This window comes from Phoenix dactylifera, unplaced genomic scaffold, assembly GCF_009389715.1.
Source record: "Phoenix dactylifera cultivar Barhee BC4 unplaced genomic scaffold, palm_55x_up_171113_PBpolish2nd_filt_p 000245F, whole genome shotgun sequence".
NCBI lineage: Eukaryota > Viridiplantae > Streptophyta > Magnoliopsida > Arecales > Arecaceae > Phoenix > Phoenix dactylifera.
Window position 1 is genome coordinate 333,973 of NW_024067741.1, and position 72,089 is coordinate 406,061.

Sequence of the window (72,089 nt, forward strand, 5' to 3'; positions counted from 1 at the left end):
ATAACTCAGCCTCGCGTAAAAACCGTGCTCGAGTCGACTCCCGCAATTCTGCGAGTCGACTCGGCAACAATCCACAGAAAAATGCCTCTCTGTCTGCCTGTGGGAGTCGACTCCTGGAGTTTTCGAGTCGACTCCAACACTGGAGAGTCGACTCCAGGTCTGCTGGAGTCGACTCCAAAAACTGTGCCAAGACTACCTGCGTGCCAGAGTCGACTCCAAGTCTGCTGGAGTCGACTCCGGACCTTGCTGAAGGTTTCTTTCTTTGCTGATTCAACTCTGAATCTTCTCGAAACTCTTTTCGACTTGTCTTCCCTTGATCCTCCACCACCATAGTGCACATAGGGGTCTAGAAAAAGGGAATGGATCAGGCTCCACAACCCAACAACTCTCCCACTTGGAGACTGATACATCCAGTCGTGCATCTATCTTAAAAATAAACAAACTTCCATATCTTGATATGTATTCTTTGTGCGGCACCTCCATTCAACTATCTTTGGAGGCCAATTGAGGCCATGCATCGCCTCAATTTCTCTGTAGTGACTGTCTTAGTCAACATATCAGCTGAATTCTTTACTCCTTGAATCTTCTCAAGTAACAAACTGCCATCTTCTAGCAACTTTCTGATGAAGTGATATCTCAGCTGTATGTGCTTCGTTCTCGTATGAAACATTGGGTTCTTAGCTAAGTGAATAGCACTCTGACTGTCGCAGAATAGTACACTATAATTCTGTTCTCTGCCCAGCTCTTTCAGAAGGTTTTGTAGCTAAATCATCTTCTTGCTGGCTTCTGTAATGGCAACATATTCTGCCTCAGTTGTCGAAAGAGCAACGATCTTTTGCAGTTGTGAGAACCAGCTCACTGCTGTCCCGCCTACGGTATAAACATACCCTGTGGTGCTTCTTCTAGTGTCAGTATCACCTCCTAGGTCTGCATCCACAAAACCTTGTAGTGTTTGACTGCCTTTTCTATAACACAAGCCTACATTTCTGGTACCTTTCAAATATCTTAGGATCCACTTGACAGCCTCCTAATGTTGTCTACCCGGATTGGCCATGTATCTGCTCACAGCTCCCACTGCATGTGCAATGTCGGGTCTCGTGCATATCATAGCATACATCAAGCTGCCTACAGCTGAAGCATATGGTACCCTTGACATCTTCTTCAGCTCCTCATCATCCTTGGGTGATTGCTCTTTTGAAAGTTTGAAGTGGCTTGCCAAAGGTGTCTTCACAGGATCTGCATCTGTCATATTGAATCTATTCAGCACCTTATCAATGTAGTTAGCTTGAGAAAGCTTCAGTGTTCCAGCCACCTTATCCCTTTCAATCCTTAGCCCAAGCATCTGTTTTGCTGCACCCATGTCTTTCATTGCAAACTTCCTTGATAGCTCTTTCTTCCATCTTTCAATCTCTTGTAGGTTCGGTCCGGCTATCAACATGTCGTCAACATACAAGAGTAAGATGATAAAACTGCCATCAAGTACCTTATGATAATAGCAATGATCTTCTTGACATCTTGCAAAACCATTGTTGATCATGAATCCATCGAACTTTTTGTACCACAACCTCGGAGCCTGTTTCAAACCATACAAACTTCTCTTCAATTTGCATACAAGGTTCTCCTTGCTAGGGACTGCAAAGCCAATAGGTTGCTGCATGTAGATGTCTTCATCAATCTCTCCATGGAGAAATGCAGTTGTAACATCCAACTGCTCCAAATACAGATTTTCTGCTGCCACAATACTCAGAATCACTCTGATTGTTGAATATTTGACCACCGGAGAGAAAATCTTAGTGTAGTCGATACCTTCCTTCTGTTGGAAGCCTTTCACAACCAACCTTGCTTTGTACCTCTTGCTGCCATCATGTTCCTCTTTAACTTTGTAGACCCACTTGTTCTGTAAAGCCTTCTTGCCTTCTGGTAGTGAACTGAGCTCCCAAGTTTGATTTCTATCCAAGGACTTCATCTCGTCCTTCATGGCTAACTCCTACTTCATCGAATCTTTGCTTTCCATGGCTTCTTCATAACACTCTGGTTCACCTTCATCCGTCAATAGCAGATAATGTAAAGAGGATGAATATCTATCCGGTTGTCTGGAGATTCTTGTAGATCTTCTCAGCTGCGGTATACTTGGTTGAGGTTGTGCCGCAACAGTTTCTGAATTTTCAGGATTTCTCTGAACTCTTTTGGCAACGTCTTCTTCTGTAATCTCTTGCAACTCAACTTGCTGTTTTTCCTTGCTTTGCTCCCCTACATTCTCAAAATCTGAAGTATTCTTGTCCTTATAGAGAACTCGCTCAATGAATATCACATCCTTGCTTCTGATGACCTTCTGGTTCTGCGCATCCCAGAACTTGTAACCAAAATCATCTGTACCGTATCCAATGAAGAAACATTTTCTGGACTTTGCATCTAGCTTGTCCCTTTTCTCTGTGATGAGAGCACAAAAGTGCGATCTACATATCACTTAAATTAGTATTATTGCTAACAAATAATGATAAAAGTGCTGCATTAATATTATATTTTTGTGGGGTGCAGGTGATTATAAATCAAAGCTAAGATGCGCATTGGGTCCAAACATCACCGCAGGTGACCAGCCAACTGCATGTTTCAACCCCAGTTGCACACTAGAAGGAGTCTAAGTTCAGCCATCCAGTTCACTGCAACAAATTCCCAGCAGCCCGTGCAGCTCAGCCCGATGGAGCCCACGTGCAGCCCATCCTCTTCTCCCGTGAGCTATCCAAAGCGCCCAAGGCCATGCTATCAGCTCCTTCAGCCGTCCGCATGTGAATCTTCCGTGATCAGCTCGCTTTCGAGTTCCAAATCTCAGCTTCCTTCCGCTTCTCCCGCAAGCCAGAGCATACATCCCAGCCGTCACCACCGCATCATCTGCCACGTCCGAAGATCCTGCAACCAGCCTTCTCCCTGCGTCCCGACCTCACCATGCACCTTCTCAGCATTCCAGATTTTAGTCATCCTAACTCCAACGATCAAGCCCAGCCGTTCAGCATCCCATGAAGCATCTCATCCGCATCAGATTCTTCAAGCATCCCGGCTTCTTCCACGAGTCCCAGATCCCAGTCTTCCGCGTCCATGCTCCTCCCAGCCATCCGCGTGCACCCTCCCAGCAAAGTCCAGCCTTTTCCAGCATCCTGCGAGTGACCCACGTCGTCCGCTTCTTCCGCGAGCCAAGATTCTTTTCTTCCGCCTAGCTCTCCCGAGATCACATGCTCCCGGATCTTTCTCCCCACCAGCGCATCAATCGAGTCCACGATTCCAGCGGGGAAGAGATCGCGATCCATCCACGATCGGATCCTCCAGGCCACTGCAATCTCCCGAGATTCATCCTATCCATTTGTTTCCACCGCGTGCGAGGAAAGGGGGGATTGATATACCTCTCGGCTGGGATGGGTTGGAGGGGAGTTCATTTCGAAAAACAGAGTCTCAGCCCCATTCGAAAAAGAAGAAGAAAAAAAAGAGAGGAAACAGGGCATGCCCAGTTTCTGAAAATAAAAAGAAAAAAAAGAGAGAAGGAAGAGGAACAGGGGAGATTTCTTTTATGTTGATGGACGGCTAATTTCTTAGGGAGGGAGATGGAGGAACCTTTGATGTATTGCTCTTTAAAGTAAACTCTAAACTTTTGCCTTGAATGAATTATATTTACTAATATGTTTTTGATCCATGCATAGTTATTTCGTAGATAGCTCTTTAAGGGATTATGATTATTGATATATGGATTGCTTTAGTATTTGATTCGCCGTAGACGTAGAAAGCACGACGAATGCTTAGAAATTGAGTTCATATGTTCATGAAACATATACCATGATTAGATCTATCCTACCATTCATTTTTAATCAAGAACCATAGAGTTTATTTCTTGGATGCAATATCATCAAGGGGGATTCCAGATCCCTACCATCTTTATTTCATTGAACTTTGTTTATTGCTATATTGTTCTCCGATTTTAATTTATGAAAATGAAAACATCATCTTAATCCACATATTTATTCAACTGAAAATTACATCTAAAAATTACGCTAATAATCTATAGATCGTTCCCTGAGGATTCGACCTCGAACTCCCGAGAATTTACTACTTGTGCGATTCTCCTATACTTGGGAGATTAGTTTCGCGAAAACATTTTTGCGAACGCGCCAAGTTTTTGGCGCCGTTGCCGGGGAACGGCTTAGTTATTAGTATAATTTTAGATTTAATTAGTACCCTATCAGTTAAATTGAACATTAGAGTAAAACTAAAACTGAAAAAAAAATTCTGCTATTTTTATTTCCTGCACAGTTTGCATCAAACTCCGATATCAAAGTAATTAACCATCTGATTGAACTCAAATTTGGTCGTCAGGTGTAGGACCAGTGTTTTATTCATCTAAACGGTCTGATTGACATTCTGAAACATTTAAGACTATTAGATTAATACGAAACCTTGTTGCTTTCTGTTTTGAATTTTCTGCATTTAATTGTTTTAGAATAAGAATTTTATTGTTATCATATCTCATTAACCCTTGTTGCTAATTAAAAATTTAAAAAAAAAAACTTTAAGAAAAGATCAAGGGTGATTATTCAAAAATTAAAAAAAAGAGAAAAACCTAAAATTTCAAATTCAAATTTCAGAATTCAAATCTCAAACTTCAACTCATAAAATTTTTTTAAAAAAAATAAATAAATAATTTGCTTGATCACCTAGTCAATGAAATTTAATGTCATGTCATAAACATTAAAAAAAAAAATCTCTTGATTGTTGCATATAGTATAAGGCATCAGCATAAAATATTCTAAGGGCTGAACCCATTTAAAAAGATAAGGTCGGGATTTCATCACTCGTCCTTAGCCCAAAAATCACCCCATTGCATAAATATCCTAAGCTTAACTAAAATCAACTAGACGTTGGCCCCTAAGGACATTCGAGCTCAATAGGATGAAGACCATCGAAAGTTGCACCAATTTCGCTCTGTGGCTTAGTTGATGTCTAGGCAAGCTTTGTTCCTATAAGGAAGACAGTTCATCTGTTCGAGGCAAGTAGGTTTTAAGTGGGACCTTTGCGAACGCATCGTGACCCCTCCACTTACCTGGGAGCTTACCTGGTCAACTCGGTTCATTAGACCGGATTGGAGGCTTAGGTGCCCTCTTCAAACCAGTTAGGAGCTGTCTAGAAATTTTAAAAAAACATTAGAAATTGAGGTGTAATATTTAGTTGCATGTTTGATTGTGAATAGATTTTTGTTTTAGGGTGTAGTTTTAGGGTATCTTTAGTTGGTACTTTTATTTATATTTATTTTTTAAAAAAAAACATAAAAAAAAATTAAATTTTGTATGCTAGGTTGGAATAGGGACGACACCGGTCGATTAAGTCGTACAACTTTAGATCATCCCTTAGGACACATCCTTGAAATTCCTTCGCAGTATCTCACACCTTATGAGATGGCAAATTTTTCTGATGATGTAGGAAGTCACCATAGTGATGAAGGTAGACCTCCAGTTATGACACTTCGACAATACTTACACCCCACTAGGACTAGTCAACCTTCATGCATGATTATTCCTGAAAATGTAGGACACTTTGAAATCAAACCAGGAGTAATTCAATTGCTGCCCAAGTATCATGGGATGGAATCCGAGAACCCTTATCTTCATCTTAAGGATTTTGAGGAAATTAGCATCACATTTAGAGTGCCAAATGTATCGGAAGATGTCTTTAAATTGACATTGTTTCCTTTTTCCTTAAAGGATAAAGCCAAAACATGGCTGAACTTCTTGAGACCTAGATCGCTAGGAACATGGCATGATATGCAAAGAGAATTCTTGAAAAAATTCTTTCCCGCACAAAGGACTAACTTTTTGAAAAGGCACATTAGTAACTTACAACAAAAAGACCATGAAACATTTTATGAATACTGGGAGAGATTTAAAGAATTGCTTCTCTCTTGTCCTCATCATGGGTTTGAAACATGGAGAACCATTAGTTTCTTTTACGAAGGGTTGTCTCTACAGTTAAAACAATTTATAGAGACTATGTGCAATGGTCTATTTTTAGAAAAGCAACCCGATGAGGCATGGGACTATTTAGACTCTCTCGCAGAGACTGCACAATTATAGGATACAGGGGATAGAGTGAATAAACCTTTGCCTAAGCCTACTAGCATTCCACACGGGGGCCTTTACAACCTTAGTACTCAGGATGATATTCAGGCTAAAATGGCAGCCCTTACTAGGAAGGTAGAGGAAATTGAACTTAGAAGGATTGAACCCGTCAAGACCGTAGAACATAACAGCGAGTGTTGTAGGATTTGCGAGATGCCTGGCCATCTCACCACTGATTGCCCCACAATACCCGCATTCAAGGAAGTCTTGCACGATCAGGCCAATGCTATGAATACCTATCAAAAATCTTTCAATAATCCTTTTTCGGGTACGTACAACCCTGGTTGGAAGAACCATCCAAATTTCAGGTGGAGGAATGACCAACCTCAACAAGTATATAACCCAACTCCTCCACCTCCGCACCCTCATTATGCACATGCACCCCCTCAAAAACCCAGTCTTGAAGAAACTTTGCAATCTTTCATGCAAGGTCAAGCTAAAATCAATGATGAATTAAGAAATCAACTGACAACGCTGACCACTGCTTTAAGTGCTCAAGAGAAGGGTAAGCTACCAGCTCAACCACAACCTAACCCTCAAGTCTATGGTGGTAGCAATGCATCATCTTTAACTTCGCATAAAAAACAAGCGAAGAGTATAATAACTTTGCGAAGTGGAAAAGTTATTGACCGACCAGTCCCAGAACAAACACAAGTCATACCTGATTCTGACCCTCCAAAGACAAAAGAAAAGGATAACGAAGAAATTGAAGCACCAACATCTACTGAAAAAATCAAATGTCCTTTTCCAGCACCATTTCCACAAAGATTAAAGCCCTTGCAAAAGCTTGAACCAAACTCTGAAATTCTTGAGCTTTTTAAGCAAGTAAAAATCAATGTACCTCTTCTTGATGCAATTAAACAAGTGCCTTCATATGCAAAATTTTTGAAGGATTTGTGCACTGTCAAACGTCGATTAAATGTCAAGAAGAAGGCATTTCTGGCTGAAAATGTGAGTGCGATTTTACAGCATAACATTTTCCCTAAATATAAGGATCCAGGTTGCCCAACTATCTCGTGCATCATTGGCAATTTTAGGATTGAGCGAGCATTGCTAGATTTAGGAGCGAGTGTGAACTTGTTGCCATATACGGTATATGAGCAACTCGATTTGGGTGAGTTGAAGCCAACAACTGTAACCTTACAATTAGCTGACAAGTCAGTGAAGGTTCCTAGAGGAATTATCGAAGATGTGTTGGTCCAAGTAGACAAATTCTATTTTCCTGTCGACTTTATCGTACTGGACACACATCCGGCTTCCAATTCACCATCTCAGATTCCAGTCATCTTAGGACGTCCATTCCTTGCAACTTCTAATGCATTGATCAATTGTAGGAATGGTGTCATGAAGCTTTCTTTTGGCAATATGACCTTGGAACTGAACGTTTTTAGTATAGGTAAACAACCCAGTGATCATGAAGAAAGTAAAGAAGTTGAATGGGTTGAAACCATTGCGGAAGAATATTTGTTAAAAGAAACATTTACTGAATCAGCCGACAATGGTTTGATAGATTGGTGTTCTGAAGGTACTGCTGATGATATGGTCCCACCTATTTTAGATAACTCGGATGTCATGATGGTCAATAGGTGGAGACCAAGAATAGAGGAATTTGAACAGTTGCCACCTCGAAAAGCAAAGATAGTACCATCCCATGAACAAACACCTAAGCTCGAGTTGAAACCTTTATCGAAGGAACTCAAGTATGCCTTTCTTGGACCCGAGGACACATTTCCTATAATCATCTCATCTGATTTGGATCATGCCCAAGAAAGAAAATTACTTTGTGTTCTAAAGAATCATAAAGGAGCTTTAGGGTGGTCTATTGCCGACTTGAAGGGGATTAGCCCTTTAATTTGCACACACCGGATATATTTGGAGGACAATGCTAAAACCACAAGGCAAATGCAATGCAGGTTGAATCCTATGATGAGAGATGTGGTTAAAGCAGAAGTCCTCAAGTTGCTTGACGTGGGTATTATTTACCCAATTTCCGACAGCAAGTGGGTAAGTCCTACTCAAGTCGTTCCTAAGAAGTCGGGTCTGACGGTAGTCAAAAATGAGCAGGGTGAGTTAGCTCCGACTCGCGTTCCGACGAGTTGGCGCATGTGTGTTGACTACCGAAAATTAAATTTGGTCACTAGGAAGGATCACTTTCCCCTACCCTTCCTAGACCAAGTTTTGGAAAGAGTTGCAGGACACAAATTCTATTGTTTTCTCGATGGCTATTCCGGGTACTACCAAATCGAAATTTCACCTGAGGATCAAGAAAAGACTACCTTCACTTGTCCTTTTGGCACATTCGCTTTCCGTCGGATGCCATTCGGGTTGTGTAATGCACCTGCAACATTTCAAAGGTGTATGCTCAGCATTTTTGAAGAAATAAACGAAAAATTTTTAGAAGTGTTTATGGATGATTTCTCTATTTTTGGCGATTCTTTTGATGATTGTTTATTACATTTACAAGCAGACTTAGCTCGATGCATGGAAAAGAATTTGATACTGAATTGGGAGAAATGCCACTTCATGGTGCCAAAGGGAATTGTCCTAGGACATATTGTTTCATCGAAGGGCATGGAAGTTGATAGAGCTAAGATTGACCTAATCGCCAAGCTACCTGCACCCAAGACGGTTAGAGATGTTAGATCATTTTTGGGTCATGCCGGATTTTATAGGAGGTTCATCAAGGACTTTAGTGTCATAGCTCGACCATTATGTAACCTCCTATCCCTTGATACACCGTTCAATTGGACCGAAACCTGTCAAGAGGCATTCGAAAAATTGAAGGCTATGCTTAGCACTGCACCCATCGTGCGACCACCTGATTAGTCATTACCTTTTGAGATCATGTGCAATGCTAGTGACTATGTGATAGGAGCTGTCATAGGACAACGCAAGGATAATAAGCCATATGTCATCTACTATGCAAGCAAAACCTTAAATGATGCTCAAATGAATTACACCACCACCGAGAAGGAATTGCTTGCAGTAGTATTTGCATTAGACAAATTTCGCTCTTATATCCTTGGTGCTCCTATTGTTATCTTCACGGATCATGCAGCGCTAAAATATTTACTGGATAAGAAAGAGGCCAAACCACGCTTAATACGATGGATACTTCTACTCTAAGAATTTGACATCACTATCAAAGATAAAAAGGGAGTAGAAAATGTGGTTGCTGACCATCTATCACGGCTAGTTGTTCATGATTTGGTGCCACAGTTGCCCATCAAAGACTCATTCCCTGAAGAGCAGCTATTTGCACTTTCTACTATACCATGGTATGCTGATATTGTAAACTTTCTTGTCACGAACCGGATGCCGGAGCATTGGGGATCGAATGATAAGAATAATTTCTTGCGTGAAGTAAGGAGTTATTATTATGATGCCCCTTATTTGTTCAAGTATTGCAATGATCAAATCTTTAGAAGATGCATTCCAGATCATGAGATACAAAGTGTACTCTCTTTCTGTCATGCCAATGCTTGCGGAGGACACTTTGCATCTAAGAAAACAGCAGCTAAGGTGTTACAATGTGGTTTTTATTGGCCTACGCTATTTAAAGATGCCCACGAGTTCTGTAGGACATGTGACCCATGTCAACGTGTTGGAAGTCTAACTCGTAGGCAAATGATGCCTCTTCAGTCCATTACTGCTATTGAAATTTTTGACATGTGGGGCATTGATTTCATGGGCCCATTTCCACCGTCTTTTAGATATGAGTACATTTTGGTTGGTGTTGAGTATGTGTCCAAATGGGTGGAAGCTGTATCTTGTCGAACAAATGACCACAAACCAGTTTTAAAATTTCTTAAAGAAAACATATTTTCTAGGTTTGGGATGCCCAAGGTTATAATTAGTGATGGGGGAAAACATTTCTGTAATAAACCTTTCGAGATTCTATTACGAAAGTACGGTATCACCCATAGAATTGCAACTCCTTATCACCCGCAGACTAGTGGCCAAGTAGAGTTAGCCAATCGGGAGATTAAACGAATTTTAGAGAAAACGGTGAATCCATCACGCAAAGACTGGTCTTTAAAACTTTCTGATGCATTGTGGGCTTACCGTACTGCTTATAAAACTATTCTTGGTATGTCCCCGTATCGGCTAGTCTATGAAAAAGCATGTCATCTACCTGTTGAAATAGAGCATAGATCGTATTGGGCCATTAGAAAATTAAACTTTGAACTTTCAGATGCTGGTTTTGTTAGAAAATTACAATTAAGTGAATTGAATGAAATTCGTCGGGATGCGTATGACAATGCTAGACTTTGTAAAGAACAAATGAAAATTAGGCATGATAAATCAATTCTAAGAAAATCTTTTGAACCTGCACAAAAAGTTCTTTGTTATGACTCTCACTTACATTTGTTTCCTGGAAAGTTACGATCAAGATGGATAGGTCCTTTCATTGTAAAAACTGTTTTTCCACACGGGGCAGTTAAAATTGAGAATCCACAGGATGACAAAATTTTTAAGGTAAATGGACACAGATTAAAACCTTTTCTTGAGAATTTTGCAGATGAAGAGGACTCCTTTCCCTTGGAGGAGCCTTCTTATGACTGAGCATGACGGCCAAGGTATGTGTATATTAGTTAGAATTCAATTTTTTTTCTTTTATTTCTATTTTTCTTCTTATTTTGTAGGTCTTCTTTTCTAAAACTCAACAGCTCAAGGTATTCTTCTTCTCTCTATTATTTTCTCTATTGTCTCTCATATATAGTTTTCTTGCATTTTTTTTATATTGAGGACAATGCAATGTTTAAGTTGGGGGGAGGGCAATATTTTGAAAAAAAAAAAACTTGTTTTTGCATTTGATTTATTCTATTACTTTCTTTTCTGAGCAAATGCACATGTATTTTCATATTGAGTGTGTGCAACTATTAAGGCAAGGAACACATGCATACTATGACTGATCAGAGACCTATTATTAGATCCCCACACGTGTACTTAATGACAATAGGAAGGCCTCAGGAGTTCATATTTGTTAACTGCATTTTTGTTAGCCTTATCCATAAAAGAAGTATGAGTATCCTTGTTCATACCATAAGGTTCAGGATTTGGTTTTCACATAAACATAGAGGTTGAATATCCCGACTAGATTACTTAGGTGCCTTATGATCCGACCTTGGTTGACCTATAGTCACAATGCAGTCACATATATAATAAAAATATTTATATGGTTCAGTCTACCATTTCTTTTCTTGCATAATTATTATTCAAAAAAAAAAATACTTACGATGACAAGTCTGGCCTCGTGGCGTAGTCTGGTTCGAGTAATTACGTCCAAGGGGTGTTTCACCTAATGTCTTGAGCCAACTGGATCGGGGGTCATTGACTGAAAGTTCGCTTCATGGACCTTACTAGAGCCTAATGGGGTTGGATAGCTGTAGTTGTCATGTGTATTGAAAAAAAAAAGAATGAAATAAAAATAAGCATGAATGAGTTGGTTAGGCTGAACCTAGTGACATGTGGTAATGACTGGTTTGACTCTATTGTATTGGACCTCTGTGTACCCGAGTTGTTTAGTTGGGATTGATAGCTCTTTCTTTACTTGCAAACCATTCTTGACAAATTTAGACAACATGTGATATTCTGAAAATTTGATGGATCAGGTTCTAACAAATTGTAGAAAACACTTGTGAACTTGAGTAGTGCACCTAAAACTCAGGCAGTGCCCTATTGTGGTGGAGGTATTAGTACTCTGAGAAAGTCATTCGATTTGATGCACACTACATTTTTATATTTCCTTGCTTTGATTGTTGCCATGCTTGAAAATATATATCAATTAATTACATGTGTATTAGCTTAGAATTTATTTCACATTTTTATTAGGATCTCATGTCATATCATTCATGATGTTTGTGGGTAACGTCCCTGAAAACTCTCACGAGACAACACTCGTCCACTAGGGTAACCTAGAGGTTTAACGGCTTGTTGCACATGCTAAGTGCAATCGTGATTCCTACGAAAGTGAGTACTTATCTTAATTTTTATGCAATTAGTTCTAATAAAACATCAAAGGATCAACCAACACTTTTTGTACTCTAATGTTATTGTTTACTCTGAATTGCTAGAGACTAGCATTAAGCTAGTTGGGGGGTGTGATGAGAGCACAAAAGTGCGATCTACATATCACTTAAATTAGTATTATTGCTAACAAATAATGATAAAAGTGCTGCATTAATATTATATTTTTGTGGGGTGCAGGTGATTATAAATCAAAGCTAAGATGTGCATTGGGTCCAAACATCACCGCAGGTGACCACCAGCCAACTGCATGTTTCAACCCCAGTTGCACACTAGAAGGAGTCTAAGTTCAGCCATCCAGTTCACTGCAACAAATTCCCAGCAGCCCGTGCAGCTCAGCCCGATGGAGCCCACGTGCAGCCCATCCTCTTCTCCCGTGAGCTATCCAAAGCGCCCAAGGCCATGCTATCAGCTCCTTCAGCCGTCCGCATGTGAATCTTCCGTGATCAGCTCGCTTCCGAGTTCCAAATCTCAGCTTCCTTCCGCTTCTCCCGCAAGCCAGAGCATACATCCCAGCCGTCACCACCGCATCATCTGCCGCGTCCGAAGATCCTGCAACCAGCCTTCTCCCTGCATCCCGACCTCACCAGTGCACCTTCTCAGCATTCCAGATTTTAGTCATCCTAACTCCAACGATCAAGCCCAGCCGTTCAGCATCCCATGAAGCATCTCATCCGCATCAGATTCTTCAAGCGTCCCGGCTTCTTCCACGAGTCCCAGATCCCAGTCTTCCGCGTCCATGCTCCTCCCAGCCATCCGCGTGCACCCTCCCAGCAAAGTCCAGCCTTTTCCAGCATCCTGCGAGTGACCCACGTCGTCTGCTTCTTCCGCGAGCCAAGATTCTTTTCTTCTGCCTAGCTCTCCCGAGATCACATGCTCCCGGATCTTTCTCCCCACCAGCGCATCAATCGAGTCTGCGATTCCAGCGGGGAAGAGATCGCGATCCATCCACGATCGGATCCTCCAGGCCACTGCAATCTCCCGAGATTCATCCTATCCATTCGTTTCCACCGCGTGCGAGGAAAGGGGGGATTGATATACCTCTCGGCTGGGATGGGTTGGGGGGGGAGTTCATTTCGAAAAAACAGAGTCTCAGCCCCATTCGAAAAAGAAGAAGAAAAAAAAGAGAGGAAACAGGGCATGCCCTGTTTCTGAAAATAAAAAGAAAAAAAAAAGAGAGAAGGAAGAGGAACAGGGGAGATTTCTTTTATGTTGATGGACGGCTAATTTCTTAGGGAGGGAGATGGAGGAACCTTTGATGTATTGCTCTTTAAAGTAAACTCTAAACTTTTGCCTTGAATGAATTATATTTACTAATATGTTTTTGATCCATGCATAGTTATTTCGTAGATAGCTCTTTAAGGGATTATGATTATTGATATATGGATTGCTTTAGTATTTGATTTGCCGTAGACGTAGAAAGCACGATGAATGCTTAGAAATTGAGTTCATATGTTCATGAAACATATACCATGATTAGATCTATCCTACCATTCATTTTTAATCAAGAACCATAGAGTTTATTTCTTGGATGCAATATCATCAAGGGGGATTCCAGATCCCTACCATCTTTATTTCATTGAACTTTGTTTATTGCTATATTGTTCTCCGATTTTAATTTATGAAAATCAAAACATCATCTTAATCCACATATTTATTCAACTGAAAATTACATCTAAAAATTACGCTAATAATCTATAGATCGTTCCCTGAGGATTCGACCTCGAACTTCCGAGAATTTACTACTTGTGCGATTCTCCTATACTTGGGAGATTAGTTTCGCGAAAACATTTTTGCGAACGCGTCAAGTTTTTGGCGCATGTGCACAAAGGAGACACACCCAAAGACCCTCAAGTGTGACAAATTTACTATTTTTCCTGTCCACTCTTCTTCAGGCAATTTGCAATCTAGGGGAACCGACGGGCCTCTGTTTATCAGATACGCTGCGGTGTTGACTGCCTCAGCCCAAAACATCTTGGGCAAACCAGCATGGATCCTCATACTATTGGCTCTCTCATTTAGGGTTCTGTTCATTCGCTCAGCCATCCCATTTTGCTGCGGTGTGCTCGGTATTGTCTTCTCCATTCGGATTCCATTCATTGCGCAGAATTTCTTAAACTCGCTGCTGTCATACTCACCGCCATTATCAGACCTTAGTCGTTTTATCTTTACACCAGATTCATTCTCCACTAGACTTTTCCACTTCTTAAAGGTGACAAATACCTCTGATTTGTGCTTCATGAAATAAATCCAAACCTTTCTGGTAGAGTCGTCGATGAACGTGACATAATAGTGTGAGCCTCCAAGAGATGCAACTGGTGAAGGCCCCCACACATCTGTGTGTACAAGCTCTAGCTTTTCTGTCTTCGGTGTTCTTCCACCCTTTGAGAAACTAACTCTTTTCTGCTTCCCAAATATGCAGTCTTCACAGAGACCTACATCAACAGTTTTCAGATCTGCTAGCTTGTTCTTCTTCACCATCATCTTCATACCTTTCTCACTCATATGTCCGAGTCTGCGATGCCAAAGACAACTATCTGCACCTCTTTCTGCTAATGCTACCGTATCCTTGGTGTCATTGGTCATGTAGAGAGTTCCCAACTTGTTCCCACGTGCTATCACCATAGCTCCTTTGGTAATTTTTCATGAACCACCTATGAAGGTAGTAACATACCCTTCGCTGTCAAGCTGCCCAACAGAAATCAAATTTCTCTTCAAGCCTGGGACATGCCTCACATTCTTCAGTTTCCACACTGACTGATTCAGCATCCTGATATGAACTTCACCTTTCCCCACAATATCTAAAGGCTCATCATCAGCGAGATAAACCTTTCCGAAGTCTCCTGCAGTGTAATTCAGCATACACTCCTTCCGTGAGGTAGAATGAAACGAAGCTCCAGAGTCTAGTATCCACGATTCCATAGGACTGTCCACGCTGAGAATCAAAGCATCGTTGGCTTCATCTGTGGTTGCATTCACGGACTCCTCATTCTGCCCCTTGCTTGGATTCTTCTTTCTGAGCCAACAATTCTTCCTCGTGTGGCCCATCTTGCCACAATACCAGCAGCCATCGCCTTTCGATCTAGACTTGCTCCTCCTCTTAGACTTCGATCTGCCATGATTTTCACTGCGTTGCACAGTTCTTCCTCTACCTTCAGATATGTTCAGAATCGAACCAGATTTCACACCAGACTCCCTCCTTCTGATATCTTCACTGAGTATCAGATTTCGGACCTCCTCAAACTTCAGTTTGTTTGAGCCGCAGGAACTGCTTACAGCTGTCACCGTTGCACCCCAACTTTCTGGCAAGGAGGATAGGAGAATTAGAGCACGAACTTCATCCTCAAAGCTGATTTCCACCGAACTCAACTGGCTCGTAATCAGATTGAACTCATTGATGTGATCCGTAACTGAGGAACCTTCACTCATCTTCAGATTGAATAAACGGCGCATCAGGTACACCTTGTTAGAGGCCGAGGGTTTTTCATACATATTCGACAATGCTTTCAGCAAACCTGCTGTTGTCTTCTCTTCCAAAACGTTGAACGCAATGTTTCGAGCCAACGTCAAGCGAACAACTCCCAAAGCCTGACGATCCATTAAATCCCAGTCGGCCTGTGACATATCTATCGGTTTCATACCTTCAAGAGGTAGATGAAGTTTCTTCTGATATAAATAATCTTCGATCTGCATCTTCCAGAAACCAAAGTCTTTGCCATCAAATCTGTCAATCTTGACCTTGCCTTCTTCAGCCGCCATTGCTCCCACTCTTTTTTTTTTCTTCGAACCAGATTGCTCTGATACCAGTTGTTAGGGATCAACCCTACGAATGCGGAATATAAAAGATAGTAGGAGAAAGAATAACACGGCAAAAACAATAGCAAAACGCACAAGACACTCAAGTTTATGTGGTTCGGAGTCTCTTGCTCCTACGTCCACAGCCGCACAGATCAATATTTCACTATATGATCAAAGGAAGTTACAGAGATTCAAGAGAAGAGAAACAAAACTCTCTTTCACACAGCAAACAATCTCTCTCAAGACGAGCAACACGTCGTCTTCCTGATGCACACAAAGGATCTACTTTTGGAACCTCTCGTTGATGAGTTCTAGGGTTTCTCCAGGTTGCAACCACACCTCTCGTGTCCCTCAAGAAGTCTATATATACCTCCCAATCTCTTACTTTGATTAGGGCTCAAAAACCTTGGCTTGGACCCGGTTCATAACTCAGCCTCGCGTGAAAACCGTGCTCGAGTCGACTCCCGCAATTCTGCGAGTCGACTCGGCAACAGTCCACAAAAAAATGCCTCTCTGTCTACCTGTGGGAGTCGACTCCTGGAGTTCTCGAGTCGACTCCAACACTGGGGAGTCGACTCCAGGTCTGCTGGAGTCGACTCCAAAAACTGTGCCAAGACTACCTGCGTGCTAGAGTCGACTCCAAGTCTGCTGGAGTCGACTCCGGACCTTGCTGAAGGTTTCTTTCTTTGCTGATTCAACTCTGAATCTTCTCGAAACTCTTTCCGGCTTGTCTTCCCTTGATCCTCCACCACCATAGTGCACATAGGGGTCTAGGAAAAGGGAATGGATCAGGCTCCACAACCCAACATTACTCACCTCCTCGGCTGCAGCTCGTTGTCGCTCCGGGGCGGAGCCCCTTTTTTTCTGCTTTACAGGTCTGCTGGTCGGCTTCGCCCGGAGTCGATGGACCATGACCTCAGGGTCAATTCCTGGTACGTCGGCGGGCGACCAGGCGAAGACATCAGCATTGTTTCGCAGGAAGCTAATGAGGTGATCCCTCTCGCGGATGCCAAGGCCGAAGCGGACCTATACAGTTAGCTCGGAAAAACTTTCTCGTAGAGGAACTTGAACAAGAAGCTCACCGAGCTCTACTTGCTTCCTCCAGGGGTTGTCCCTTGCGTCCAGGGTTTCTATGGATAGCGAGGGGCCTGTTGCCTGAGTTGGCACCTCGGCTGATGGCTCTTGCCGGCTTGACGCTTCAATTGGTTGCTTCGCCTTGCGGGTCGCCAAATAGCACTGCTTGGCTATCAGCTGGTTTCCGCAGACCTCGCCTACTCCTTGGTTGGTGGGGAATCGTACGAGCAGATGGTAGGTGGAGACCGCGGCTCGGAGAGCATTGAGTCCTGGTCGTCCGAGGATGGCATTGTAAGCTGAGGATAGATGGACCACAAGAAAGTCCGTCCTCACAGTGCTTTCCTGGGGAGCGAGGCCGACCGTAACAAGGAAGCTGACTTCACCCTCGACTGGGACCGAATCTCCGGTGAACCCGACTAGTGGGGTATTAATATTTCGGAGATGTCCTTTCGGTAACCCCATTTTTTGGTAGGCATGGTAATACAAAACATTGGCCGAGCTCCCATTATCAACTAAGACACGCTTTACATCAAACTTATTTACAATCATGGAGATGACCACAGTATCATCATGAGGGGTCTCAACCCCTTCCAAATCCTCATCCGAGAACGAGATGGCTTCGGAAGTGCGTGGGCGCTTTGGGGGAACTTCCTGGGCTGGCTCTCCAGCAGAAGTCCCTCCCCTAATGACATTGATGGTGCCTGCGATGGGTCTGTTGTCATTTGGATTCTCAGGGGGCGTGGCGTTTTCTGCTGGCCTCCTCTCTTCACGTCGGTTCCGTATGAACCGATTGAGCACCCCGCGGTGAATAAGCGCCTCGATCTCATCTCGGAGCTGAATACAGTCCTCCGTGTCGTGCCCATGGTCTCGATGGAAGCGGCAGTACTTCTGTAATAACCCCAAAATTTTTTTTTATATAAAAAGGGATAGAATAGTCCTTTAAAATTGATATAAGGAGTAAAATTGGAAGGAATCAAAAGATAATGGCATAGTTGTAGATGCGTTGAAGTGGTAAGGGTAAAATTGGAAAGGAATCAAAAGTTAATGGCATAACCGTAGATATGTTGAAGTGTTAGGGGTAAAATGGGAATTTAATAATATTAAAAAAAGGGTGAATAGTATCTTGATGTGATTTAATTGGAGGGTTTGAGCTGGCTTTTGGAATGAAACCGAGAGAAAGAGGGAGGGGGTTCTCAGGCGTGAAACAGAGGAAAGAAAGAAAGAAAAAGAGAAGAAGAAGAAGAAGAAAGAAGAAGAGGAAGGGGATTCAAGGAGGAAAGGGATCCCGGTTGCACTTCCAGCTGAAGGGAAAAACGTAGATCTCCTTCCCCTCTACGCAAGGACTTCGATTTCCAAAAAGAAAAAGGTAAATATCCGTCCCTATCTAGTCTTTTGATGACATTAGGCTATACAAAGGGTGGATATAGTCTAGAGGGGTCGGATAAGGGTTGTAGAGGTGGTTAAAAGAGGAAGAATCGGATTTTAACAAATTTTTCCGGCACTACGGAAAAACTGTGTCGAAGTCTCAACTTCGGCGAATTATTTAAGGGGTCAAACGGCCTCCGATGATGATGCATGTTATCTCTTTGGAATCCTCTATGAGTGTAGAATGTTAGGTAAAAATTTCATCAAATTTGGAGTCCTGAAAGTGGATCAAAACTGGGATGAAGTAACCCACTATCAGTTCGGGTTACTGTTCATCCGGGTGGAAAATAAGGGATTTCATGCCATAATAGGGTATTAAGCCTAGATTAGGCTAAGGGAGACCTTGTACTCGTGCAAGGGAGTCCCTAATACACATAAATGATGAGTTAATTAATAGAAAAAGAAAAAAAAGGAAAGAAAAGAAAAGATTTAGGGAACGGGGGAGTTGAATCAATTAAAGTTCCCTATATTATAATTGGCACGTAGATTATAGCCCTTGATACAAGACTAAATGTATTGTAAATGCATGTCACAGTTGGGCAAGAAGCTAGGGAACAAGAGGAAGAAGTTTCCCACTGCCTGCTGTAGATTTTTGGAGGCGTATCAGGGCTGTGCCAGATTGACAAGTGAGTGGGAGTCATGTACTTTGCACCATGAGCATCCTTAATTCATTTTCATGAATGTCGCCAAGTGTGAATTGATTCCACTTGAGCATATTGATTGATATTGTAGTAGATTCCTCTATAATCTTGATTCTCCATGCTTGATTATTCTGTACATGCATTTGAGGGAACATTGAGAGGAATTACGAGAGGTTGATGAGTAATCAAATTGATTCCGAATTGTGAAATGATTTCTTTTGTAAATTGATTTCATTTTCTCTATTTCAAAGATTTGTAGAGCCTTTTTAGTGGTATATTGAGTTGTATTGCACTTCCTTGACCCTCACTTCTAACCCTGATGTTAGTTTATGATTGGATCATGATTAAGTGAGTGGTAGTCTTGATTATGCTCCTTTTTAGTAGAGTATTGGGAGGGTGCATTATGGCATTTATGCATGGCTTGGCAGTATCTGCAGGACACCTATAGTCGATGGGGTTGAACATCGGCCTTTGTGCACATAGTAGCCTTCTGGGTGGGCGGAGCCCAGTCCTTTCCTAGGGGGGACACGGCCCTAGGCGTAGGATCGGCCGGTCCTACGACTTATATTCTGCTTGCCGCCGGGCATAGTAAGACCCCGCGAGGTGCAGTATGGCTTTCCGCGGATGTAGAATTCCCGCGAGGTGCCGTTTAGTATGTAGATGTGAGATGGATTTCTGTTCTGGATACTGGCCAGCATTTATATGATCAGTGTGGTGTCTTATCCTGCATATGCATGTGACAGTAGGGAGTTGTTGCTGGTTCGCCTGGGGCGTAAAACCCACCTCCCGACAGCTGTCTAGTGATGATTTCAGCATATTGACACCTGATTTGTATGTTCCAGCATTATGATCTGTTGAGCATATTCATGAGTAGCATATATGTTTGCTTGATTATTCCATATACGCTTCAGATGAGTTGATATTGATTGTGGTGATATTGATGATTTATTCCATATTCTCTATGTTGAGTTCATGTTCATGTTGTTATTGATCTTGAGATTTCATCTCGAGCCATGATTATATTCTGTCTCATGTGCATAGTACTCTCTACTCCACTCACTGAGTATTTATATACTCACTCCCCAGTTTGGTGTTTTTGATTGCAGGGCAGGTATTGTATAGAGAAGAGCAGGATTAGTGGTTGCCTGCTAGCTGTGCCGCTCCATAGTATAGTATAGTATAATGTAGATAGAGGTTTATACCCTTTTGGTGTATTATAAACCTTCTATTGTATATAGTGTATAGTTACAGTCATAGATCCTGTTGTGGATATGGGTTTGACCATGGATGGATTGGGAAGCATGTATATATATATGTGTGTGCAGATCAGTTGTGTGCCTGTGATAATGTATTGCTATATATTGTCCAGGTTTATTATGTGACAGATTATGTGATTACTGCTCTGACAGGTAGTGTGTTATATGTATTGAGATAATCCTGACAGGTCACCATAGGAAAGGTGATCATTTTGTGCATGCATCATGCCAAAATTTTTCAGAATTTATGGATGATTGATAGGTAGTAGGGTTCTACGTGGTGGCTGGTGGCCTTATGCCTACCCGCACCCTAGGACCGTCGCGACGGCCCGCCGGGAACGGGGCGGGGGTCGTGACAAAGCTTGGTATCAGAGCAAAGGTTAAGAAGAGTCCTGTCAGAGCAATAGGATGAGTCAGGATTAAGTATAGGATTATACTATGGAGCATAGGATTTTTCTGTATATTAATTTATGAGTCATTTATAATTCAGTAAAATATATTATGGCTCTGTGTAACGACTGCCCTCTCTTTTTGACTCTTTTAGAGACATATAAAGAATACTTCCAAGGAAAATGGAGCCAGATATAGCATTGGATGCGGGTTCTGCACATGTCGAGCCCCAAAGAGAAAAACCTCCTCCTGCTAATAGACGGAGGGTTAATGATCAAGGAGAGGTAGGAAGTAGAGATGAATTGATGGAACAGTTACTGGCGGAGAATCAGGCTCTGAGAGAGCAGATTGCTCAGGGGAAACCTCCTGCCCCGTCAGTAGTATCCATCTCACCTCCTGTACCTGTGCCAAGAAGTTTGGCCAGGCGAGCTCTAGATGATGAGGGGATTACTGTACAGGAATTTCTGAGGCTCAGAACCCCAGAGTTTAAGGGGGAAGAAGGTGAAGATCCTCAGAGATTTCTGGAGGAGACTGAAAAGATGATACGGAGACTGCCCTGTTCTGATGCAAGAGCTATAGAACTTGTAGGGCTTACAATGAAGGAAGATGCCTGGGACTGGTACCAGAGGCATATGGAGGACAGATTGTACAGTAGGAATCCTCCAACTTGGGAAGAGTTCAGGCAAGCAGTGATGGATGAGTTCTTGTCTCCGGCTGAGAGGCAGAATCGGGCTCTTCAGTTTGAGAGGCTGAAGCAGATGTCCGGAATGAGCGTATCTGAGTACGCTCGTGAGTTCACTAGATTGGGGAAGTATGCTCCTTACATCATCCCCACTGAAGCTGCCAGGATAGAAAGGTTCAGACGAGGTCTGATTTCCCCGCTTTATAATGCAGTACTGGCAGTAGAGGTCCCCACCTTGTCTAGGCTGATAGATAAAGCAAAACAGTGGGAGACCAGAAACAAAGAGGAAAGAGCTGAAAGAGAACAGAGAAAAATGAGTGTGGGGAAGGAGCAAAGCAGTAGAGGTAGATCTGAGGGAGTAGATCTCTCGGAGGGCCCGACGGAGCAGTCTGTACGCTCAGCTCCACCTGCCCCACGTAAGAGGAAATGGAGGGAAAGAGGTCAATCACAAGATACTTTTCTACCATCAGTACCTCGTCCTCCAGTCACTATGGCCAGAACTGAATCTAGGTTCCAATCATGGCCAGTATGTGGCATATGTGGGAAGCAGCACCCTGGCAGATGCAGAATGGGCCAGGGAGTGTGCTACAGATGTGGACAGCCGGGTCATTTTGCCAGAGAATGCCTGCAGGGTGCCACCCAGCAGTTTGTGCCTTTGGCATCCTACCCTTCTGTGCAGATGGACAGGCCTAGTAGTAGGGGGCCTGTAGGCAGAGGCAGAGGTCAGACACCAGCATCACAGCAGAGTGTTGGACCATCTCAGCCATCAGCTCCAGTAGGTAGAGGGCAAGGAAGGGTGTTCACGGTAAATCCACAAGAGGCACAGGCATTAAATGTAGCTGTGACAGGTATGCTCCTCATTGATAAGATTAAAGCTAGAGTATTATTTAATTCTGGAGCTACCCATTCATTTGTGTCCCTTTATTTTGCTAAAAAGTTAGCTAAGGATAAGATATTAATGCATATTCCCTTAGCTATTAGTACATCTGTAGGGGATAGTATAGAAGCGAAGTATGTGTATCCTACCTATGTGGTAGAGATAGAAAGTAAAACACTTCCAATTGATATGATTTCCAATACCATACCAAGCAGAAAAGCGTCTGGTAGTATTGTTGCTCTACTTACCCCTTTGAGTAATCAGGTAATTTACTCTTTCAAATTCGAGGACGAATTTTATATAAGGAGGGGAGGATGTAATAACCCTAAAATTTTTTTTTATATAAAAAGGGATAGAATAGTCCTTTAAAATTGATATAAGGAGTAAAATTGGAAGGAATCAAAAGATAATGGCATAGTTGTAGATGCGTTGAAGTGGTAAGGGTAAAATTGGAAAGAAATCAAAAGTTAATGGCATAACCGTAGATATGTTGAAGTGTTAGGGGTAAAATGGGAATTTAATAATATTAAAAAAAGGGTGAATAGTATCTTGATGTGATTTAATTGGAGGGTTTGAGCTGGCTTTTGGAATGAAACCGAGAGAAAGAGGGAGGGGGTTCTCAGGCGTGAAACAGAGGAAAGAAAGAAAGAAAAAGAGAAGAAGAAGAAGAAGAAAGAAGAAGAGGAAGGGGATTCAAGGAGGAAAGGGATCCCGGTTGCACTTCCAGCTGAAGGGAAAAACGTAGATCTCCTTCCCCTCTACGCAAGGACTTCGATTTCCAAAAAGAAAAAGGTAAATATCCGTCCCTATCTAGTCTTTTGATGACATTAGGCTATACAAAGGGTGGATATAGTCTAGAGGGGTCGGATAAGGGTTGTAGAGGTGGTTAAAAGAGGAAGAATCGGATTTTAACAAATTTTTCCGGCACTACGGAAAAACTGTGTCGAAGTCTCAACTTCGGCGAATTATTTAAGGGGTCAAACGGCCTCCGATGATGATGCATGTTATCTCTTTGGAATCCTCTATGAGTGTAGAATGTTAGGTAAAAATTTCATCAAATTTGGAGTCCTGAAAGTGGATCAAAACCGGGATGAAGTAACCCACTATCAGTTCGGGTTACTGTTCATCCGGGTGGAAAATAAGGGATTTCATGCCATAATAGGGTATTAAGCCTAGATTAGGCTAAGGGAGACCTTGTACTCGTGCAAGGGAGTCCCTAATACACATAAATGATGAGTTAATTAATAGAAAAAGAAAAAAAAGGAAAGAAAAGAAAAGATTTAGGGAACGGGGGAGTTGAATCAATTAAAGTTCCCTATATTATAATTGGCACGTAGATTATAGCCCTTGATACAAGACTAAATGTATTGTAAATGCATGTCACAGTTGGGCAAGAAGCTAGGGAACAAGAGGAAGAAGTTTCCCACTGCCTGCTGTAGATTTTTGGAGGCGTATCAGGGCTGTGCCAGATTGACAAGTGAGTGGGAGTCATGTACTTTGCACCATGAGCATCCTTAATTCATTTTCATGAATGTCGCCAAGTGTGAATTGATTCCACTTGAGCATATTGATTGATATTGTAGTAGATTCCTCTATAATCTTGATTCTCCATGCTTGATTATTCTGTACATGCATTTGAGGGAACATTGAGAGGAATTACGAGAGGTTGATGAGTAATCAAATTGATTCCGAATTGTGAAATGATTTCTTTTGTAAATTGATTTCATTTTCTCTATTTCAAAGATTTGTAGAGCCTTTTTAGTGGTATATTGAGTTGTATTGCACTTCCTTGACCCTCACTTCTAACCCTGATGTTAGTTTATGATTGGATCATGATTAAGTGAGTGGTAGTCTTGATTATGCTCCTTTTTAGTAGAGTATTGGGAGGGTGCATTATGGCATTTATGCATGGCTTGGCAGTATCTGCAGGACACCTATAGTCGATGGGGTTGAACATCGGCCTTTGTGCACATAGTAGCCTTCTGGGTGGGCGGAGCCCAGTCCTTTCCTAGGGGGGACACGGCCCTAGGCGTAGGATCGGCCGGTCCTACGACTTATATTCTGCTTGCCGCCGGGCATAGTAAGACCCCGCGAGGTGCAGTATGGCTTTCCGCGGATGTAGAATTCCCGCGAGGTGCCGTTTAGTATGTAGATGTGAGATGGATTTCTGTTCTGGATACTGGCCAGCATTTATATGATCAGTGTGGTGTCTTATCCTGCATATGCATGTGACAGTAGGGAGTTGTTGCTGGTTCGCCTGGGGCGTAAAACCCACCTCCCGACAGCTGTCTAGTGATGATTTCAGCATATTGACACCTGATTTGTATGTTCCAGCATTATGATCTGTTGAGCATATTCATGAGTAGCATATATGTTTGCTTGATTATTCCATATACGCTTTAGATGAGTTGATATTGATTGTGGTGATATTGATGATTTATTCCATATTCTCTATGTTGAGTTCATGTTCATGTTGTTATTGATCTTGAGATTTCATCTCGAGCCATGATTATATTCTGTCTCATGTGCATAGTACTCTCTACTCCACTCACTGAGTATTTATATACTCACTCCCCAGTTTGGTGTTTTTGATTGCAGGGCAGGTATTGTATAGAGAAGAGCAGGATTAGTGGTTGCCTGCTAGCTGTGCCGCTCCATAGTATAGTATAGTATAATGTAGATAGAGGTTTATACCCTTTTGGTGTATTATAAACCTTCTATTGTATATAGTGTATAGTTACAGTCATAGATCCTGTTGTGGATATGGGTTTGACCATGGATGGATTGGGAAGCATGTATATATATATGTGTGTGCAGATCAGTTGTGTGCCTGTGATAATGTATTGCTATATATTGTCCAGGTTTATTATGTGACAGATTATGTGATTACTGCTCTGACAGGTAGTGTGTTATATGTATTGAGATAATCCTGACAGGTCACCATAGGAAAGGTGATCATTTTGTGCATGCATCATGCCAAAATTTTTCAGAATTTATGGATGATTGATAGGTAGTAGGGTTCTACGTGGTGGCTGGTGGCCTTATGCCTACCCGCACCCTAGGACCGTCGCGACGGCCCGCCGGGAACGGGGCGGGGGTCGTGACAACTTCCTGGGATTGCGTGGGAATCCCGTATCCCGCATGGGAGGTGGAGGTCGGAAAAAGTCCCGGCCTTCAATTTCCATCAGAATCTCGGCCCGGGGTGCATTGATGGGTGTGTAATTCTCGTACCTCCCTGGGTACGCTCGAGGCCATGGTGGGGACCTTGGTCGAGGTGGGGTCCTTCGTTGTGGCTGTCCCCGCTGCCGAGGCGGGCTCCTCAGTCGGGGGAGGTTCTTCTCTCGATGGGGGGATCGGCTTCTTTGTCGGCCGCGTTCCTCGCGGCGTTTCTTCTGCTTCCTTGAGGCGGGCTCGATCGCACCCCACCTGGAGGCGATTGCCTCCTCGGCCTTAGCGTACTTTCGAGCTCGGGCCAGCATCTCGGTGAAGTCGGCCGGGAAGCTCTTCTCGATGGAGAAGAGGAATCGATAAGAGCGGGCCCCAGTCTTTAGAGCCGACATGGCTATTGACTAGTAGAGCTCGCGGACTTCCCACGTGGCGGCGGTAAAGCGGTCTAGGTACTCCTTGAGGGATTTCTCCTCCTTCTGCTTGATATCTAGGAGGGAATCCGACGTCCGCCGTTGGCGTCGGCTGGCAGCAAAATTGGTAGCAAACTACCTGCCGAGTTGCTCGAAGGAAGATACCGTGCTTGGTTTTAGCCCAGAAAACCAAAGCCGAGCCGTCCCTCGGAGGGTTGCCGGGAAGGCCTTACAAAGTACGGCCTCCGAGGATCCTTGTAGGGCCATGAGAGCTCGGTAGCTCTCCAAGTGGTCGAGGGGATCTGTGATTCCGTTGTAGGGCTCCACTTGAGGCATCTTGAACCTCGCAGGGACCGGCTCATCTTCGATCTGGCGGGAGAAGGGGGACTTGGTGGTGAATTCAAAATCCCCCTCTTGTCTTGTCTTCCTGCTGCGGAGCGCTTCGATCTGGCGCTCCAAATGTTCGACTTTCCTGTCGAGCTCCCCGACCCGTGGAATCGTCACCGTGATTTGCTCCGGCTCACGGTGGTCTTGGGCTGATTCAGCTTTAGAGGGTTGAGGTCTTCCGTTGAGACCTTCCTCGGGCAGCTCTCTCTGAGAGGAGGCCCGCCCTTCGTTGTTGGCCCTGGAGGAGCCATGAAGGTTCTGGCCTGGGAGAATCGGGCCGTTGGGAGGGAACTCCGGCAAGACCTGGGCCTGCGGGGGAAGCGTTGGTAAGGCCTCCTCGCGCCGCAGGCCTTGAACGACGGCGGCCAGGGCCTGAACTTGCTGCACCAAAGCATTGAATTGCTCCGGCTGGACCTGGGGAACCGGGTCAACCGGAGTAGGCGAATTCTGGACGGAGTGTCCAGGACTCTGTGGGGGACGCCGGGAGATATTGGAGTCTCCCTTACTTCTCAGCTTCATGATCGCGACTCGGGCCCTTCCTCTAGCGCCAACTGTTGCTGGAAATTGGACCCGGGAGCGGTCGTCAGTCGAGGAGGGGGAGCAGCAGGTGGACACAGGGGAGTGGCGGTCCGTCGGCGGGCGGCGTCCTCCGTCGGGGTGCCTGCAGAAAAGCCGGTGGCCGGGTTTTCCGGCGCCGGCCCTCCGATGCTTAAGTCAGAGGGGAGGCAATCTGTGTTTTAAGAAGAAAGAGAAGAACAGTCTCTTTTTAGTTTTTTTCTCCTCCCCCCCTTTGAGAAGCAAGGGTTCCCTTTTATAGGGGAGGTCGGTTTACCTGTGATGTGATGGGGCGAGACCGTCGTACGGCTCGGCATGTTGCTTGGACTGGTGCAGGATCGGGTGAATCATTGCGTTGATGTCGGAGGTAAGGCCGAGATCAGAGACTTATCACTGTTGACTGGACTCCGCTGAGTTGGTTTGCCGTGGAGAGCCGTAGGTCCGTAGATAACAGGAGCCATGCGCATTAATTGTTGAGTAAGCTGGAGATTTGCATTAATTGTTGAGTAAGCCGGAGATTCGTATTAATTGTTGAGTGAACCGGACCTCGGAGGGGTACGGCCGCAGTAGGGGGTCGACAAGGATAGGTCTCTGGGGTCGGAAATTCTCCGGGTCGGAGGTCTCGAGGTCGGTCGTTCCGAGGTCGGACGCCGACCTCAATCGTCCAAGGTCGGCGGCTACGCGGCCTTTTGGAGGCGGGGTTACTATATTGCTGGGGGGAAAGCCGTATTCCCTCAACAGTCCCTATTGTGACACTAGCAAGAAAGAAAGATAGAATTTCTAGTCTCTTCAGGAGTCGACCTCTCTATTTTGGCAAGCCATAATGGCTAGTTTCTTAGCATGGATGAATAACATTTAATGGCTTCTAACCACTCTCCAACGGTCATCAACTGCTAGTAATCACTTTCCAACAACTTCTCTTCATAAATAGGCTTCCCAAAAGAGCAAAACAAGGAGGAAAATCAAGAGAAAAAGCATTCAAAGCAAGAAGAGCCTTCATTGGGTGAGAAGCATTCAATTCAATTTTAACAACCACTTCAGGAGCATTCATTAAGTATTCCCAACTAAAGTGCACATCAAAAGGCTTTCTACCAATGATTCTAAAGAGCTTTAATTGGTTTTATTTCTGCTCAATAAGAAATTTTTATTGTATTAATTCTATATTCACTATTTTTGTCATTGTATCTCTTTGTATTTGTGGGGACAAGTTTTGATTGTGGTGAAATTTGGAAAACCTTGATCTATACCTTGAAACGAAGTGGGTAAAGCTTGCTTGTGCCTGATAAATGAGTGACTCACTTAGAAGGAGCTAGAGTTATTTGGTCAGTAGTATTCGACATTGTAATCATTTACGGACGATTAGTGTAGTGGATATGAGTGTTGAATTTGGCACTAAACTACTATAAATATCTTATACTTGTGGTTTTTTGACTGTTTGCATTATGTATTTCATTTATTACTTTGGTTGCCGTTTATTCTAGTATTGCACATCACATACACATTAGAAAGTTATTGTTCCGCTGCATTTATAGTTCATAAATTTTAAAAAGCCCAATTCATTCTTCCCTCCTGGGCTACATAGCGAGGCAACACTCCTCGAACTTGACCGACAACCAATTGAAAGTTGTTGAGAGCCTTCAAGAGTCAAAATGAAAGGCATACTCTGCCATAACTCCATCGGCGCTGGTAAAGATTAGCTTTACTACACTTCTATTTGGGTTGGGGGACCCGTCCACATGGAAAATCCAGTAATCTTTCGGCCTACGCTCTTCTAGTTCCATGCTAACCTCCGCATCTTTAGGAATTTTACGCTCCACAAGGAAGTTGGTCATTGCTTGAGCTTTAATGGCTGGTCAGGGTTGGTAGAAATGTCAAACTTTCCAAGCTTGACTTCCCATTTGGTTAACCTTCCCAACATGCCTATCTTCTTCATAACTTTTCTCAATGGTTGGTCAATCAGTACGACGATGGTATGGGCCTAAAAGTAGGGCCGAAGTCTTCTAGCCAAGGTGACAAGGGCATAAGCCACCTTTTCAAGATTGGATACCTTATCTTGGCACCTCGGAGGACTTGGCTCACATAATTGATAGGCCTCTGTACTCTATCTTCTTCGTAGATGAGGACTGAGCTTGCAATGAAAGAAGATACTACAAGGTAGAGCAAAGCATATATCGTGGACTTGGCTGGGTGAGGAGGTATTGCTTGAGTTGGTCAAAGGCGATCAGGCACTCCTTAGACTATTGAAAGTCTTTGATCTACCTCAGCATTTTAAAGAAAGGTAAGCACTTCTCTGTCAATGTCTCCATGAACTTGCTTAATGCTGTGATCCGGCCTGCCAAGTTTTGGACCTCCTTTTTTGTCTTCAATGGGATCATTTCATCACTGTGCAAATCTTTTATGGACTAACTTCAATGCTATGCTAAGCGAACATGAACCTGAGAAATTTTCCCGTGGTGACTTTGAAAGTGCATTTGCTTAGATTAGGTTTCATGCATTACATTCTCAATGTTGTGAACATCTCCTGTACGTCGGTCACATACTGCTCGGACTCATTGCTGTTTACCAGTATGTCCTCAACGTAGACCTCTATGTTGCGACTGATCTACTCCTTGAAGATCTTGTTAACCAAGCACTGGAAAGTGGCTCCAGCATTCTTTAGCTCGAACGACATGATCTCGTAATAGTATAGCCCTTTATCAATGATGAAGGAGGTTTTTTCTTCATCTTCGGATGCCATCTATATTTTATTGTAGCCCGAGAAGTTATCCATAAAACTAAGCATCTAGACCCTGATGTCGTGTTGACGAGCTGTTTGATCTTCAGCAGCGGGAAGCTATCCCTAGGACAGGCTTTATTGTGGCCAGTGGAATCTATATACATGCACCACTATCCTTTGGCCTTTTTCACGAGGATTACGTTTGCTAACTAGTTGGTGTAGGAGATTTCTTGGATGAAGCCGGCTGCAAGGAGCTTGTCTACCTCCTCGTAAGCGACATATTTCATCCTAGGAACACAATTCCTCTTCTTTTGCTGAACTAGTCTGAATGCTAGGTCTACACTTAACCTATGAACAATCACTTCAGAGATTATACCTGACATATCAAAGGCTGATTAGGTGAAGACATCGACTTTGGGTTGGAGGAAATCCATCAGTTGGGCTTTAGTAGCTTCATCGAGATTGGCCTCGATCTGCACATTCATGCTCGAGTTCGCTTCATTGAGAGAAACTTGGAGGAGATCCTCGGCTAGCTCCCCTCGCTTCTATGTTTGCTCGTCACGATATTAAAGCCTTGAATTTGGAGTGCTTCCATAGCTTCTTTCCTTAGAAAGAAGCCACATAGTACCGACGAGCCAATACCTAGCCGCACGGACTTCCCCTAGACCATGTCCAACTGGAAACCTCATGAGTAAGTGGTAGGTAAACCTAGGTTGGCTTGATGGGTTGTCCATCGAAAGTAGGTTCTGCACTATCATAGATAGGGTATGCACTTGCTAGATAAACAAATTAAACTACTCGACCGATATACTGACTACATGATGCGGAGTCACTAGAGCAAGCTGAGGATTTGGATCGTGAGAATTAGGAGACTCGGACTAGGTGTCCTACATCACTTGGCTACTACTGTTGGTCTGGTTGTTCTATATAGATTTTATCGTTTTTGGTCACACTCATTGTTGCCCCCTGACAATGCTAATCTATTGCCCTTAAAACCTGATTTGGTGATCGAAAGGCACTTGACTAGTCCATTCTCTAAGAAGGCAGTAGTCTGTTGCCTAGCACACGAGAAGAGGGAAAAGTTTGAAGGTTGCCGGATCTACTCCGTTAGAGGGCCTTTCGATGCCTAAATTAAAAAGAGCTATGGGGAATAGCAGGAGATGATAGCAACGAAGCAGAAAAAACTAGAGTAAAGAGTAGAGGTATTCTCCTTTGCATATCTAGTACTTTGAACCTACTTTTATAGATGAAAAGTCCTTGTTCTATTGAATTCAGAATCTAGAATCTATGACTGAGTGGGAAGCTATCCATGCTATTTTTATCCGGATCAACCACCGACAAATTTGAGTGCAAGTGAAATTGAACCTCTCCTGTGCCACATGTCATCTCCTGATCAGCTAATTCATTTCAGGCCACATCACAAACAAATGAAAAAGAACACATTAAAAGGCTGCCTACATGCTATGAAAGTGGGCTGCTGCTACCAAGCAAACGCTCTACTTAATATTCGCTGTATAGAAAGCAAACACATGGACCTAAACCCTGGACTACAATCACCGTGGTTGCGCAATCCCCAAGGTCCCCCAAACATATAGGTGTTTTTATTTTTTTATTTTTTTGCGGCCTCATACGCACACATTTCATATTAGACGGTAGTTATATACAAAAAGGACACGACCGTTCAATTTTCAGAAGACTAAATAAAAACAAAAGTAAGAGGAAAAAAAAGCATGTACATTGCACCACAAACATCAGCCATTATATCGTACCTTTGGATATCATTAAATAGTCCCCAGCACAAAGGAGGACCATCCACCGAGACGCACCAGAAAAAGTAGAAATTAATAATAAGAAAGCAACTCATCATAACAAGCAATTCAACTGTGCTGATCGCTCTGGTATAAGCAAGAAAAATGAGTTATCCCAACCAAGTGTAAAAAAAACCAAAAAGACAATCCAATCTCTCAGTGCAACCCACCCGTGTTAACAAAACATTTCCTGTATATATACACGTGACCCTTGTCCCCATCAATCCAAGCTCATTAACTACACTTATAAACGCTATACCCACCCTTGAGTACCTCACCCGTGATTCCATTTAGCATACATGTGACAACCAAAAGAGATCGACAAAGAGAGAGATTAAGGGGACCGTGGAGGGTAAGAGGAGTGGAGGCAGGTGGCGGAGGAGACAGCGAGGGGGAAGCGGAATGAGTTGGCGTACTGGAAGGACACGGAGGAGCCAGCGGGGAGGGCGCGGCCGTCGTTGAGAAGGCAGTCATTGTAGCGGAGGCGGCGGAACACGCGGGGGTTGATGAGGCGGGCCGAGCTGAACCACCCGCAGCTGAGGTGGATGCGTCCGATGCTGCAACTCTTCCCCGAGCACACGTTCAGCACCTCCACCGTGTACGTCGGGATCCCGTTCGGCAGCGGCGCCGTCGCCCCCTGGTGCACCATGATATCGTCCCTGCTGCACTCCTCCCCCACCCGCTCCGTCTGCGATGGATCCCCCCCTGCGACCAAGCACAAGACAAGGCACATATATATTATAACTCGTATTCTTGTTTCTGATAATTAATTCATCCTCCTCTCCGCATTTTATATTATCCATCCTTTAACTACCATAACCTGTCTCCCTCGGTTGGAGCTTTCTTTCTTGCTTTCTCTTATTATAGAGATCTAAACGAACCCCGGGTATGCTGCTGGTTCTCCAGCTTATTAAGCTGGACCACGTTTTAAGCTTGCGACCGCAAGGGTCCAAAAAACTATAAACAATTGCCTACTTTTACGCAGATGAAACGACAATCCAAGACAAAAAGTTAAAATAACGCAGCTTCTGTGCTTTTCCAATAAAAAGTTTCCGCAATTGTAATACGTACATATTAGCTTTTTTTTTTTTTAGTTTAAATAAATGAGAAACTAGAAACAGCTCAGATACAACCCGCAGACACAGAACAGTGAGAGAGAATATTCTTTAGAAAAGAAATAATGGCTTATCTATGTGGGACTAATAGTAACGGGACGACCGGAAGTAAATTGAAAACATTTCAGTGAATAAATTTAGAAAATACAGCTCGGAAAAGGTAGCTGGAGGCTGTACACAGTGGAAGATTTTATCTAGACTTTAACATCCTTTGCTACAAGACCAAAAGGAAACGGTTCTCCTCTAACCGGATGGTGACCATATACACTCCGACCACCACCAGAAAGGGACGTGATCACGAAAGAAGACAGACGACAGGAAGGTCAGAGAGCAGAAGCATCGGAACGTAGAGATTCCACGACACCACCCATATAAAACCCAGACCAATAACTACTACTCGCACACAATCCCTAAAACCTCCGCCCACACCCACTCACTGAAACCTGGAACCAGGTGAGGTAGGGCCCCCGTGTCAGTGGGCAGTTGGGTGGAAAAAGGGTGAGTGTATAATTTGAATACGGAAGGAGCCTCCATGATCTTCTTCTCCTAGTCGTCACAGGAGGTCGTTCCGCGCCAGGCGACGTCGTGCCGTGGGGCGATCGTACCCCCGATCACCACGCGGGCCCCACACGTGCGGGACCACTACGAGAACATGCAGAGAGCTGCACCGGGACCTAGTCAAGACCGTGGAATAGGAATTTGGATGAAGTTCGTTACCTTCTGGTTCAAGAAGCAGCAGCTTGCGATTGCGAAACGAAACCGAAACGGAACGGAATATTTGGAATCTCCCATTTATCGGACCGTCGAATCGCTGTCCATAACCTGAGAAATCAATTTAAAGAAAAGAAATTTTTTGTCAATTATTCCCTTTTATTATGATTTAGTGCTGCAATAAAGACAAAAAGGAAGAGGATAATAATGTATTAAAATATTTAAAAATTGGGTGGGGTTTAGGTGTCCAGAAAAGAGAAACAGGAGAATATGCGAAAGATTAATAACAACTAATAAAAAACGAGAGAACTAGGATGTGGCGTCTCCCAAAAAAATTATTTTTTCTTTAAAAAAAGAAAAAAAGGTCTGGTTCGATGTACGACTACAAACCAGAGTAAAAGTTGAGGAGAACGAAAACCGCCAGCGACGCCACCGCCGTAATCGCAACTACCCGCCGCCTCGAGAGAGCTGTTGTCATCGTTGATTCTCCGGCGGCCTGAACCCTAACTCTAGCTTGGTGCGCGAAACCCTAGACTCCGTTCGAGCTCCCGAGCTCCGACGCCATGGCCCTTCGAGGGAGGAAGAAGAAGAAAATGAGAAGGCGGCTGCACCAAAGACCACTATAGATCAGTACTTCTCTAAGAGCCATTAAAGCAAAGGATGGAGGGGTTTTTTGTTTTTTTTTTTTGTTTGGTACAAGTGGGGTTTTGACTCCGAAGCATCGAGGGGAGAGCCAGATCGATGGACAGGCAGTGGACATCGACCGCATCTGATCGAAGCCAGAACCCTAATCTCTGAAAAGGAAACCGAGCTTTGCTTCGATCGAGGAGAACCCCCAGCCCGTCGCCGAAGTCTTCCTAATCTCGGCTACCGCCTCGGCAAGCGCGCCGCCACCTCCTCCGTACAACTCCCCCGCCCGGTCTTGTCCCCAAGACCGCGAGCAGTCTCGTGAAACGCGAGATCTCCATGGCTAGAGAACGGTGGGGAAGAGGAGGAGGGATCCAGAGAGAGCTCGATGGAGCACCAAAACGGCAATGAACGGGTATCAAACTGATCTCCGAGATCCCCAGAGATCGATTCCGAGCTCGAAAAACCAAGAAGAAGAGGAGGAAAGAAGGGTTTTGGGAGGTTGGAGATCGAACCTGGGGTAGGAAAGGGCCGAATAATCGCCGTCGCGACGCGTGCCAGAGATCGGAAAGACTAGGCGCTCTCTCTCTCTCTCTCTCTCTCTCTCTCGATCTCGTATCGGTTTCCGATTCGGGGGTAGACAATGCTTTGGGCTGGGTGGAAGGAGACCTACCCCACGAAACATATTTTTATATGCGGCGGGTTGAGTTTAAACTGGCAAAACCGGTACGGTTTTGTTTACATGGCTCGGGTTTTAATTCGGAAGGGACTAGGAATTGGGGTTGAGTGTTTATCATATTACGGAAATACCCTTTCATGGGTCTTTACGGAGAAGGGCTAGGTTTGGATTTATTTACAAAAGTACCCCTATTGTTTCGGTGGTCGGCGGGTCTCGGGGTTGAGGCGATTGGAGTTGAAGCGCGTTTTACCGAGGGGCCAACTCTAGCACCGAAATTGGAGATATTTACGATAAGCGCCATCGCGGACGGAGTGAGTGGCCGAGTGGGCTCTCTCCGTACGGGAGGTTATGATGCCTCTCTGTGACACGTGCGGCGCGAAGGGGGCGGGTATGTCATAGCCGCCATCGGAACATGGGGTGCACGTGAGACGATGATGGCTATTTTCCTTTCAATTTTTCAGAAAATAGTTTATTTTAAGATTTTTCTAAAAGTTCTTAAAGTTTGGTTCCCTCAATGAACCAATGAATATCTTGAGCAATGTACCAATCACAGGTCAAATTTTCAATAAAAATTTGATTTTTTTATATAATCTATATTTTTAATATAATTATTTATCATTGCTTTTTTAACGTGACAACTTTATAGTTCCAATTCATGCTTTAGGACAATATTTTTTTAAAATCATTCATGTAGAGACAAAAGAATAAAGAAATAAATATAATTCACAGCTAGGCTGATGATTGAGTTAAAGAGATTTTAAAAATTATAAAAATAAATATAAAAAATAATTGATTAGTAAAATAATATTTTTAACTTTAATTTTTAAAAATATACCTTGGCTAATGAGGACAGCATCTTTATAAATGCTTTAGGAGCATTTGCCAACATTTATAAATTCAATAATTTGTTTATAAAAATTAAAAAATATCCAGCACGGTTGCAGCCTCCTTGGTAAATCTCATGGTGGAAGACCATCAATTTGAACATGACATATGTCTGATTTCGACAAAAACATTTTATAGCTTGGCAATGATGTAGCTTTATATTCATAATGAAATAGTTCAACTTGTTATAGGGACTAGCTAATCCATTTTGGTATTGATTTGGATAAGTTATAATTGTTGAGAACCCGCCCATGCCGCAGAAAAATTTCAAAAATTTCAGATGCAGCGGAAGAGGCATGCGCGGGATCAACCGTTCATCGCATGAACGTTGTTTAAAACCGTTCGTAGATAGATAAGGATTAAAAACTTTTAAATAACATTAGAAGATCAGATCTTTACCTTTTGCGGGTAGATGATCACCGCAAACTGATGATCGTGGTTTTGGATGAAGGTTCGCTTGAAGCCGTTCAAGTGTCCGGCCTCTACGGGTATCCATATGAAGCAGGAACCGATCCAAACGTTCCAATCTCCCCGGGGTGCTAGCTCCCTTGCAGAGATATATTTTTGATGGCTGATCACCTCCCTTTCAATCAACTCTTGATTGTGTTAGAATACCCGCCCATGCCGCAGAAAAATTTCAAAAATTTCAGATGCAGCGGAAGAGGCATGCACGGGATCAACCGTTCATCGCATGAACGTTGTTTAAAACCGTTCATAGATAGATAAGGATTAAAAACCTTTTTAAAAATATTAGAAGATCAGATCTTCACCTTGTGCGGGTAGATGATCACCGCAAACTGATGATCGTGGTTTTTGGATGAAGGCTTGCTTTAAGCCGTTCAAGTGCCCGGCCTCTACGGGTATCCACACGAAGCAGGAACCGATCCAAGCTTTCTATCTCCCCGGGGTGCTAGCTCCCTTGCAGAGATAACTTTGATGGCTGATGTCCTCCCTTTTAATCAATCCTTGATTGTGCTTGGGAGGAGGAAGAAGAAGGATGAAGAGAGGAAGAAGATCAAAGCCCCTGCAGCCTTCTTTCTTTTCCCTGCGTTGGAAGGAAGAAGGGAGGATGAAGAGGCCACCTTTCTTTTTCTTCCTTTGCTTGCGGCTGAACCAAGGAAAGGGGAGGAGAGGGGGCCACGAATTGGAGAGGGAGAGGGCTTCAATGAATGCCCTAGGTCAGCCCCACGCCTCCTCTTAAATAGCATGTGGAGCTCCTACTTTGTCGGAGCTCCTTGATTAAATTCCAAGAGGGGCGCCGGCCCCTCTTCTTTGCCGCACCAAGCAAGGAAAAGGAGGAGGGGCGTGTGCCCCTCCTTCATGGTTAACCTAATCCTCCTCTAAGGAGGATTAGGAAGGTCACTCTTGGTTAGGTCCTAATCTAATTAGGTTTGGACCAAGGGTGAACCAATTTGGGTTTTAATCTAGGTAAGTCCTAATCCAATTAGAACTTGATGAGTAATGACTCAATTGAACCCTTCAATCCTAATCTAATTAGGAGTCATCTTGATTCATTAGATTAATAATTAATTGGGACTTAAGAAGTCCTAATCCCATTAGGATTTATTTAATTCTAGTCCTAATCTAATTAGGACTCTAATTTGAATTCGAAGTCCTAATCCGATTAAGACTCTAGAAATCCTACTCCAAGTAGGAATCCAAATTTAATTCAAAACTCCTAATTTCATTAGGATTATAGAAATCCTACTCCATGTAGGAATCCTAGTCCTACTCCAAATAGGATTCCCAATCCAAGTAGGAATCCCAGTCCAAGTAGGAATTCTAGTCCTAATCCAATTAGGACTCCAAGAATCCAACTCCAAGTAGGACTCTTGTTTCAAGTCCAATTAATTAATTTCTTTTGTTCCTTCTTCTACTTATTATCAATCGAAGTGATTACTTGTGATTCCTAATCACGATTCAACCATCGGATCGGTCAATGCTTCTAGTATGTGTGACCCCATAGGTTCTACTCTGACTGGTAGTGAGATATATTGTGATCTCAATCACAATATCATTGAAAACTCCTTTCAATGGGTCGGAATGATTCCAACTCTACTCATTAGGGTTTATCGATCATCAAGATAATCCCTATGAGTCCCACCATCCACCAGTGACACCTAGCAGCATGTAGTGGCTACCCAGCAGAATAGAATGATGAACCTCTAGGTGCAGTTATCATGTGATACAGTCCTTCTATCGTAGATCCCTACAAGACGGAGGTCATGGATAACTCGTCAAACCCCTTCGTCTGTCATATGTCAAGATTTATTCGACTTAAGTTCGAGAGCGGAGAACTCTTTCTCCACTGTGCAATCTGCCCCGGCCGAGGTCTTACGAACTCAGTCTTATAAATCACATAGGATCTCTCCTTATCTATCAAGGTTGATAGATTCCTTGTAGATGCATACCCTACTCCTACAGTGAACCTACTGCAGCCCATCTACACTGCATGGACCCATATGGCTAGAGACCATGTATTTGTGCAGTCAAACTACAATAACCTCACTGTGAGTAGCCGAAGCATCGCAGGTCAAAGGACCAGTCACACTACTGCAACATCAAGCAAGTCACTGACAAGTGGATAGACATCCAAGTGACTTCTTGTATTGGTCACGCTCAGTACCTTTGTTCTCTAACAAGCACTTGCACAATTGCTCCAGTGTCCCTACACTGTGGACTCAAGACTCGTCCATCAAAGAAAGCAATATGTGCACTAATCTCAGCGGATCAATCATCGTCCTCGTGATGATCCATCGATCAGGAGCAATTCAGGAATTAATCACCAATGACATATGCCTCAAATTCTCAACTCTTGAGAATATGCGTCATCATCTTATTAATTCCTTGGACAATTCATGGACACATAAGAACATGAATGAAAAAGATGCCTTTTATTTATTCAATAATAAATAGTCAAGTACAAAATTATGTCCTCGAATAAAATAATGCATCTACCAAATTGGCTTCTAGGGCATACTTCTAACAATCTCCCACTTGCACTAAAGCCAATTAGCCATAAATCTAAGCCCCATCTTTCAAGATGGGTTTTAGTTTTCTGCTGAGTTATCTGCTTAGTGAATGGGTCCACCATATTTTCTGTGGAGTCTACTTTTTGATCCTCTACTTATTTCTTTTCGAGGTAGTCGCTTATTAGGTTAAACCTCCGCTCTATGTGCTTCGGTTTCTGGTGAGACCTTTGGCTCCTTAGCTAGTACTATGGTGCCTTTGTTATTGCAGAAGAGTGCTATGGCATCTGATGGCATTACACCTAATTCTGCAATGAACCTTTTAAACCAAAAGGTTTGCACTGTACCCTTAGAGACGGCTTAACATTCAGCTTCTAAGGTAGAATCTACAATGATTGGTTGTTTGGAACTCTTCCAATTTACTAAACCATTATTGCACATATTCTGATGTAGACTTTCTATCATCAATATGTGTGCATCCTTCTACCTTCAACTCTGATATTCTTCCAAAGACCAAGAATAAATCTTTAGTTCTTCTTAAGTACTTAAGAATATTATTCACAGTTATCCAGTGCTTCTTGCTTGGATTTGACTGATATATGCTCGTGACACTAACAGCATATACTATATCATTTCACGTACATAGCATGGTATACATGAGGCTCCCTATAGCCGAAGCATAAGGGATCTTGCTCATCCGCTGAATCTCTTCAGATGTGTTAAGGCACATCTTCTTGGAGAGATTTATCCCATGCCTAAGGGGTAATAATCCCCTTTTAGAGGTTTCCATGCCGAACCTCTTCAGCACTCCCTCTATATACATATTCTGTGAAAGGACAAGCATCCTTTTAGATCTATCTTTATAGACCTTTATTTTCAAAATATAGGATGCTTCCCCAAGGTCTTTCATGGAGAACTCTTTTAACAACCAAATCTTGACCGAGTTAGCATGGGAATATCATCCCCTATCAGGAGGATGTCATCCATGTATAGTACGAGAAATACGACAGCACTCCCACTAACCTTTTTGTAAACATACGGTTCCTCTTTGTTTTTAATGAAATCAAACGTTTTGATTGCGTCATCGAAACGAGTGTTCCATCTCCAAGATGCTTGCTTTAGTCCATAGATGGACCTTTGCAGCTTGCAGACCTTGTGATCTCCATCACTGAAAGTGAAACCCAAAGGCTGTTCCATATAGATATCTTCATTAAGATATCCATTCAGGAATGCAGTTTTCACATCCATCTGCCAGATTTCATAATCATGAAATGTTGCAATGGCAAGCAATGTTCGGATGGATTTTAACATGGCTACAGGTGAAAAAGTCTCCTGATAGTCAATGCCTTCGCGTTGACTATACCCTTTCGCCACTAGCCTTGCTTTATAGGTCTCTACCTTTCCATCCGAACCTATCTTTCTTTTGTAGATCCATTTGCATCCAATAGGTACAATACCTTCTGGTGGATCTACTAGGGTCCAGACTTGGTTGGAATGCATGGAGTCTAACTCCAACTATTTCTCGGAATCGATATCAGATATCGCCTCGTCATAGGTTTTGGGATCCTGTATGTGATCCCTATCTCCCACTAGGAACATTTCCTCGGTATCCTCTTCTAGTATACCTAAGTATCTATCGGGAGAATGGGAGACCCTACTAGATCTGCGAGGTGATTGAGGGACATTGTGTACTGGCTTAATATAAATAGGTTCTATAGGCACAATGGTTTGTTGCTATTTAGAGACTTTCTCTTCAAGCTCAATTTTCCTCCCACTATCTCTGTCAAGGATAAACTATTTCCATGAAGATAGCATCTAGGCTCACAAACACTTTGTGATCCTTTGGGACGAAAAGTCGTATCCTAATGACTCTTTAGGATATCCTATAAAACGAGCATTAATTGTCCTATCCTCTAGCTTGTCTGCCTGTAGTCGCTTGACGTGGACCGGACATCCCCAAATCTTGAGATGACCAAGACTTGGTTTCTTACCATGTCATATCTCATATGGTGTGGTAGGAACGGACTTTAGAGGAAACTCTATTCAATAAGTAAATAGCTGAAAATAGGGCATCTATCTAAAGAAACAAGGGTAAATTAGTGAAGCTCATCATGGACCGGACCATATCCAATAGAGTCCGATTTCTCCTCTCTGACACTCCATTGAGCTGAGGTGTACCAGGAGGAGTCCATTATGAAACTATACCATTCTTCTTGAGATAATCACGAAACTCTCTATTAAGGTGTTCACCTCCTCGATCTGATCGAAGAACCTTAATGAGTTTTTCTGTTTATTTTTCTACTTCATATCTTAACTCTTTGAAACTTTCAAAAGTTTCAGATTTGTGTGTCATACACATATCCATACCGTGAGTAATCATCGGTAAATGAAGTAAAAATTACAACCCCTAGCTTGCACATCAAATGGGCCACACATATCAGTGTGTACCAGGGTAAGTATTTCAGTGGACCACCCTGTGTCCTACAAAGGATAATTTGGCCATCTTTCCTTGAAGGCAGAATTAACAAATCGAATATGACTCGAAAGTCAATGAGCCCAAAAGTTCATGTTTCTCCAATTTGTTTATTCCGTCTTCTCCTATATGGCCAAGCTTGAGGTGCCATAAATACTTTAGATTTATCTCATTTCTAGATCTATTAGATCCTATGGTATTCACTGTTTGCTCAGATACATTCACAGATACATCCATATGTATGTGATAGAGACTGTCAATCATAAAACCACGTTGAATCTATTTATTTCTCAAATAAATGGAACAGTAGTCTTATAAAAATCTTTCTGTGCTAAACAAGATATAGAAATCAAATTTCTGCTAGCAATAGGTAACAGTCCCTAAGTATCCTGAGCATATCTGACATACCTTCTGAAGGTCTGTCACCCTTCATGTTTTTATGCTTTCCATGTATGTAGGACAGTTCCTCTTCCAATGGCCGTCCATGATGCAAATGAAAATATTTTTCCTTGCAATTGGCCTTTTTCTTGGAACTTCCTTACTTATCGTTTTCTCAGTCTTCTGCTTCTTTGCAGGCTTCTTCTTCTTCCAAATAGACTCTCTCTTGGAATTAGAAACCAACTTGACAGCGAGAACGATGCCCCTTGAACTCTTCAAGGTCTCTAAGATAGTTACCAATTTATTTAACAATTCTGTTTTGGTGCTTACAATCTTATTCATATGATAATTTACTATAAACTGTTCATATGAAGCTAGAAGGAATTGTGGGATCAAATCCATTTGCAATTCCTTGTGCATAATCATGCCGAGCTTCTCAAGCTTCTCTAAGTCCTTTATCATGGTCAAACCATGATCATGGATAGACTGCCCATCACGCATCTTGGCCTTGAAGAGCCTTTTGGACATTCAAACCAAGCTGCATGACTCTGATTACCATACAACTCTTGCAGGTGTTTTAATGTGTCCTTGGCAATCTTCATGTTCTCATGCTGGCATTATAATTTATTGGACATGGATGCCATTATGTAGTACCTAACTTTATTGTCATCGTTCGTCCACTTGGCATGCGTCTTACGCTGATCAGTGATCGGACAGATTGGTAATACAGGGATTCCATGGTCTAGCTCATACCCTAATTTCTCACAATTCAAAACTATTTTGAAATTTGCTGAGCCAGTCTTAATAATTGGGTTTTGGTCAAACGGTTGTTCTATAGGATATGAGTTAAAAATTTAGAAGCTGACATTATAATCCTCATAGAGTAAAGATTCTAGTTAGAATTTTGTACTTGATCCTTATTTGTTCTAGGGTCTTTTAGAACAAATGTACCTCCCACTATTTTCTCGAATTCCTCACACTCTTCTGGTAGGAAAACGGAAATCCTACGCGACTAGGGTTTCTAGTAGGTACTGCGGTCTCACCAATCTATATGGCACCTCACCTAACAGTTATTGGTGACACATAGATGGATGAGGGTACAACTCTTGTACAATGCTTCTCAAGCATGTTGCAGTGCAACTTGGTCTCTAAGCCATGAAGACCTCACCTAACAGTGATTGGTCCCATTTCTTAGTTAAGTCAGACCCACCGTATAACCGTAGGAATAAAGTCGTCACTGGGTCCTCACCTAACAGTTATTGGTGCCCAACCACACCTTTACCCTACAACATCTCATGTCTATAGAGAGGTCCAGCCCCCCGACGCAACTTGCCCACTGTATCCAGCCGAGACAAATCAACATCAGAAAGACCTTAGCAGCTCTACTACAGTGGAAGACCTATTAACTTAATATTGGTTAATCAGGTCTTAGTGTTTGCAACTTGAGCTCTTCATAAGAGGTAATCGAACAATTGGCCAGGTAAGTAGGTGGGAGGCCCCCCTTACTCAGAGAGTAAGGTCCTAATTAAGTAACCACCTTTCATGCTTTCCTAGACACCAATTAGATCAATTAATCTAATATAACTCGCTCATGTTGGTTCACTCTCGACTTGATTGAGGAGGTTTTAATTTAGGTCTCATTGGGTTTGCTACATCACATGTAAACCTATCTACCCGACTCTCATTCACATCACATGCAAACGGCACATCACAGGCAGTTATAATCGCAGCATCAAATAAAGCTAAACTTTAAATAGGTGATGATCATGGATTCTAATTAGGTCATATTACAAGCACATGCACGTCAATCGATCAACTGATCTTCAACTCTTGAATTGGTTCCAAGCCTCCTTGACTCGATCCTTGATCAACTCTTGATCCCATCGCCATCAACCACTTGGATCGCCGTTCATCTCATGCCTTGTCTTTAACTTGATCGTTGACGTACATCACATCACAAAAATACAACCAGATGTAAAATAAAAATAATAATAAATTACATCCCCTTTTAGGAGGCACGCAGGCCTCTCAAAACATCAAATAAGATGCATGCAAGCATCTGAAAAATTACATGACATTACAGATCACATCGCAGGTCATTACATTTGATACCAAAAGGGTTTGAATCCTATGATCATCACCACATGCAACAAATATAATTTTCAGATCTGAAATCTAATTGATTATCTCATGACATAGGTTGCTGATCATGCTAATCATGATTCTAAACTTTGTAATTCCATTAACAATGCAATTAGAATCATCTTTTTATCACATAAACATCAGCATGCAAAAACCATCATCCTAGAAAAAATCTGCATGCAGAAAATTTTTAGCATGCATAATCATTTAAATTTTAGATCTAATAAGCCTATGAATAATTAATCCTTACCTTAATCTACAAAATCTGGCTCTAATACCACTGTTAGAATACCCGCCCATGCTGCAGAAAAATTTCAAAAATTTCAGATGCAGCGGAAGAGGCATGCGCGGGATCAACCGTTCATCGCATTAACGTTGTTTAAAACCGTTCGTAGATAGATAAGGATTAAAAACCTTTTTAAAAATATTAGAAGATCAGATCTTCACCTTGTGCGGGTAGATGATCACCGCAAACTGATGATCGTGGTTTTTGGATGAAGGTTCGCTTGAAGCCGTTCAAGTGCCCGGCCTCTACGGGTATCCACACAAAGCAGGAACCGATCCAAGCTTTCTATCTCCCCGGGGTGCTAGCTCCCTTGCAGAGATAACTTTGATGGCTGATGTCCTCCCTCTTAATCAACCCTTGATTGTGCTTGGGAGGAGGAAGAAGAAGGATGAAGAGAGGAAGAAGATCAAAGCCCCTGCAGCCTTCTTTCTTTTCCCTGCGTTGGAAGGAAGAAGGGAGGATGAAGAGGCCACCTTTCTTTTTCTTCCTTTGCTTGCGGCTGAACCAAGGAAAGGGGAGGAGAGGGGGCCACGAATTGGAGAGGGAGAGGGCTTCAATGAATGCCCTAGGTCAGCCCCACGCCTCCTCTTAAATAGCATGTGGAGCTCCTACTTTGTCGGAGCTCCTTGATTAAATTCCAAGAGGGGCGCCGGCCCCTCTTCTTTGCCGCACCAAGCAAGGAAAAGTAGGAGGGGCGTTTGCCCCTCCTTCATGGTTGACCTAATCCTCCTCTAAGGAGGATTAGGAAGGTCACTCTTGGTTAGGTCCTAATCTAATTAGGTTTGGACCAAGGGTGAACCAATTTGGGTTTTAATCTAGGTAAGTCCTAATCCAATTAGAACTTGATGAGTCATGACTCAATTGAACCCTTCAATCCTAATCTAATTAGGAGTCATCTTGATTCATTAGATTAATAATTAATTGGGACTTAAGAAGTCCTAATCCCATTAGGATTTATTTAATTCTAGTCCTAATCTAATTAGGACTCTAATTTGAATTCGAAGTCCTAATCCGATTAGGACTCTAGAAATCCTACTCCAAGTAGGAATCCAAATTTAATTCAAAACTCCTAATCTCATTAGGATTATAGGAATCCTACTCCATGTAGGAATCCTATTCCTACTCCAAATAGGATTCCCAATCCAAGTAGAAATTCCAGTCCAAGTAGGAATTCTAGTCCTAATCCAATTAGGACTCCAAGAATCCAACTCCAAGTAGGACTCTTGTTTCAAGTCCAATTAATTAATTCTCTTTGTTCCTTCTTCAACTTATTATCAATCGAATTGATTACTTGTGATTCCTAAAAACGATTCAACCATCGGATCGGTCAATGCCTCTAGTGTGTGTGACCCCATAGGTTCTACTCTGACTGGTAGTGAGATATATTGTGATCTCTATCACAATATCATTGAAAACTTCTTTCAATGGGTTGGAATGATTCCAACTCTACTCATTAGGGTTTATCGATCATCAAGATAATCCCTATGAGTCCCACCATCCACCAGTGACACCTAGCAGCATGTAGTGGCTATCCAGCAGAATAGAATGATGAACCTCTAGGTGCAGTTATCATGTGATACAGTCCTTCTATCATGGATCCCTACAAGACGGAGGTCATGGATAACTCGTCAAACCCCTTCGTCTGTCATATGTCAAGATTTATTCGACTTAAGTTCGAGAGCGGAGAACTCTTTCTCCACTGTGTAATCTGCCCCGGCCGAGGTCTTACGAACTCAGTCTTATAAATCACATAGAATCTCTCCTTATTTATCAAGGTCGATAGATTCCTTGTAGATGCATACCCTACTCCTACAGTGAACCTACTACAGCCAATCTACACTGCATGGACCCATATGGCTAGAGACCATGTATTTGTGCAGTCAAACTACAATAACCTCACTATGAGTAGCCGAAGCATCGCAGGTCAAAGGACCAGTCACACTACTGCAACATCAAGCAAGTCACTGACAAGTGGATAGACATCCAAGTGACTTCTTGTGTTGGTCACGCTCAGTACCCTTGTTCTCTAACAAGCACTTGCATAATTGCTCCAGTGTCCCTACACTGTGGACTCAAGACTCGTCCATCAAAGAAAGCAATATGTGCACTAATCTCAGCGGATCAATCATCGTCCTCGTGATGATCCATCGATCAGGAGCAATTCAGGAATTAATCACCAATGACACATGCCTCAAATTCTCAAATCTTGAGAATATGCGTCATCATCTTATTAATTCCTTGGACGATTCATGGACACATAAGAACATGAATGAAAAAGATGCCTTTTATTTATTCAATAATAAATAGTCAAGTACAAAATTATGTCCTAGAATAAAATAATGCGTCTGCCAAATTGGCTTCTAGGGCATACTTCTAACAGATTGTGCTTGGGAGGAGGAAGAAGAAGAAGGGATCTTGAAGAAGAATCAAAGCACCTTGCAGCCCTTTTCTTTCCCCTACGTTGGATGAAGCAAAGGAGGAGGGAGGAGGCTACCGCCAAGCTTTCTTCTTCTCACCTTTTTGCTGATGGCGGCTGAAACCAAGAGGGGAGAAGGGTGGCCACGAGTTGGAGAGGAGGAGGGCTTCACTTATCATTAGGGCACCTCCTTTCAAAGCCTTTTAAAGGCATCTAGGGCTCCTATTTGGTTTAGTCCAAATCATGAATCAATTGGGTTCAATCTATGCTAGTCCTAATCCAATTAGAACTTGAATGAACCATGACTCAATTGAACTCTTCAATCTTAATCTAATTAGGAGTCATCTTGATTCATTGGATTAATAATTAATTGGGACTTAAGAAATCCTAATCTAATTAGGACTTGTTTAATTCTAGTCCTAATCCAATTAGGACTCTAATTTGAATTCGAAGTCCTAATCCGATTAGGACTCTAGGAATCCTACACCAAGTAGGAATCCAAATTTAATTCAAAACTCCTAATCTAATTAGGATTATAGGAGTCCTACTCCAAGTAGGAATCCTAGTCCTACTCCAAATAGAATTTTCAGTCCAAGTAGGAATCCCAGTCCAAGTAGGATTCCTAGTCCTAATCCAATTAGGACTCTACGAATCCTACTCCAAGTAGGACTCTTGTTTTAAGTCCAATTAATCAATTTCCTTTGTTCCTTCTTTAACTTATTATCAATCGAATTGATTACTTGTGATTCCTAATCACGATTCAACCATCGGATCAGTCAATGCCTCTAGTGTGTGTGACCCCATAGGTTCTACTCTGACTGGTAGTGAGATATATTGTGATCTCTATCATAATATCATTGAAAACTCCTTTCAATGGGTCGGAACGATTCCAACTCTACTTATTAGGGTTTATCGATCATCAAGAGAATCTCTATGAGTCCCACCATCCACTAGTGACACCTAGCAGCATGTAGTGGCTACCCAGCAGAATAGAATGATGAACCTCTAGGTGCCGTTATCATGGGATACAGTCCTTCTATCGTGGATCCCTACAGGATGGAGGTCATGGATAACTCGTCAAACCCCTTCGTCTGTCATATGTCAAGATTTATTCGACTTAAATTCGAGAGCGGAGAACTCTTTCTCCACTGTGCAATCTGCCCCGGCCGAGGTCTTACGAACTCAGTCTTATAAATCACATAGGATCTCTCCTTATCTATCAAGGTCGATAGATTCCTTATAGGTGCATACCCTACTCCTACAGTGAACCTACTACAGCCAATCTATACTGCATGGACCCATATGGCTAGAGACCATGTATTTGTGCAGTCAAACTACAATAACCTCAATGTGAGTAGCCGAAGCATCGCAGGTCAAAGGACTAGTCACACTACTGCAACATCAAGCAAGTCACTGACGAGGGGATAGACATCCAAGTGACTTCTTATGTTGGTCACGCTCAGTACCCTTGTTCTCTAACAAGCACCTACACTATTACTTCAGTGTCGCCACACTGTGGACTCGAGTCTCGTCCATCCATAAGGAAAGCAATGTGTGCACTGATCGGATCGATTACCGTTCTTGTGATGATCCATTGATCAGGAGCATTCAGAAATTAATCACCAATGATGCATGGCTCAAATTCTTAACGCTTAAGAATACGCATCATCATCTTATTAATTCTTGGACGATTCATAGACACATAAATAATATGAAGATGCCTTTATTTATTCAATAATAAATAGTCAAGTACAAAATTATGTCCCTAGAATTAATAATGTGTCAGCCAAAATTGGCTTCTAGAGCATACATCTAACAATCTCCCACTTGCACTAAAGCCAATCAGTCATATATCTGAGTCCCATCTTCTCAAGGTGGGCTTTAGTCCTTTGTTGACTTAACTGCTTAGTGAACGGGTCTGCCACGTTGTCCGCGGAGTCTACTCTCTGCACCTCGACATACTTCTTCTCAACATAGTCGCGTATGAGGTGGAAGCGCCGCTCTATATGCTTGGACTTCTGATGAGACCTTGGTTCCTTAGCAAGAGCTATGGCACCATTATTATCGCAGTAGAGTGTTATGGCATCTGATGTCATTACATCCAATTCTGCAATGAATTTCTTGAACCAGAAGCCTTCCTTAGCAGCTTCAGAAGCGGCGATGTATTCAGCTTCCATAGTAGAGTCAGCAATGATCGGTTATTTAGAACTCTTCCAATTCACCGTACCACCATTGCACAAGAATACATATCCAGATGTTGACTTTCTATCATCGACACCAGTCATGAAGTCTGAATTTGTGTACTCTTCTACATTTAACTCTGATGATCCTCCAAAAATCAAGAATAAATCTTTAGTTCTTCTGAAGTACTTAAGAATATTCTTCACAGCTGTTTAGTGTTCTTCACCTAGATTCGACTGATATCTGCTTGTGACACTCACAGCAAGGGCTATATCAGGTCGTGTACATAGCATGGCATACATGAGGCTCCCTATTGCTGATGCATAGGGGATCTTGCTCATGCGTTGAATCTCTTCAGATGTGTTGGGGCACATCTTCTTGGAGAGATGAATTCCATGCCTTAGGGGTAAGAGACCCCTTTTAGAGTTTTCCATACTGAACCTTTTCAGCATTTCCTCTATGTACATCTTCTGTGATAGGCCAAGCATCCTTTTAGATCTATCTCTATAGACCTTTATTTCCAAAATATAGGATGCTTCTCCAAGGTCTTTCATGGAGAACTCTTTTGACAACCAGACCTTGACCGAGGTTAGCATGGGAATATCATTTCCTATTAGGAGGATGTCGTCCACGTACAGTACGAGAAAAACGACAGCACTCCCACTAACCTTTTTGTAAACACACGGTTTCTCTTCGTTTTTGATGAAATCAAACGTTTTGATTGCGTCATCAAAACGAGTGTTCCAACTCCGAGATGCTTGCTTTAGTCCATAGATGGACCTTTGCAGCTTGCAGACCTTGTTATCTCCATCACTGAAAGTGAAACCCAAAGGCTGTTCCATATAGACATCTTCATCAAGATATCCATTCAGGAAAGCAGTTTTCACATCCATCTGCCAGATTTTATAATCATGAATTGCTGCAATGGCAAGCAATGTACGGATGGATTTTAGCATGGCTACAGATGAAAAGGTCTCTTGATAGTCAATGCCTTCGCGTTGACTGTACCCTTTCGCCACTAGCCTTGCTTTATAGGTCTCTACCTCTCTATCCGAACCTATCTTTCTTTTGTAGATCCATTTGCATCCAATAGGTACAATACCTTCTGGTGGATCTACTAAGGTCCAGACTTGGTTGGAATGCATGAAGTCTAACTCTGACTTCATAGCTTCCAACCATTTCTCGAAATCGATATCAGATATCGCCTCGTCATAGGTTTTGGGATCCTGTGTGTGATCCCTATCTCCCACTAGGAACATTTTCTCGGTATTCTCTTCTAGTATACCTAAGTATCTATCGGGAGGATGAGAGACCCTACTAGATCTGCGAGGTGGTTGAGGGACATCGTGTACTGGCTCTGTATGAATGGGTTCGATAGGATCCATGACTCGTTGCTTTTCAGAGACTTTCTCTTCAAGCTCAATTTTCCTCCCACTGCCTCTATCAAGGATAAACTGATCTTCCAAGAAGATGGCATGACGGCTCACAAACACATTGTGATCCTCTGAGACGTAAAAATTGTATCCCAATGACTCTTTAGGATATCCTATAAAACGAGCACTTATGGTCCTAGCCTCTAGCTTGTCCGCCTGTAGTCTTTTGACGTGGGCCGGACATCCCCAAATCTTGAGATGACCAAGACTTGGTTTCTTACCATGCCATATCTCATACGGTGTGGTAGGAACGGATTTAGAGGAAACTCTATTCAATAGATATTCTGCGGTAAGTAAGGCATCTCCCGAAAGAAACATAGGTAAATCAGTGAAGCTCATCATGGACCGGACCATATCCAATAGAGTCCGATTTCTCCTCTCTGACACCCCGTTGAGTTGAGGTGTACCCAGAGGTGTCCACTGTGAGACTATGCCGTTTTCTTTGAGATAGTTCCGGAATTCTCCACTAAGGTATTCTCCTCCTCGATTTGATCGAAGAGCCTTAAGAGGTTTTTTAGTTTGTTTTTCTACTTCATTTCTGAACTCTTTGAACTTTTCAAAAGATTCAAATTTGTGTCTCATAAGATACACATACCCATACCGTGAATAATCATCGGTAAAGGTAATGAAGTACGAATAACGTCCCCTGGCTAGCACGTCGAATGGGCCACACACATCTGTGTGTATCGGGTAAGTATTTCAGTGGTCCTCTCCCCATGTCCTACAAAGGGCAATCTAGCCATTTTTTCTTGAAGACAGGACTCGCAAACTGGATATGACTCGGAAGTCAATGAGCCGAGAAGCCCATCTTTATCCATTTTGTTCATTCTATCTTCTCCAATATGGCCAAGCCTGAGGTGCCACAAATATTTTTGGTTTATCTCATCCCTGGATCTATTGGATCCTTTGGCACTCACTTCTTGCTCAGACACATTTACAGATACATCCATATGCAAATGATAGAGACTGTCAATCATAAAACCACGTGCGACTATTTTATTTCTAAAATAAATAGAACAGCAGTCTTTGTCAAATGTAAAAACATGACCTTCCTGTGCTAGACATGAAACAGAAATCAAATTTTTGCTAGCAGCAGGTACATAATAGCAGTCTCTAAGTAATAAACTAAAATCAGACGGTAGTCGCAGATGGTAGGTGCCCACAGCCACAACAGCAACTTTTGCCCCGTTGCCAACCCGAAGGGTTACCGCACCTTCCGCCAGCCTTCTATTTTTCTGTAGACCCTGCATAGTAGTGCACAAATGAGCACTAGAACCAGAATCTATAACCCAACTAGAAGTAGAAGAAACCATTAGATTAGTTTCAATTATGAGCAAGTCTATACCTTCTGAAGGTGTGTCACCTTTCTTGTTCTTCAGGCTCTCGAGGTATGAAGGACAGTTTCTCTTCCAGTGGCCGTCGACATTGCAATGGAAACATTTTTCTTTATCATTAGCCTTTTTTTTTTGAACTTCCTTCTTTGGCTTCTTGTCTTTCTTCTGCTTCTTAGCAGGCTTCTTTTTCTTTCAAGTAGACTTTCTCTTGGAATCAGAAGTCAACTCAGCAGCAAGGACATTGCCCCTTGAACCTTTCAAGGCTCCCTCAGCAGTTACCAACATATTTATCAGTTCAGTCTTAGTGCATTCAATCTTATTCATGTGGTAGTTTACTATAAACTGTCCAAATGAATCAGGTAGGGATTGAAGGATCAGATCTACTTGCAATTCCTTGTGCATGTTCATACCGAGCTTCTCAAGCTCCTCTAGGTCCTTGATCATAGTCAGACCGTGATCATGGACAGACTGACCCTCGCGCATCTTTGCTTTGAAGAGCCTCTTGGACACTTCAAAACGAGTTGTGCGACTCTGCTCACCATACAACTCTTACAGGTGTGCCAGTATGTCCCTAGCGGTCTTCATATTCTCATGCTGGCATTGGAGTTCATTGGACATGGATGCCATGATATAGCACTTGACCCTAATGTCATCGTCTGTCCACTTTTCATGCATCGCACGCTGATCAGTAGTCGGACGTGCTAGTAATGTGGGGATGTCATTGTCGAGCACATAGCCTATTTTCTCGCAACTCAGAACAATTTTGAGATTTCTAAGCCAGTCTTTGTAATTGGTACCAGTCAATCGGTTGGTCTCAAGAATACGGGTCAAAGGGTTTGAGGCTGACATTATGATCTGCAGAGAGTAAAGATTCTAGTTAGACTTTTGTACTTGATTCTTAATCTGTTCTAAGGACTTTTAGAACAAATGTACCTCCCACTATTTTCTCGAATTCCTCACACTCTCCTAGTAGGAAAATGGAAATCCTACACGACTAGGGTTTCTAGTAGTTACTGCGGTCTCACCAATCTACATGGCACCTCACCTAACAGTTATTGGTGACACATAAATGGATAAGTGTACAACTCTTGTACAATACTTCTCAAGCATGTTGCAGCGTAACTTAGTCTCTAAGCCATGAAGACCTCACCTAACAGTTATTGGTCCCATTTCTTAGTTAAATCAGACCCACCGTATAACCGTAGAAATAAAGTCGTCATTGGGTCCTCACCTAACAGTTATTGGTGCCCAACCCCACCTTTACCCTACAACATCTCATGTCTATAGAGAGGTCCAGCCCCCCGATGCAACTTGACCACTGTATCCAGCCGAGACAAATCAACATCAGAAAGACCTTAGGAACTCTACTACAGTGGAAGACCTATTGACTTAATATTGGTTAATCAGGTCTTAGTGTTTGCAACTTGAGCTCTTCATAAAAGGTAATCGAACAATTGGCCAGGTAAGCAGGTAGAAGGCTCCCCTTACTCAGAGAGTAAGGTCCTAATTAAGTAACCACCTTTCATGCTTTTCAAGACACCAATTAGATCAATTAATCTAATATGACTCGCTCATGTTGGTTCACTCTCGACTTGATTGAGGAGGTTTTAATTTAGATCTCAATTGGGTTTGTTACATCATATGTAAACCTATCTACCCCGCTCTCATTCACATCACATGCAAACGGCACATCACAGGCAGTTATAATCGCAGCATTAAATAAAGCTAAACTTTAAATAGGTGATGATCATAGATTCTAATTAGGTCGTATTACAAGCATATGCACGTCAATCGATCAATTGGTCTTCAACTCTTGAATTGGTTCCAAGCCTCCTTGATTCGATCCTTGATCAACTCTTGATCTAATCGCCATCAACCGTTTAGATCGCCGTTCATCTCATGCCTTGTCTTCAACTTGATCGTTGACGTACATCACATCACAGAAATACAACCAGATGTAAAATAAAAATAATAACAAATTACATCCCCTTTTAGGAGGCACACAGGCCTCTCAAAACATCAAATAAGATGCATGCAAGCATCTAAAAAATTACATGACATTACAGATCACATCGCAGGTCATTACATTTGATACCAAAAGGGTTTGAATCCTATGATCATCACCACATGCAGCAATTATAATTTTCAGATCTAAAATCTAATTGATTATCTCATGACATAGGTTGCTGATCATGCTAATCATGATTCTAAACTTTGTAATCCCATTAACAATGCAATTAGAATCATCTTTTTATCACATAAAAATCAGCATGCAAAAATCAGCATCCTAGAAAAAATCTGCATGCAGAAAATTTTCAGCGTGCATAACCATTTAAATTTCAGATCTAATAAGCCTATTAATAATTAATTCTTACCTTAATCTACGATGCCTGGGCTCTGATACCACTGTTGAGAACCCGCCCATGCCGCAGAAAAATTTCAAAAATTGCAGATGTAGCGGAAGAGGCATGCGCGGGATCAACCGTTCATCGCATGAATGTTGTTTAAAACCGTTCGTAGATAGATAAAGATTAAAAACTTTTAAATAACATTAGAAGATCAGATCTTCACCTTGTGCAGGTAGATGATCACCGCAAACTGATGATCGTGGTTTTGGATGAAGGTTCGCTTGAAGCCGTTCAAGTGTCCGGCCTCTACGGGTATCCATACGAAGCAGGAACCGATCCAAACGTTCCAATCTCTCCGGGGTGTTAGCTCCCTTGCAGAGATATATTTTTGATGGCTGATCACCTCCCTTTCAATCAACTCTTGATTGTGTTTGGGAGGAGGAAGAAGAAGGAGGGATCTTGAAGAAGAATCAAAGCACCTTGCAGCCCTTTTCTTTCCCCTGTGTTGGATGAAGCAAAGGAGGAGGGAGGAGGCTACCGCCAAGCTTTCTTCTTCTCACCTTTTTGCTGATGGCGGCTGAAACCAAGAGGGGAGAAGTGTGGCCATGAGTTGGAGAGGAGGAGGGCTTCACTTATCATTAGGGCACCTCCTTTCAAAGCCTTTTAAAGGCATCTAGGGCTCCTATTTAGTTTAGTCCAAATCATGAATCAATTGGGTTCATTGAATTAGAACTTGAATGAACCATGACTCAATTGAACTCTTCAATCCTAATCTAATTAGGAGTCATCTTGATTCATTAGATTAATAATTAATTGGGACTTAAGAAATCCTAATCCAATTAGGACTTGTTTAATTCTAGTCCTAATCCAATTAGGACTCTAATTTGAATTCGAAGTCCTAATCCGATTAGGACTCTAGAAATCCTACTCCAAGTAGGAATCCAAATTTAATTCAAAACTCCTAATCTAATTAGGATTATAGGAATCCTACTCCAAGTAGGAATCCTAGTCCTACTCCAAATAGGATTTCCAGTCCAAGTAAGAATCCCAGTCCAAGTAGGATTTCTAGTCCTAATCCAATTAGGACTCTACAAATCCTACTCCAAGTAGGACTTTTCTTTTAAGTCCAATTAATCAATTTCCTTTGTTCCTTCTTTAACTTATTATCAATCGAATTGATTACTTGTGATTCCTAATCACGATTCAACCATCGGATCAGTCAATGCCTCTAGTGTGTGTGACCCCATAGGTTCTACTCTGACCGGTCGTGAGATATATTGTGATCTCTATCACAATATCATTGAAAACTTCTTTCAATGGGTCGGAACGATTCCAACTCTGCTCATTAGGGTTTATCGATCATCAAGAAAATCTCTATGAGTCCCACCATCCACTAGTGACACCTAGCAGCATGTAGTGGCTACCCAGCAGAATAGAATGATGAACCTCTAGGTACAGTTTTCATGGGATACAGTCCTTCTATCGTGGATCCCTACAGGACGGAGGTCATGGATAACTCGTCAAACTCCTTCGTCAGTCATATGTCAAGATTTATTCGACTTAAGTTCGAGAGCGGAGAACTCTTTCTCCACTATGCAATCTGCCCCGGCCGAGGTCTTACGAACTCAGTCTTATAAATCACATAGGATCTCTCCTTATCTATCAAGGTCGATAGATTCCTTATAGGTGCATACCCTACTCCTACAGTGAACCTACTGCAGCCAATCTACACTGCATGGACCCATATGGCTAGAGACCATGTATTTGTGCAGTCAAACTACAATAACCTCACTGTGAGTAGCCGAAGCATCGCAGGTCATAGGACTAGTCACACTACTGCAACATCAAGCAAGTCACTGACGAGTGGATAGACATCCAAGTGACTTCTTGTGTTGGTCACGCTCAGTACCCTTGTTCTCTAACAAGTACCTGCACTATTACTTCAGTGTCGCCACACTGTGGACTCGAGTCTCGTCCATCCATAAGGAAAGCAATGTGTGCACTGATCGGATTGATCACCATCCTTGTGATGATCCATTGATCAAGAGCATTCAGAAATTAATCACCAATGATGCATGGCTCAAATTCTTAACTCTTAAGAATACGCATCATCATCTTATTAATTCTTGGACGATTCATAGACACATAAATAATATGAATAGAAAGATGCCTTTATTTATTCAATAATAAATAGTCAAGTACAAAATTATGTTCCTAGAATTAATAATGTGTCAGCCAAAATTGGCTTCTAGAGCATACATCTAACAACAATAACAAAAAAATATATATATAATAAGAGCTAGGCGCACCTTGCTCCCATGAAAGATCACTTACATATGATCTCACATCTAGTGTGTTAGTGATAAAATTTTGCTGATGTGTATTGATACACCTCGAAATCAATCATAGTTGATATGGCAGAACGACCAATTAAAGCTCACCATGAAGCCTCCAATCAACCAGTCAAAGCCCACCATGTGGCTAATCTCAGAGGTGCACGGAGAGTCCCTCAAATTTCAAACTCTTTCCTCAATTGGCAATAGCTCGACCATGATCGTGAACGGTTTTCATAACTATATAATGAATGAGCGAATGCATTGAGCTAGAAGTGCAGGCGAGATGCCCACGAATGATCTTGGGACATGTGATTAGTTACGAAAATTGGTTGGTTAGCACGCCCAATTTTTTCGATGATGGGTGTTGACCCTCGCCTATATAAATAACTCTTGGAGGATCCTCCAGGTAAGTGATCTTGATATTTTTCATTCTCTTGCTCTACTGCACTATCGCTCTCACAACACCTTCATTGTTCCTTAAGAGATAATTTGACATAGGCACCCGAGGCTTCGACAAACACTCTCCGACAAAAGGATTTTTCTATTTTTGCTGTTTTAGATCAGATCCCGCATCAGAGCAATGATCCAAGCAAGTTTTCCATCATTTAATGCCACCGCAAGAGCGACCAACATCGGAGCCGTCACCACCCAAGCATGGCAACTATCGGACCATCGTCGTGGATATGAGTCGTGAACTTCAGCCGATCTTCACAATCAAAACAATTAACTATCCAAACATTCTTGTAGCCCAATCAGCTCGGCACCCTGATCATACATGATTTCTAGCAGCAGTATATCGGCACTAGAGAAAGGATTGTGATCCCAGTATTGGAGGTTCCACCAATCAGCAAATGACTTGCAGCCATGAAGTCATGAAAAGCACAAGCAACACCCTTAATTGCCCAGTAGAATGACCATTAGAGTTTGATAGTTATTTGTAGAGTCCTCTGAGGGCTTCGCCTCTTTCGAAGCTGCAGGAAGCACTAGTGGTCACTGCTTAGCGATTTTAACTCTACATGCAGCAGGTTTAGTTTTTAACCACAACTACCCAAAACTAGCAGCAGATAGACACCAACAACCATGACAGGCCAGTGAGACAAGCGACCATGAAGTCCCTAAATAGTCAAGCCATCACTCTTCTTCTTAGAGCCCAAGGCGGGATCACCCTCGAAGCCTGAAGCTGGCCCCGCACAGCCACCACTCTCATTCATGGAGCCCAGGGCAAGGTAGGAGGCATCGATAACCAAGTTCATGGCCTCGAGAGGGATCAGCATTGGCATGTCTCCCCCACCCGATCAGATAGAGTCTTTAGGAGGGAGGCCGACCTCGATCATATCATTATGGAGATGGATTGCTGCCTCAAAGATTTAAGGCACCACCATGTCAAGCTCGATAATGATGTCTATTTCACCACCGAGCCCCTATTATTGATGAGGATTATGAAAGAGCCTCTCTCTCAGATCAAAATACTGCACCTTGAGATGTATGACGAGACTTTCGACCATTTGGATTGCCTAGAGAATCGAAACTCTCATCATGCTCTAATGGGCTACTGACTCAGTACTCTACAAAGTTTTTCTAGCCACTTTTCGAAAAGCAGCTCAATTATGATACACCGTTGATGCAAGAGCATGAGCCCAAGCATGAGGCGTGCGTGGAGATTGAGTCTTCTCCCTTGGGCATGTCAAGTCACATTGGGTCTTAGTGTTCTAATGCCAAGTTACGTTGAGTCCTTGTGGTGTTGAAGAGTCCTAATTTCTTTGGAGTCTTGTTTAGTGAGTCCATGTATTGTTTGGGAAGAGTTCTAGCTGATTTGGATTCCTAGTCCATACGCTACAAAGAATCCTAGCCGAATAGGAGACTTACAGAATTTGTGGTTGAATTAGTCAATTATTTGAAAAGAGTCCATATTTAGTTGGAGTCCTAAAATTCTGATTGTAGGAGTCCTATTTTTTTCAACCTCTTACTTTATATAAAAAAAGGTGGAAGAATAAAATTCAAAGAATAGTTTGAATTAAGTTTTGAAAACTATTGAGAGTTCTTCTCGTGAGAGGTGAGACGCTTCTCTTCCCCTTCTCTTGGTGCGACACCAAGCATTGGTAGAAGTTGGTGAAGGTGAGACTCCTTCTCCTTCTTCACGCCAACCTTTGAGTATTTGAGTGAGAGTGAGACTCTTTCACCCAAATCCCAGTTATCCCTTTTCTTATCTCGCCACCTAACCTAGAGTCCTAGTTATGTTAGGAGTCTAATCCCTAGTGATCGGTTCTTTTAATTTCAAAAATAAACTATGCAATAGCACGTATCATGTAGGATAGTGATTACGGGTGTCGGTCCACAAGGATTGAAGAATAAGTTAATTTTCTTTTAAAAATAAATCAAGAAGAATAATTTGCTAACTTGATTTAACTAAATTAAACTATGAGTGCAAATTAGAATTTATCAGAATAAATGGATCTAGAGTTTGGAGTCCACCACATAGCATTGCATCAGGGTTTGTGCTCTTTATTTTTTTATCTTTTGGAGAGGCATGCAATATTGGCCACAAGCCTTTTAAAATAAAAGCATAAAGAGTTTTAGAAAGATCCATCTTAGGTATAGCAAGAAGTGTATACCTAATTATGCTAACCTAGGGTGCAGTACACCTCTTCTTCCTAGGCATGGATCATCTTAGACTACTTTAGCAAACATGAATAATAAATAGCATGCTCAAAGTTTAAACATCATAAAAGAATTTCTTATTGATAATAAGAATTTAAACAAGCTCCAAAAAATTAGAAGAGTAAGAACAACAAATGCCCTGTTCCCAAAATAAGAATTCATCCAGCCCTAGAAGAGTAAGAATTCATCCATCCCTAGACTAGATGTTTAGTTGTGCATGGCTTCCGGACGGCCTTCCATCTTTATATAAAAATTCTTCCGCTCCCGCTATTCCCAAAATACCCAAAATATTCTCTCCCCCTCCTTTCTTTTCTTCTTTTTCTCCCCAACAGAGGCCCCTTTGGCAGAGGAGTTCCCCCTTTTTATAGCCTCCCAGCTCCCTTATTCTCACGGATTTAAATCCAATTCTCCGCAGAGCTGATTTGCTCTAGCTAGATGATTGGATCCGGGGGATATGAAGTTAATTCGTATGGGGAAAAGCTGGATCCTGAAATATCTTGACTTTGCGGATGAGAGCAGAGACGGAAGGTGTTGATCCGAAAATTGAATTGTTGATCGCGGAGAAGAGCTGAAGGCTGGATCCTTGCGGGCAGTGGACATGATCCGATGCTTCTTCAATGCAGAAAAGGATCTGGATTTGGTGGAAGGTGAATAACGATTGATCATGCTGAGATGCACAGAGGATGCGGCCGAGAAGAAGGCTGCGGATGTGCTGGGACGCAATCTGATCTTGAAACAGGGGATTCCATTTTTTTTGGACGTGATCGGCTGGGAGGAAATCAAGTCTGGAGCAAGAAATCTGGGAGGATGATCTTTGCCATAGTTCGGATGTTGAAGACTGATTCATTGGAGATTGAAGGCCCTTGCGAATGGGAAGAAGCCGGAAACAAGGGATACGCTGGGAGGATGTGGAGGATATCTCGGACGTGGGAGGGACGCGGAGAAGGCTCGGATGGCTCCGGATGCTTCGTGGGCGGCTGATCACAGACGGCTGGGAAGAGGGCTGGCCGCGGGATCGACGGGAGAACGCCGTGGAAGATGGACGTGAAGGGTTTTAGCATGTTATAATGTGCAGCGGAAGCTAGGAATTTTAAAAATTTCTTAATAAAGTCCCTATGCATGAAACCCTTTTAAGCCTAGATCACCTTAATGATTATAATCAAATGATATAAAATAAATACAGAATTAGTAGAATACCTTAAACGCTAATCCAAAGTGTACAATCTCCACGAGGCGTCTAAGTGTCCGCCCTTCAATGGTGATCCACACGAAAACTTGATCAAGACTTTAGCTCCAAAGACTTTTGATCCTTAATGCAGAATTCTTCTAAAGAACTCTAATGGCTTGCTTTCCTTCCTTCTATTTTCCTTTAGCCTTCTAAAATCACTTCTAATCCTCTTGTCCTAAAGAAGACCACCTTGTCTTAGCTTAGGACACACTAGAAGCAATGCTAGAAAGAAAGAAACTAATGTAAGAAAGAAAGAAGAGAGGAGTGGGGTGGAATTGGAATAATGAAACCCATGGAGTGCTAACCTATTTATAATAGGTGTAGGGATGCATCTCCAAGGGATGCATCCCATCCACACATCCTCTCATGAAAGGGCATTATCTAAAGGGCCATATCAAATAAGAGGAGGTGCAGATCAAGTGAGGAGGTGTATCAAACGATATGTCCTTTCATGTGGTGCCATATTTTGACCAAGTCAACATCACATGCTAATCACATGTCCATCATGCCTCACCTCTTGATCTTTTATGATGATGATCCAAGGGCTCCAATGCGAGGCGCCATTCACTTGACCCATTATGTCTTCATCCAATGGTGGGATTAAGATCCAATGGTCAATTATGGTAGCCATCCTCTAACCCAATCCAATTAGGTTAAACCAACTCTCCATTATGTCTTCATCCAACGGTAGATCAAGATCTAACGGTCTAGATTGAATGATTTATTAAATCTAATCCAATTAGACTCAAACCAAGCCAATTAGGTGCCAACTCTTGGCTAACCCATATTAGAATATGATCTAATCAAATTAGATCAATTAAGAATCAGATTCGAATCCAATTTGAATCAGATTCGAATCCAATTCGAATTAGGAGCTAAGGTTTGCAACACCTGCTAGGATGTTTATCTTGCAAACATGATCTAATCCAATTAGACCCTTGATAAGTTTTCTTGTGTGTGACCCATTGGGTTCCATACTTAGCCAGCAATAGGTGTGAGTGCGAGTTGACCCAACTTGATTAGAACTCTTCTAATCGATTTAAGTCCAAACTGCGCGAACCCGAACTTAACAATTAGAATCCTTTCTAATTGGTGATCGAATTAAACTCTTTAATTTGATCAAACCTATAAAACAAGATTGACGTCTAGCAACGTGTCATGTCTACCCAAAAAATATGAAATTTGATAGAAATACCAAAAATACCCTTCAGTGGCAAGTTACCATGCAATTCAATCCTTTAATCAAACTGCATCCCAAATATGTATATGAGTATGAATATATGTCAAACTCAATTTCATATTCATATTTTTCTCAATCTTTTAATGATAATTCAAATAATGAAACATTAGAAACTCTTTCTAATTTTCATTCTGCTTTGATCAAAGGCTTCCTGAATTATCATATGATTAGAATAAATAGGATGCTATCTTCTCTTACTAGAAGTGATTAATTCCTTGTTGACCTACTCATAATCTTCGTACACAATTCACCATATCCAGAAGACCTCGTACATAACTTATTGTCATGAATGAGTGTAAACCAAAATATGGGTTCATGTGCACAAGATACCATGGTGATCTCAGGTCATAGAATCAGTTGCACAACTCCCACTAAGAGAATCATCTTTTGACATGTAAGTAAGACTTCATAAGATTTCTCTTTGTAGGTCAATTCAGTGAACTCATACCTCTAATGGGCACCCACATCTTTGTATTAGTGTCTCCACACAAATGATTGTGAGATCAATCATCCTCTGCATCGAGCATACATAAGACATGCCAGTCTTTCCGGTAATCATTGATCCCCGACTCAATGTACCAATGAATGGGAATATTTAAGATTAGGATTTTAGAATTTTAAGTCTCACTAGTATGATCTCATCATACTCTTAAAACCATTGCCCTAATCTAACGAGTTTATCATAAATATAATCAACAGCATATGATAAAACATAACGCCTTTATTCATATTTAAATGTCATGTACATGATTTGGACAAATCAAAAAAAAAAATCTTTCGCAATACATATTGCGATTGGCTTGTAGGGCATCTACTCTTTCAATCTCCCACTTGCACTAAAGCCAATCGCTCTTATATTTTATCCCCATACAATCGAGGTGGCGATCGAACTGCTGTTGTGGTAGAGCTTTAGTGAACGGGTCTGCTAAGTTATTCTTTGTGTCTACTCGTTCAATGACTATGTCTTGTCTCTCGACGATCTCTCGAACGAGGTGGAAGCGTCTTAGAATGTGCTTGGATTTGTGATGAGATCTTGGTTCCTTTGCTTGAGCAACAGCTCCAGTGTTGTCACAATAAACTGAAACTGGTCCAGCAATCTCAGGAACTACTTCCAACTCAGCGATGAACTTCTTCATCCAGACAGCTTCCTTAGCGGCTTCACTTACAGCGATGTATTCTGCCACAGTAGTTGAGTCAGCTACAGTTTGCTGCTTGGAACTCTTCCAGCTCACTGCACCACCATTTAGAGTAAAGACATACCCTGAAGTGGACTTGCTATCATCTGGATCTGATTGAAAACTAGAATCAGAAAATCCTTCTAGTTTCAACTCAGATCCTCCATAAACTAGAAAAATATCTTTAGTCCTTCTTAAGTACTTAAGAATATTTTTCACAGCTATCCAATGATTTTCTTCTGGAATCTGCTTGTTATGCCTAAGGCATAAGCAACATCAGGCCTAGTACATAGCATAGCATACATAATTGATCCTACTGCCGAAGCATAAGGAATAGAATTCATTCTATTCCTCTCTTCAGATGTCTTAGGAGACATCTTCTTAGAGAGACGTATGCCATGACTCATAGGTAAGTAACCTCTTTTACTTCCTTCCATGTTGAATCTTTTTAGCACACGATCTGTGTACTTAAACTGGGACAAGCCTAGCATCCTTTTAGATCTATCCTTATAGATCTTTATACCAAGTATATAGGATGCTTCTCCCAAGTCTTTCATGGAAAAGCTTTTTGATAGCCAAGTCTTGACCAGTAACATTGGAATATCATTTCCAATGATTAGTATGTCATCTACATACAATATTAAGAAGACAACGGCACTCCCACTAGTCTTCTTGTACACACATGGTTCGTCCATATTTTTGATAAAACCAAACTCTTTGACTGTTGTATCAAAATGGATGTTCCAACTCCTCGATGCTTGCTTTAATCCATAAATGGATCTCTTAAGCTTGCATACTTGATTTGCTCTCCCACTTGAGACAAATCCTTCTGGCTGTGTCATGTAAACCTCTTTCTCAAGATAACCATTAAGGAAGGCGGTTTTGACATCCATCTGCCAAATTTCATAATCATAGTATGCAGCTATTGCAAGCAGAATCCGAATAGATTTAAGCATGGCAACTGGTGAAAAAGTTTCATCATAGTCAATTCCATGCTTTTGCCTGAAACCTTTTGCCACCAATCTAGCCTTGTAGGTTTCTACTTGGCCATCTGCTCCAATCTTCTTCTTATAGACCCATTTGCAACCTATAGGGTTTACACCTTCTGGTGCATCAACCAAAGTTCATACTTGGTTGGTATATATAGAGTCTATTTCGGATTTCATAGCTTCTAACCATTTGCTAGAGTCATTACTCATGATAGCTTCCGAATAGGTCAGAGGATCATCATTTTCGACGATGTGGGCTTCATTATTCTCAATGATAAATCCATACCTCTTAGGTGCATTTCGCACTCTATCTAACCTTTGGAGAGGAGATGTGTGTTGTGGTTGTACTTCATCAATGGGTACATCTGGTTGAAGAATTTCTTGTGTTTCTATTTGTGGGTCTTGAACTTCATTAAGTTCAATTCTTCTTTCACTGCCCTTTTCTAAGATAAACTCTTTTTCTAAGAAAGTGGTATGCCCATGAACAAATACCTTTTGTTCAGTAGGGTGATAGAAGAGATATCCAATACTTTCTTTGAAATAACCTATAAATGTACATTTATCTGATCTAGCACTTAGCTTATGTCCAAAATTTCTTTTGACATATGCTTGGCAGCCCCATATTTTAAAATATTTAAGATTGGGCTTTCTACCTCTCCATATCTCATATGGAGTACTAGATACAGATTTTGAAGGTATCTTGTTTAGCACATATGTAGCAGTTTCTAAGGCATAACCCCAGAAGGAAATAGGAAGATCTGTAAAGCACATCATGGACCTTACCATATCTAATAGAGTACTGTTGCTGGTGGTCCAAACCGAGAACGATTGGCACTGCGGTGTGAACGGGGTTCCGTCTGAGTTGTCTTGGTTGGTGTTGGTTGCGCTCCACCTTCCGCCAAGAAACCTGCAAACAAGCCTTGCACCACCACCAGGGTGGTGATGGCCCTCCGACGGTCAAGTCAGAGGAGATTGGAGGAGGAGGAGAGGTGATAATCGCAAGTAAGAGAGTGCTCTGGGAGATATTGCTCACCCCCCCTTTCTCCCCCCAGCCGCATATATACCTGGCTGGGGGGTCTCTCAGGGGGGTTCGTTATCATGGGGCACGATGGTGTGGCCCCTGACATGGCCGTTACAGGACGTCGTGGAGCAGCACCGGGTACGGCCACGTCAGGGCATAGTGGGGCTCCGCTTTGTACGGCTGATGCAGGAGATCGTGGAGCAGCATCGGATACAGCCGTTGCAGGGAGTAGTGGAGCAGGAGGCCGCGGCGTGCCTCTGGGGAATAGCCTGTCGTTATCAAGAGATCTCCGACTCGGGGTCGGAGCGCTGGATCAAGGGGCAGCCGACTCGGGGTCGGGCTGCGGAGCCGAGGATATCCGACTCGGGGTCGGATTGCTGGATCAAAGGGCAGCCGACTCGGGGTCGGGCTGCGGAGCCGAGGACGTCCGACTCGGGGTCGGATTGCTGGATCAAAGGGCAGCCGACTCGGGGTCGGGCTGCGGAGCCGAGGACGTCCGACTCGGGGTCGGAGCGCTGGATCAAAGGGCAGCCGACTCGGGGTCAGGCTGCGGAGCCGAGGATGTCCGACTCGGGGTCGGATTGCTGGATCAAAGGGCAGCCGTAGTCTTCCTGGGCGCGCGTGCCGGTCACGTGGGGCATGGCGGCTTATTTCCCCCGTAACAGTAGCCCCCCACTTCCGAGCCTGGAACCAGAAGGGGAACAGGTGAAGGGAGTGATGTTTCAGGATTGCCGCCGTTCCTCGGAGAGGCGCGCGCGCTTCGAGCTCCCCGCCCTTTTTATGGCGTATGGCGGTTATTGCTGACCTGGCAGTCTGAGGATTTCGGCGGACATCCTTCCTTAATGGTGTCGATTCGCCTTTGGGGCGCGAGCGACCCTTCGGCAGCCAGGCGTCCTCTGGCGTCATCGAGGCGTCACTTGCCTTTCCGCCTATTTAATCGGGGGCCTTTCCCCGTCCGTCTTCTTCTTTACAGATATTTTCAAGTTTCCCCTTTGCGCAGCTGTTGCTGCCGTCGGACTGTTCACTTGTTTCTCCTTTGGCGCTCTCGGAGCCGTTCTTACCTCTTTTCCGGTGAGTTTTCCCCATTCTTCTACTTAGGGCTCTCCATACTTTCCCCTCTTATACTAGTGTACTCCAGTCGCTCCGGTCTTTCCCCCCTTCCTGTCCCCGTCCTGACCGTAGGTTTATTGGCCATTAGGAATGGGCGAAGTGAGAGCAGACCAAATTAAGTCGGAGCTGGTCGCCACAGACTTAGACAGACTCGTGGCTCGGTACCACCTTCCCGAGGCCTGCAACGCCACGCTCCCGGGGCCTGAGGAGAGGATGTCCCATCCTCCTCCAGGGAAGATCGCCATCAATGAGGGCATTCTCCAGGCCGGGTTCCGCTTTCCCCCTTCGGACTTGGTCATGCAGGTGCTACGGGGTTTAAGAGTGGCACCGACGCAACTGGTGCCGAACTCGTGGCGGGCCCTGACGGTCTTCCAGGTTCTCTGCCGTATGCACGAGATCCCCGCCACCCTGAATGTTTTTTGGGAGTTCTACAGCCTGAGCGGCCACCCCCAGGACAAAGGGTGGTGGTGCTTCGCAGCGCGGCGAGGATGCGGCCTTATCAAGGAGGCTCCTACCTCCATTCACAAATGGAAGGAGCGCTTCTTTTTTGTTGATGCAGATCCCTCTTGGGAAATCAGGGCGACCTGGGAGACCCCGATGAAGTCTCCGATCGGCCTATCGAGACTGTCAAGGGAGGAGTCCGATGGCTTGGCCGCCTTGAAGGGGTTGGTTGCCGAGGGCCAGCTCCCCCCGGTGGCCCGCCTTATTTCCGAGGATACTTTGGTGAATGTCGGTCTGAGCTCGGTCTCCACCGACCGTGAGTCCGCCACCGATTCTTTCTTGACTTTTTCCCTTCTTTCGTCCCGTTCTTTCCTTTGGTTTCTCCGTCTCCGACTATCCCGTCCTTTTTGCAGAGATCGACGACGTCATGCGGTCGGTGAAGACAAAGGCTGTTGGTAGGGCGTCCCTGCTGGAAGCAGCCCAGAGGAGGAAACGAGCTCTTCCGAGCGGGGCCCCACCGGCGAAGAAGTCCCGTAAGGAGGTGCCTCCGACGCCGACCGACGAGTCCGGGCCCACCGATCAGGGAGACGTCGTGGGCACGGACCGGCAGCTGACGCTGTATCAGCCCTCCGGTGGTAAGATTGCCGCTACTCCGGAGGTATCATCCGAGCCTGCCCGAGACGGACGGGTCGGACGTGATCGGTCCCCGACCCGGCCTTCGACTCGGTCGGCTCCTGATGACTTGAGGAGGGACGCGCCGAGGCCCCGACCGAGCGGGACCCTATCAATTCCTGGGGTGACCCCCGCCCCGAGCGCGATCGGCCGGACTCTTCCCCAGGCGATGGATAGGGGTAAGGCTGCAGAACCACCGTCCGGCTCTGGGGAGAAATCGGGGTCTGCCTTCACTACCGATGGCGCCCGAAATCTCATCGAAACAGTGCTGCTGGAGAAGGACCGTCGGCGGGTCCGGGAGTTGGAGGTCTCTGACGTTGGGGCTGCCAGCTGTGTCTGTCTCATGTCGGTGAGTGTTCTTCTGGCCGCTTTTCACCATTTATTGGCTTTGTTGTTCTCCGCCTGACTCCCTTATTTTTCCTATTTCTTAGCTCGCCCAGTACATGATCCGTCTGGAGGAGTGCTACAAGGAACAGGCGGGGCTTCTGGCGAAGGCCGAGGACCGGCTGAAAGCAGTGGAAAAGGGAGGCCAGGCTGTGGCAGGCAGGACGACCGGGGACTTCGAGGCGAGGCTCCGGGAGGCCGAAGAGCGGGCACTCGGCTTTGCTGCCCTCGGGAAGCAACTATTGGAGGCTCAGGAGCAGCTCAAGGTTGCCTCGGGTCTCGAGGGCGAGGTCAAGAAGGCGGATGAGCGGGCCGAGAAGCATTCCCGGAAGGCTGCCGACTACCGGGAGAGGTGGGAGAAGGCCCAGTGGTCAGCCGACAACGCCCGCAACCGAACCCGGTCTCTTGAAGCTAAGCTGGGCGAATTGGAGTCGGCCTTGGAGAAGTCCCGTGCGAGCGATCAGGAGCTTCATTCGCGCCTGACGGAGGCTGAGGCTGCTCGCATTGCTGCCGAAGCGAAGCACAAGGAGGCTCGGGCTGAGCTGCTGAGGGTCTCCACCGAGGCGGAAGGCCGGATTGTGGCGAAGGTCTTGGAGGCGAAAGCCCAGATTATGGAGCGGGCAGAGGCGGCGCTGGCCGAGAGGAGTGCGGAAATCGGGCGTCAGGCGGTAGAGGCTTATCGCCAGTCCGCCGAGTTCGCTCATGATATGTCGGAGGCAGTACAGACCTATCGTCAGTCCGACGAGTTTGTCCGTGACGCGTCGGACGCGGGGGCCGAAGCCTTTGTCTTAGGCTTCGAGGAGGGCCTGGCAAGGGTGTCGGCTAAGTACCCCGAAGTTGACCTGAGCGAGATCTCCCTTCTCGACTCCTCTCCGGCGCCATTGCCTGTTGGTTCTCGTGCCGCTTCCCTACCTCCTGCGGACGAGCCCGACGTTCCCGACCCGGGAGTTCCTCCAAGCTGACCTCTTGTACCTTTCGTTGTCTTCTTTTTTTTGTATACCGGCGTTTTGCCAAATTGTATGGGCCTCGGCCCTGAAACAATGAAAATTAATGCAAGTTGAATGTTTCTTCATCTCGCCTTCGTCCTTCTTTTTCTTTTAACTCTCGGTAGCGTCTTGCTGACTCCTGGCTCCCGAAATTCTTCCGGCGCTAGGCCAGGCATCCGAGGGTTAGGCCTCAGGAAACTCTTCCGGCGCTAAGTCAGGCATCCGAGGGTTAGGCCTCGAGAAATTCTTCCGGCGCTAAGCCAGGCATCCGAGGGTTAGGCCTCAGAAAATTCTTCCGGCGCTAAGCCAGGCATCCGAGGGTTAGGCCTCAGGAAATTCTTCCGGCGCTAAGCCAGGCATCCGAGGGTTAGGCCCCAGGAAATTCTTCCGGCGCTAAGCCAGGCATCCGAGGGTTAGGCCTCAGGAAACTCTTCCGGCGCTAAGCCAGGCATCCGAGGGTTAGGCCCCAGGAAATTCTTCCGGCGCTAAGCCAGGCATCCGAGGGTTAGGCCTCAGGAAATTCTTCCGGCGCTAAGCCAGGCATCCGAGGGTTAGGCCTCAGGAAATTCTTCCGGCGCTAAGCCAGGCATCCGAGGGTTAGGCCTCAGGAAACTCTTCCGGCGCTAAGCCAGGCATCCGAGGGTTAGGCCTCAGGAAATTCTTCCGGCGCTAAGCCAGGCATCCGAGGGTTAGGCCTCAGGAAACTCTTCCGGCGCTAAGCCAGGCATCCGAGGGTTAGGCCTCAGAAAATTCTTCCGGCGCTAAGCCAGGCATCCGAGGGTTAGGCCTCAGGAAATTCTTCCGGCGCTAAGCCAGGCATCCGAGGGTTAGGCCTCAGGAAACTCTTCCGGCGCTAAGCCAGGCATCCGAGGGTTAGGCCTCAGGAAATTCCACTCGTTGGTCGACCAAGGCTGGCGCATGCCGAGGCAACTGGTCGGGGCTTCAGGCTAGTCTGCTCCCGGGATGGTCATCGGGTTAGCCTGGCATCCGAGGGCCGAGCCTCGGGACCTTCCACTCGTTGGTCGGCCAAGGCTGGCGCAAGCCGAGGCGACCGGTCGGGGCTTCCGGCTAGTCTGCTCCCGGGATGATCATCGGGCTAGCCAGGCATCCGAGGGCCGTCAAGCCTCAGGAAATTCCGCTCGTTGGTCGGCCAAGGCTGGCGCAAGCCGAGGCGACTGGTCGGGGCTTCAGGCTAGTCTGCTCCCGGGATGATCGTCGGGTTAGCCTGGCATCCGAGGGTTGTCAAGCCTCAGAAAATTCCACTCGTTGGTCGGCCAAGGCTGGCGCGAGCCGAGGCGACCGGTCGGGGCTTCAGGCTAGTCTGCTCCCGGGATGATCGTCGGGTTAGCCTGGCATCCGAGGGCCGAGCCTCGGGACATTCCGCTCGTTGGTCGGCCAAGGCTGGCGCAAGTCGAGGCGACCGGTCGGGGCTTCAGGCTAGTCTGCTCCCGGGATGATCATCGGGTTAGCCTGGCATCCGAGGGCCGAGCCTCGGGACATTCCACTCGTTGGTCGGCCAAGGCTGGCGCAAGCCGAGGCGACCGGTCGGGGCTTCCGGCTAGTCTGCTCCCGGGATGATCATCGGGCTAGCCAGGCATCCGAGGGCCGAGCCTCGGGACATTCCACACGTTGGTCGGCCAAGGCTGGCGCAAGCCGAGGCGACCGGTCGGGGCTTCCGGCTAGTCTGCTCCCGGGATGATCATCGGGCTAGCCAGGCATCCGAGGGCCGAGCCTCGGGAAATTCCGCTCGCTGGTCGTGCGCTTGTCGCTCGCTGCCCGACGGGGTTTCTCCGTGGCCAGCCGCGATCATGTTTCTCCTTTTCTCTAAGCGTTGCCTGGGGGAACACGAGAAGGGCATTAAACGCTAATTAATGCGTTACCTGGGAAATCGGATTGCCAGCTGCTGCTTGCGAGGAGTGTTAGTTGAGCGGCCGCGATACGCGGGTTCTTCGAGGAGGATACGGCCTGGGCGCGAGCGGAGATATGTGGACCTAGGGGTACATGACACCCGGATTGTCCTGCACAAAGAATGCGGTTTAAGGAGAATGACGCTTAGGAAATCGCGGGGAGATACGCCTCGGGAGCCGGAACGGCTCCGGTTTCAATGCGCCTGCATTTATTGGAGCCACCCGCATCGGAACGACCAGGGGGCCGCAGTTTGGCTATAAATACAGGTGCAGGTACGATGGAGTTTGCCAAGCCGGAGCTGTTCAGGTTGCCATGGATCGCGGACCTCCTCCTTGGCATATGACTGAGAGACTCCTGTTGAAGGAAAGGGGAGGCGCTCCCCTTGCGACTTCAGCCAACTAGCCGTTTCATCTGGGATCAACAAGGAGGGTCTTCCCGGCGGAACTCCGCTCTAGGCGTTTCATCCGGGATCAAATCTCCCCTCCTTGAAGTTCAGCCTCCCGATTGAGCTCTGCACCAGACGCTCAGTCCGGGACCGCGCCTCCATATGTTCTTCCCCCTCGAATTCCTTCTCTTTCCTACCACTGGGGAGGATGGGAATATCCTTTGGAGGTGGCGTTCCCCTGGGGGCAGCGGGAGCTTCTTCTGCGGCGGCTCCTCGTCTTTTTGGTGAGGTGTTGGATGGCGCCTCCGGTTAGAAGCACCCACTTCCGGTGGGATTGCAGCTGCTTTGGGTTGAGGGTTTGGGATCCTCGGTCCTCAGCTCCACGGATTCTCCACCTCTTCTTTGCTTTCTTTACTCCCTAATTCTCCTTTGGGAATTCCTTGTAATCACACGAGCACGCCATTGTAACCAGAAATTATTGAAATGAAAAGTGTTGCACCTTTTCAAATTGTCTTTCTGGCCTTGTTGTTCTACTGGTAATACATCCGCAGGTTAGCGGAATTCCAGCCCCTTGGAATTTCTCGGCCATCTAGGGCTTCCAACTGGTAGGAGCCAGGTCGGTTTACCCAACGAACTTTATACGGGCCTTCCCAATTCGGCGCTAGCTTCCCACCTTCCGTAGGTTGAGATGCCTTAGCTCGCCTCAGCACCAGATCTCCAATTCTGAAAAGCTTCGGTCGGACTTTGGAGTTGTAATATCGGGCCACCCTCCGCTGATACATTGCCATCCGAACCTGCGCCATTTCCCTTGCTTCTTCCAAGAGATCCAGGTTCCCTCGGAGTTGCTCCGAGTTGGCCTCGGGTCGGTGTGCGGCTACCCGAGGTGAGGGAAGTCCGAGCTCTACGGGGACAACGGCTTCCGTGCCATAGGTTAGGCTGAAAGGCGTCTCCCCGGTAGGAGTCCGATGCGTGGTCCGATACGCCCAAAGGACATTCTTGAGTTCCTCGACCCAAGCTTGCCCCGTCCATCCGATCCGCGCTTTGATACCTTGGAGGATTGTCCGATTTGTGACCTCGGCCTCGCCGTTGGTTTGGGGATGCGACACGGACGTGAACCGATGTTCGATCCCGAACTCCTCGCAGAAGTCTCGGAAATGCTTGTTATCAAACTGTCGACCGTTATCCGAGATGAGGACCCGAGGTACCCCAAATCGGACAATGATGTTCTTCTTTACGAACTTCCGGACTTGCGCCTCCGTGATGGTGAGTGGCTCTGCCTCCACCCACTTGGTGAAGTAGTCGATGGCGACAATCAAAAATTTCCGCTGGGCCGAAGCGATGGGGAATGGTCCGAGGATATCCATTCCCCACTGTGCAAAGGGCCAGGGGGCGGTGATTGGCGCCAAGGGAACAGAGGGGACTCTCTGGATGTTGGCATGGCGCTGGCAGGCGTCGCATTTCCGTACGTGATCCTTTGAGTCTTCCAATAAGGTCGGCCAATAGTAGCCTTGCCTCATGATCTTATGTGCCAGGGACCTAGCCCCCAGGTGCGATCCGCAGATGCCTTCGTGGACTTCGCTGAGGGCGTAAGCCGCTTCCGAAGGGCGGAGGCACCTTAAGAGGGGGGCGGTGAACGAGGTCCGATACAGCCTCCCTTCGTAGAGTACGTAGTGGGCGGACTTCATAACAAGTCGCCGAGCTTGATCTTCATCTTCGGAGAGGATCCCTTCGGTGAGGTAAGCTACCAGCGGGTCCATCCAAGATGGTTCCGGATCAATTGCCACTACCGCTTCAGCCTCGCCGATGCTCGGGGCATCTAGGGTCTCCAGGTATATCGCCCTTGACAAGTTGTGTGCCTCAGCGCCCACCAAGCGGGACAACCTGTCGGCCCTAGCATTTTCGCTCCTTGGGACCTGCTGAATGTCAATACTGCCGAGGTCGGAAATGAGTGCTTGCACCTTCCGGACGTAGCTCTGCATGGTCGGGCTCCGTGCCTCGAACTCCCCTCGAACCTGCCCGACCACCAGCTGGGAGTCGGTGAAGACCTTCAGACGCCGGATGCCGAGCTCCTTGGCGAGTTTGAGTCCCGTGACTAGGGCCTCGTACTCCGCCTCATTGTTGGTCACTGGAAATCCGAACCTCAAGGCATACTCGGCTATCACTCCATCGGGATTGGTAAGGACCAGCCCAGCCCCTCCACCTTCAGG

The 72,089-nt window shown here is 44.2% G+C and overlaps 1 protein-coding gene and 1 pseudogene across 1 annotated transcript; both read right to left on the bottom strand.

Moving 5' to 3' along the window:
- Positions 1–5,858: 5,858 nt before the first annotated feature.
- Positions 5,859–5,956, bottom strand: LOC120105273 (annotated as a pseudogene).
- Positions 5,957–31,406: 25,450 nt separating this feature from the next.
- LOC103698696 (TPD1 protein homolog 1-like) lies at positions 31,407–32,328 on the bottom strand. Its single transcript, XM_026801684.2, has one exon. It carries the CDS (start codon positions 32,103–32,105, stop codon positions 31,707–31,709), a length of 399 nt encoding a protein of 132 aa, XP_026657485.1. The 5' UTR covers positions 32,106–32,328; the 3' UTR covers positions 31,407–31,706.
- Positions 32,329–72,089: the final 39,761 nt, after the last annotated feature.

Coding starts and splice junctions, on each gene's coding strand:
- LOC103698696 (XM_026801684.2), bottom strand. CDS start 32,105: ATGTGCCTTGTCTTGTGCTTGGTCGCAGGGGGGGATCCATCGCAGACG.